Genomic DNA, 69,452 nt, shown 5'->3' with positions numbered 1-69,452 from the left:
CCATTCATTTTTATGATGGGACACAGAAGTACCTGAGGGGCATCCTAGAACATCCTCTGGGTTTAAGATATAGTCCCCTCCATGTCCACTGTGTAGCACCAAACAAATTTCACCTTGTAATCAAGATCAATCACCCCGAGCAGTAGAGTAACACTTTTTTCTCCTTTTGGTTTCATGGCAATCAGACTGAAAATGTCTGGTAGCAGTCTCAACTTCCAATAATGGAACTGTAGTTGTGCCCTCTTGTAGAATCTTTCCTCTCTTAGGAAACAAGGCTTCCAAACCTGCAGAGCTCAGAGTTGTGGGGAGGGAAGTAAAAACTCTTCAAGCAGGCTATTAGGGATAATAGCGAGAGGACGCATTCCTATTTCTATCCCTTAATTCCTGGTGATGAGAAAGGACGATTCATAGGTTGCTAACCCAAAGCACAAAACACACCCTGTAAGACAGAATTCCATCTTTTTAAGCTCTTCTTCTGCCTGGAAGCCTGGAAGATTTTCTCTTTATTCTCTGAGATTATGCATTTTATGGATGTGCCCTCATGTGCAACTTTCTCATCAATCTAGACAGAACTCAGCGAGGCTTCCAATCGGTTGATAGACATATTTTCCTCAGCTCAGGAAAATTTTCTTCTAGTGTTCAGTTATGACTTATTTCCCATCTGTTCATGCTTGTCTCCATCTGGAGCAGCTATTTGTTCATTAGAGCTCCTGGTTTTGTTCACCACATCTCTTTTCCCTCATAAATTACATTAAACAGTCTTTCTTCTCCATGTTGTTGAGGTGTTTCCTGCATTGTCACCTTCAGGGTCACTAATTGGGTCTCAGTAATCTTTAATTTACCTGCTGAAGTTTTGAGTTGAAAATCATGTTCTATGCTCCAAGAAGCTGTGTGTGTGTGTGTGTGTGTGTGCACATGTGCGTGTGCACACTGCGCTTGGATTTTAGATCTCATTTTTAAACTAAGCAGTTCTGTTTCACTAAGCATATTAGTTCTCAGTTCCTTCTGAAACAAATAACCACAAAGTGACAATAACACAACATGAATGTATTATCTTATAATTCTGGAGGTCAGAACACTAAAATCCATTTCATTGGGCTAAAATCAAGGTGTCTGTTTCCTTCTGGAGGCTTCCAGGGGAGAATCCACTTCCTCGCCTTTCTAGCCTCTCCAGGCCACCTGCATTCCTTGGCTCACAGCCCCTTCCTCTATCTTCAAAGCACTTCACTCTAATCTCTGTTGCTGTTGTCACATCTCTTTCTGACTCTGACCCTCTCACCTCCCTCTTACAAAGACCCTTGTAAATACACTGGGCCCTTCTGGATAATCCATGATAATCTTCCCATCTTAACATCCTTAGCATAATCACATCTGCAAAGTCCCTTTGGCTATACGAGGTAACATATTGAAAGGTGTTGAGATTGGGATGTGAATGTCTTTGGAGGGTGGGTCATTATTCAGCCTACCACAATAGGCATGTGTTCTAATTACTCAACTGGATGTTCCTCCCTCTGACTGCAGAGATGGCTCAGTTATCTTCCTCGGTCAGCCCACTGGGACTCAGGTATGACTGTTGGAATATTCTCAAGGGTAGGAGTCCAGCAAGTGGTGAAAAGCAGAGGCGTTGTGCACCGTGGCTCAGGGGTGGAGTCTGGCACTAAGCCCACCTCCCAGAAATTCCAGGAGGAAGCCTCTTGACAAGTGTCTCCCAGCCTTGAGTCAGAGCAGGCGCTCAGAGCATTGAAAATTCTCAATATGCTTCTTTAAAGTCATTGTTCTACTGTTCTTTAAGATCACTTAATCTGCAGTGACTTCGTGCATTGATTTTGTGGGCTTCGTGTATTAGCATTAGATTTCTTTGTAGGTTTTGGGAACTCTGGTTTGCAGATATTTTGGAAGGAAACTTTTGCTTTTGTATCTCTCTCTTTTTTTCTCCCCTCTTCTCTCCCTTGCCCTGATTGCTCTTCCTGGTCAGCATTTTTCCATTGCTGGGTCTTTCAGGCCCCCGGTCTTGATCCCATTTCACAGTGGTAGTTCAAGTGGTTACTATTCTGCTGTTACATTGGGCTATGACTGATCCAGTTACAGAGCAGTGGGAGGTTGGCAGAGGCCCTTGTCACATGGCTGTGCTCTTATAACCCCAGGCTTCCTCATCTTCTTCTCACAAGTAGGGGACAATCCGCCCAAGATCCAAGACTGCAAACTGAGCCTGGGCCCTGTCCTCCATTTTGTGAGCAGCCCTTGGGGGCAAATCAGCTCGTTTCTTGATTGAATTTCCCTCGGTGCATCTAAGCATCGCTGGTTTTCTCTTCTCCATCTATTTTCGGTCTTTCAAATTTCTTTGTTTTCTATCACTTCCCTTCCTTTCTCTTCCTAAGCATGGGTTCATTCATTTTTTATTCTTTACTATCATCTTGGAGGAGTCTTCATAGAGGAATGGGCTGCATGCATGTGGTCACCTTATCAACTTCAACTGGATGTCTGAACTATCATTTAAAACTCTATTCTTCATATATTTTGGTTCAGAAAATATTGGATGACTCAGTGACTTAGATACTTTTCTAATGAAAGGATGAAAGGTTTCATTATCAGATTTAACAAGAGAGGGAGGGACAGGAAGAATCACAGATGATTCTACATTGCTAGTCAAAGAGATTTGAGTTTAAGAATCTAGGAAGAATCTAGGATGGTCTATCATGGGACAGACAACCATGATAGTCCAGAAACCGGACTGATGAGGGGATGGAAAGAAGGAACAGAAGAAAGAGAAGCAGAAACAAAGAGGAAGAGGGAGAGAGGTGCTGTCTTGGTATGGAAGCGGGGCAGGAGGAAGAAGGAATGTCAATCAAGCAGTTTTTCTATGAGAGACATTGCTCTAAAAGCAGAGTCTTGAAGAGGGGAAGATTAACCCTTTCAGGTGCCACAGACAGACCAGCAGAAGAGGATCAGCCATACTTCTGGCTTGGTTCTGGGTTTCTCTTACTACAGCATTCCTTTGTGAACTTTTGTGCTTGCAAGTCATTGACTGGCTTGAATAGGAGGCTCAAAGCAGAAAAGCACTGTGACTTGGCTTAGAAATTGCTTTTGGGCAAATCCACAAATTCCCAGCCCATTTATATCTGCTTACTCTAGAAGCTGACAGTTGAATTTCCCCTTTCTTCATGCATTGATCCAGATGGAAAGTGTTCCTGGGTATTTTGGGTTTTCAGACTCATCTTCCAGCCCTCAGGGGAGTGTTGTACTAGTTCACAACACGAGCTTTGGTGTCGATCCAGTTTCTCCAGCAGCAGGAGACAATCCTTTGAGAGGCAGGGAGACTGTCATCAGAATGGCTCTTATACAGGGGCAATAAGGCCCTGGGCTTATAGGACTCACCTGTTTTGGCCAGGAGCCGTATACCTGGTGCTGTTCATGGTCCTGAACTTCAGCAGCTGGTCTCTATTGCACTGTTACTCCACTTTCCACTGGGGCAACAGTGACTCCACTGGGGGAATCAGGTAAGCAAGGGTGTGAGAGAGAGAAGAGCAAAAAGCAGACCAAATCCTTTGACGAATCCTGCTGCTGAGACATTTCCTGAGAGAGGAAAATGGGATTTTTCCTTGCATTCATCATTTACAAAGTTTTACAGTCACCAAGATCTCTGTTGGGAAGCACATGACCCCACCATTTCTCTCTGATGGTAAGTTTATAGATGACAATGGGGACAGAGGACTGTGAATTCCTGGAGTTCAGGGTCCATTCTGGATTCCCTTGTCACCGGGCCAGTATGTATGGTAGGTTTTCAGTAAGTGTTGGTTGAATTGATAAGATGTTGGCTGTAAGGGATAGAACCTGGACTTGGTTCTCAAAATAAGTTCTGCTTTCATCCTTGCTCTGAAGGAGGGCAAAGGGGCTAACATTTGAGATTCAACTATGTCAGCCATTTGAAATTAGGTTCTTTCATTTAATCCTCCTGGGAGATTTATCACAAAATTTTCAGTCAGGACTCAGGCTCATAGAGGCAAGCCTCCTGAGTGAGATCTCATTGTTCTTGTGGTTAGTCTAGGGCTCAAATCCAGGTCTTGCTGACCCCACGGGCCATATTTCCCCCCCACACACACACACACTGGCTACTTTCTTTTTATGTGAGGAGAGACATAAATTCCACAGGGGGAAGATGGGTTTGCAATCCTTCCTGTGCAGCATCTTGTTTAATGTCTGGAGAAAGCTGATTTGGAGATGGCAATTGCTGATCAGGTTTTGAAGCCAGGAGCTTAGGTCTAAGGTTAAGCAGGGGGAAAAGATGGGCTCAAACTTCAGCAGGGCCCAGAGTTCTTCCCTATCTCAATGCCTCATGCACGTTCCAGCTTTGGGGCGGCAAAACTATTGAGTAATTCCCAAAGACAGAAGAAGTGATTAGGAGAGCCCATAAAGACACAACAGATCTGGTAGGAGAGCAAGACACAGCTCAGGTGATGCCGTGTAAGCTTGGGTCTGAGTTGAAGGCAGGTGATTTTCTCCAGCTCCTGGAAGAATCAGCTTGGCAGCCACACAGACTTCAATCAGATCCAGAGGGGCAGCCAGCTGTCCCCTCATAGCACCAGAGGACAGAGGTTTTTTTTCTAGTTAGTTGGAGGCTTATCCTGATTCCACACGGTATACTTGAGGGCTGCTATCCGCTAACTGGGCAGCCTTGTCCCTGCCGCCCTTAAGAGCTGTCTTCTCATGAAAGATGCACTTAGAGGAGGATGTCAAGATGTCTTCCAAAGGATCTGTAGGCACACTTTGAAGTACTTACTGAGCCAGGATCCCCTCCTCCGCCCTCCCCCCCCCACACTGGTGGGCTCCCCAGTCTCCCATGACCAATTGGACCAGAGGTGGACACTTGATGCAAGCTGCACCAATCAGATCCTCTATTCTGGAGACTGAGACGTGAGAGGCAGTAGTTCTTAGGTTAGCTTTGGCCGCCGGACTTGGAAGTTCAGGGAGACCTGGGGCTGAGGCAGCCATTTTGGGACAGGCAACCGTGATAGTCCAGAAACCGGACTGATGAGGGGATGGAAAGAAGGAACAGAAGAAAGAGAAGCAGAAACAAAGAGGAAGAGGCAGAGAGAGGCGCTGCCTTGGTATGGACAGCCTGGAGGGAACATTGTGGGGGCAGAGTTCAGAGCAATGGTGTAGCAGAAAGTCTGGCCTGATGCTTCCAGCTCTCTCCCTGCCATGTACTGACTCCATTCACTATGAGGGGAACGGATGAAGGAGGGTTGTGTTAGGGGGTTTGAATTTGTAATAATTGCTTAAGCATTTGCTACGTAGGAGAACGTGGCTTTGCGAGGGATAGGCATTAGGTATCAGACGCTTGTGAGGCATAGTTACTCAAAGTTTTCACACTACAGATCACCAATTTGTAGCAAAAAAAAAAAAAAAAGCAGAGTTGCACGAACGATTTTAAATTACAAGAGAAAACAGTATTTTAAACCTTAAGAATAATTTCCTATCACTCAGAAGGTCTCGGTCCCACCCTCCCGCCCTTCTCGCTCCAGTTTTGCTGGCCTCCTGCCAGGAGGGCAGGGGGAGGAGCAGTCAGAGGGTTCCACCCCCCGGCCGCACTGTGATTGGCTCAGAAGTGGACACGTGACCCAAGCCCATCCAATCCGTGGGAACCTCAGGTCTTTTTCTGGGAATTGGGGGTTGGTCTGGATGCCTTGTGAACGTGTGGGGCTTGGGCCTGCTGTACCGTTTTTCTACCACAAGGGAAGCTGGTCTGAAAAGAAGCCAACACAAGGAGGAGAACAGAGCCAAGGCACCTGCAGGGAAATGGAGCCAGAGCCCTGACATCACAAATGATCTAATTAGTTCCATTTATTGCTTAATCCACTTGGAACTGGCTTTCTGTCATCCCTGACGGAAAGCATACTGACCTGTACACTACCTGCTTTTTCGCACAGCATGCTGAAAAGATGTGCACTGAACTCTGCCAGGACCAGAGGATATTCGTTTTTTTCTTTTCTTTTTTTTTTTTTTGGTTTTTGGTTTTAACTTCCGTTAACTCCGAATCAAGGTCCCAATGCATTTTGTTGACCATCAACTCTTTGTAGCGAATGAAGCAGCGCGAGGGGCAAGCTCTTTTACTCACAGGGCCGAGCCCTTCCTTATGGCTGCCGTGACTCCTTCGACGCTGGCACTGAGCCCAAAGTACCATTTCTAGCCCATGACTCACAAAGTAAATAATCTATAAATGAAAAGCCTCTTAGCATACTTTGGCACGACAAACAAAATGACACGCCAGGCTGCATTTTCCTTCACGTTTCAACCCCGTATGTGCCAAGGGCTTGTTTCACACCGCACATGAGCAGTTTGGGCTTGCTCAAAAGCCAACGGTCCACTAGCTCGTGTGCCCACGGATTGCCTTTCTAGTCCGTGTGTTCTTGATGTGATGCAACGTCCAACGGTGTTATCTGATCGAGGGCTTTTGCCAATAATTCTTTTGGCTCTCTCCCCACGCACAATCTTTATCATTATTTTTGCAGCTGGTTTACAGGCTTCTTGGTAATTGTACGGGTGACTTTTCTGTGCATTTGCTAATAGAGTGATCATTTGGAATGACGTCCCTGTGGCTCTGACCTCCTGACCTTTAGGAGCAAGAATACTCAATCTTACATTAGAAGGCATTATTTTGGGGTTGTTCTGGGAAAACTGGATGGGTTGCTTTGGGGGAAGATGACGGAAAACATTTTTTTATGGCCTCAGACTACTATTTATCCCCGTTTTAACGTTAATGGTAACATATCGAAGACTAGGGCCAAACAGACTGCGGTGCAATAAATGAAAATTTCCAAAATTTCCCACTGGACTTATCCTCATAATTTTCACTTACAGCTTCATGTGTAGGATCATTACCCAAGGATTTGCTTGCTCTGGAATACGTGGTTTCATATTTCATCGTTCCACTGGAGAACTGCTTATTTGCAACGTGTTCTGTGTCCTTCTGAGGATTTATGTTGCCATTTTCATCACTTTCACGTTTACAATTCAAAGAACGTCTTTTGGGCCATTGATTCGTTTTGTGAACTAGAGATGTAAGACGACTTAATGCTAACCGCAGAAATTCAAAAATAGCCAACATAAGAACTTTCCAGCTAGAACCGTCTGTCGGCCTGATCCTTGTTCAGTTAGGAGAGGCAATATACCTCTCCTACCCAGTAGTTTTTAAGATTTTATTTTTATTCCTAGTTTTCTGAAGCTTCACAGTGTGTGTGTGTGTGTGTGTGTGTGAGAGAGAGAGAGAGAGAGAGATGGGGGAGGGGAAGTAGAAGCAGATGAGTAAGACTTTGCAAGTCCTTGAAAAAAATATACCAGGATTGTGAGACCATTAATACTTTGTCTTCAGCTCCTTCCCTCAGTTCTGGTCTTTCTGTAGAAGCTTTTTGCTTTTTCATGGCCAGGAGGAGGCAGTAGGTAAGTTGTGGAAGGAACACGCGAAGGCAAATACGTGCTTTGTGCCTGAGCCGAACACACCTGCGCTGGGTGGGACACAGATGCCAGCTTCTTCCAGGTTGTGACCTTCTGTCCACTTAGGCAGAAACAGGAGAGAAAAATAGCCTAGAAATAATGACAAATGTTTCCTCTTTTCAATGATCCTACCTCTTTCCTTTTCCTTCACTGACGTATTGGCTCGGACCTACAGCAGGAAGTTGGCTGAGTGGTGACAGATGCGATGGCCACCAGGGCTCCTAGTGAACATTCCCGTTTTTCTTCTTCTGTCACTTGGTGGGGTTCCACTTCCCCACGCCTTTGAGTTTCCGGCACGAGCAGGTGTTTTGCTTTGGCCAATGAAATGTGAGCAAAGCGACAGACCACTTCTAGGTGGAAGTTTTAAGAGCCAGCGAGTAAAGTGCCAGGTCCCTGTCAAGTTGCTGAGCAGTGTTCAGGTTGGAGGCTCAGGGTCAGCCTCCCTAGCTTAGCGAGGCCCAGGGGACCGAGCGCCCCCCCACCCCGACCCCCACCGTGGACGGTTAACAGAAGCAAGAAAACGAATTCGGTGTTTCGAGCTGAGATCTTGAGGATTGGTTGTTCCTGCAGTTTAGACCAAAACGGGGTGGGGTGGGGTGCACATGTAAATAAAGAGCACGGATCCCTTTGCCAGATTCGCTTCCAAAAAGCTGACCCCGATTGGCAGCCAGCCGTATCCTGTGCGAGTGCCTGTACCCCCACCCCACTCCCCAAAGCCCTGTTTTTTAGAGGACACCCGTATATTTTCAAGCGTTCATCATTCCAGTCGCCGTTGGATTTTGTTTGCCAATCGCACACCCGAGTCAGGAATATTGTCAGTAGACCGCTTTGTTGGTATGGATTTTCAACAAACAAAAATAAGCACAACAGCATTAAAAAACAAAACAAAAAAAACCCCTGAAGATAACGTTGGACTCCAGTCCCGGGTGGTAATTAAAAGACAATGATCTACTTAACATTCAGAAATTCCTGGGCCGCGGCGCTGCTGTGCGGCCGCCGAGTCCCCGACCCCGCCGCGCCCGCCGCGGGCCTGGCTCTGCGCGTGCGGCGGGGCCGCGGGCGCGGGCATGGCTGCGGTGGGAGGGGGCAGCCGGAGGGCGGACCCGCCCACCGGCACGCGCGCGCCCCGCGCCCCCGCCTCGCCATCGCCCCCCGCGGGCGGCGGCCGGAACTGCAGCGAAGGGCGGACGCGGACCCAGCGGCGGCCCGCACTGGCTTTGCCCCGGCGGGGAGGGCAGGTTACCGGGAGGGTGGAGTCAAAGGCCGGTTCCGGAGACGCCTGGGCGGATCTGAGCCCAGCCAAGACTCCACGCTGTTAACCTTTAACAGATAAGGTTGCTATGCAAAATTGAGGGCTTTTGCACTTCAGGAAAATCGGTGTCTCTTTTGAAAACGAGATGCCTCCCGGGACGTCCTTATGGTCTTACCGTCACTGGAGTAGTGGAAGATCGGGGTGGGGGGCGGATTCTGTGACTATGGCAAAGCGGGGTTGTTCCCCCAGCAATGCAAAGCCCCTTCCCTCCAGACCTCTTGTTTGTGACTCTGCACAGGCCTCCGCGTTGCAGAGACCGCGTGTCACAGAAAGGGAAGGACCTGACGCCGTGAACGAGCCGAGGAGAGAAGCGGCTTTATTGTCCTTGGCGACCCATCTGAATGGGAATTGCAGACTGAATTTGCCACGCAGGGTTTTCAAACAATTTGCATGCTTTCCAGATGCTTTGAAACCCCTCCACCCCGCTTTTTGAATAGTGTAAAATATTTTAATAGGCCAAAGCCATGTGGATTTATAAATTTTTTTTACAAGCCCTAACGGGGCCCCCTCCACCTTGTGTGTTTTGGTTGTCATTTTTTTTTTCTTCTTCACAGCGTTCAGATGTTGTTTTCTCTTTCACAGTATTAACGTATTTAACAGCTCCTTCTGAGGTGGGAATTGGTGAAAATGATCATTTTGGGGCCTAAGGAAATTTTACATCTACTCCAAAACTTGTTTCCTAAGGTCACAATTTAAATTTAATTTAATTTAATTCAAACTTCAGATTTGGGCTACTTTTATCTTGTCCAGGATATATTTTGACAAATGATTTATTTATTAAAACCTTTTTTTTAATGTTTATTTTTGAGAGAGAGACAGAGCATGAGCAGGGAAGGGTCAGAGAGAGAGGGAGACACAGAATCTGAAGCAGGCTCCAGGCTCTGAGCTGTGGGCATAATCTGGGGGGGAGGGGGGGGAGCGGAGGTGCGTGAGTGGGGGAGGGGCAGAGAGCGAGCCGCAGAGAATCCCAAGCGTGCCCCACACTGTCAGCACAGAGCCCGATGTGGGGCTCAATCTCATTTACCGTGAGATCGTGACCCGAGGCGAAATCAAGAGTTCAACACTTATCCAACTGAGCCACCCAGCCGCCCCTTGACAAGTGATTTAATTTGCTCTTTTCAGGAATTTGTCAGCTCCTTTGCCCCACTTTTTCACGACTGGTAGTTTGCCACCATCATCGTGCCATGATTATTTCCTCTACTAACTCAAGAGTAATTTACCACAAAGTGTAAGTCCACAGATCTGGGGACATTTAGGGAGGCGTTATTAACGAAATGCAGCTTTCATCCTGAAATGTACTTACTACCGGCCGGGAGGGTTGTTTGCTTGACTCTTGACTAAGTGACTGTTGTAAGATCAATTCCTCGCAGTTACACTGTCACAGAGTCTAATATTGCACGTCTAGGGACCTCAGAACGCCTCATCTTCTACAGGTTCTTGATAGGTACTATTTCTCAAATAACTAACTTTCAGGGCACTGTGATAGACTCTCAAGTAAGGATTTTTTTTTGGGGGGGGGGTCTTCCATTTGCCTTTATACTCACTTGAAATCCAGAATCCCAACCAAAATACGCAGGTACTTTTTCTTTTTTTTTTTTTTTTAAAAATTTTTTTTTCAACGTTTTTTATTTATTTTTGGGACAGAGAGAGACAGAGCATGAACGGGGGAGGGGCAGAGAGAGAGGGAGACACAGCATCAGAAACAGGCTCCAGGCTCCGAGCCATCAGCCCAGAGCCCGACGCGGGGCTCGAACTCACGGACCGCGAGATCGTGACCTGGCTGAAGTCGGACGCTTAACCGACTGCGCCACCCAGGCGCCCCCGCAGGTACTTTTTCTAAAGCTCTTCCGCTTCCTCCAACCAGGTTAGAAACGAGGCGGGACGAAAGTCCCTTGTCTGAGAGGGGGGTTGGGAGAGTAAGAAAGATCCCCCCCCCCCCCCCGCCGGTGGATTATACTTCCTGTCAATACTATAGCTGGGAAGTCGTGAGTAGAAAGTAATCATAGTGAAAACATTTTGTTCTATGAGTTGTTAACCTTTTGAAAATACAACGCTGCTAAAAATTGCGGGCTGCGAACCTTCAGTCGGTGCCGCTGCTTTGAAAATGAGCTCCTGTGCCATAAATGCAATTGAGCTAAATATGAACCTTAAGTTCACAAATGAATGCTGTTCAATGAGTAAAGTAGAAAATAGCTTTTTACCAAAGACTTAATTTCATTCTAAATCACGTCGTATGATCAAATATGGTCACCCAGAAGTGCGGTCATCTAGTTTTCTTTGTATGGAAAATTCTGCATTAAAAAAAAAAATGAGTTTGATGCCCTTTGTTCAAGGGAACTAGCCCACGGATTGGGGGAGGACGGTGTCTGTCAAGTTGTGTTCTGAGGTCTCTGGACCCTGGTTGTTTTTTAAAAGCAGACATTTTAAATCCCACAAAGGGATCTTTGCTATCAATCTCTAGTGGATTAATATTTTTTTCTTTTTCTTTTTCTTTTTAATTTTTTAAATGTTTATTTTTGAGAGAGAGACGGAGACAGAGTGTGAGCAGGGGAGGGGCAGAGAGAGGAAGACACAGAATCAGAAGCAGGCTCCAGGCTCCGAGCTGTCAGCACAGAGCCTGACGCGGGGCTCGAACTCACAGACCATGATATTCTTAGAGGGAGGAATATATGATCCTATGTTACATACTCTGGAACTATTCATTTGACATATATAATATGCATAGCATCGCTGTTCACCATCTCCCAAAAGTAAAACTGGGTTATGAAATATTTATTCTTCGGTCATCTGGACTAAGTTGTGCCACTTGGGTCAGGATTAGCTTTTCAGTTCCACTTAACAGACAGCCTGTCTTTAATCAATGCAACTCGCAAAATTTCCAAGTCTCTTTGTGTATGCAGCACAATGCTTTACAACTGTCACGCTTTGAATTCGTGGGTCTTGCCCCAGAGGCGTTGGGGGCACAGTCTCGCAAAAGCAGAAGAAAGACCTGAAAGGGATTTCTTTTTCTTTTTTTTTTAATTTTTTTTAACGTTTATTTATTTATTTTTTTGAGACAGAGAGAGACAGAGCATGAACGGGGGAGGGTCAGAGAGAGAGGGAGACACAGAATCTGAAACAGGCTCCAGGCTCTGAGCAGTCAGCACAGAGCCTGACGCGGGGCTCGAACTCACGGACCGCGAGATCATGACCTGAGCCGAAGTTGGACGCTCAACCGACTGAGCCACCCAGGCGCCCCAGGGATTTATTTTTCTTAGGAGAATAAATCCGAAATTTCAGGCTAAAAAAGCGTTGCAACGACTGTAGGTAACAGAGAGCGTCCACTGTCCCAGTCCTCCAAGATTTGCGCTGCTAGGACGGTCTTTGGTGGTTTTTGCGCGGTGGCTGAATAAAATTAGCAAATTTTGCAATCCTATGTGCCTAAAAAAAAAACAAAAACAAAAACAGCCAGAAAACAAACCACACACACACACACACACACACACACACACACCAGAATTCGTTATTGTAAATTTAACCTTGTGGACATGAGGCAGACACAGTCCTGCAGATTTCCTTAACAGGTGTCATTTTGCCAGGGGCTGAGGGCAAGGGGAAGGGAGAGTCAGCGTGTAATGGCACAGAGTTTCGGGTTGGGAAGATGGAAAGGGTCCCAAGAGGGTGGTGGTGGGTTGCCCAACCATGTGAATGTGCTTAATGCCATTGAGTTGTCCAATTAACAACTGGATATTTTGTGTTGTATGTATATATATATATATATATATATATATATATATGTGTGTGTGTGTATATATATATATATATATATATATATATATATATATATATTTTAGCATGATTAAAAAAAAAAGGCCTCTGTGTTCTTGCTTCCCTGCCAGCTCAGCCCCCTCTCCACCCTGCTTGGCCCCAAGGTCACCTACCAGCAGCATGGGGGATTCGTGGCCACCCCCTCCCTCCCACACCCGGCTTCCACTCTGCTTCTTTTCCTCTGCTTTGCTCCTTGGTCCGTACAATGTCTCCTCTTCACCTGGCTTTCTGAACCAGAAAGTGAACAGTTGGGAGTCATGTGTCTTTTTGGTTTTTGAAATGTTTATTGCTTTATGTATTTTTGAGACAGAGAGACAGAGAAGGAGCAGGGGAGGGACAGAGAGAGAGAGGGAGACTCAGACTCCGAAGCAGGCTCCAGGCTCTGAGCCGTCAGCACAGAGCCCAACGCGAGGCTCGAACTCACCAACTGTGAGATCATGACCAGAGGAGAGGTTGGCCCCTTAACCGACTGAGCCACCCAGGGGCCCCGGGAGTCACATGGCTTTCGAAAATCAGCTTCAGGAGTCCATCTGGGATCTGAGACTCCCTTCCTCTGTCCTTTTTATCTGCAGCTCAGTAGATACCTGGGCAGGCTCTGGGGACCTTGGAATTCTTGGCATTTACCTTGGGCCTGGGGGGGCAGGGCAGCAGCTGTGATGTAAACTCCCCCTTTGTTCAACAGCACCCCCCCCCCCCCGCCACCTCCCTGCTATGCCACCCATCACTTCTAGAGGAGAGGGGGTAGGGTTCAAATCTTCAAATCTGTCCTGGTCCTGGGAAGTCTCCGTCATTTTAGGGGAATGTTACTGACTGAATGTTTGTGTCCCCCTAAAATTTGTATGTTGAGGGCACCTGGGTGGCTCAGTTAAGCGTCTGACTTCAGCTCAGGTCATGATCCCGTTCATTAGTTCGAGCCCCATGTCCGACTCTGTGCTGATAGCTCAGAGCCCGGAGCCTGCTTTGGATTCTGTGTCTCCCTTGCTCTCTGCCCCTCCCCCACTCACATTCTGTGTGTGTCTCTCTCTCTGTCAAAAATAAGTACACATAAAAAAAAATTTTTTAGGGGCGCCTGGGTGGCGCAGTCGGTTAAGCGTCCGACTTCAGCCAGGTCACGATCTCACGGTCCGTGAGTTCGAGCCCCGCGTCGGGCTCTGGGCTGATGGCTCGGAGCCTGGAGCCTGTTTCCGATTCTGTGTCTCCCTCTCTCTCTGCCCCTCCCCCGTTCATGCTCTGTCTCTCTCTGTCCCAAAAAAAAAAAAAAAAAAAAAAAATTTTAAATTCGCATGTTGAAACCCTACCCCTGCCCCCACGTGATGATATCAGGAAGGCAAGGCTCTGGAGGTATTTTAGGTTAGATGCTGTCATGAGGGTAGAGTCCTCAGAAGTGGAATCGATGCCCTCGTAGGAGTCACCAGAGACCTTGCTTCCTCTCTCTGCCCTCTGCTATTCGAGGACACAGAAGAGGGCCCTCACCAGAACCCAACCACGGAGGCATTCTGATCTCAGACTTCCAACCCCCTCGAACCATGAGAAATGAATTTCTGCTGTTTATAAGCCACCCAGTCTATGGTACTTGGTTACAGGAGCCTGAACTAAGACAAGGAAAAAACCTGCAATCTTAGCACAATGGAATTTAAAGAATTTACAACCACGAAGCATGGCTCCAGTGCTAAGCCAAGCCAGTCTTTGTCCCGGATTCCTGCAAAACTGGATTCTGGGTGATACTTGGCTTTGAAGGGGTCAGCATCTAGCAAGGCTGAACGGTCACCACCCCTCAGCCCCTACAGCCAGAAGCACAGGTTGGTAATGCTCTGTTTATGGACCTTGAGGTGTTTGAAGTAGAGGCAAAACTCTTCTCTTTTTTTTTTTCAGTTTATTTATTTATTTTCGGGGGCGGGGGGAGAGAGAAAGAGAGACAGCACAGGTGGGGAAGGGGCAGAGAGAGGGAGAGAGAGAGAAAATCCCAAGCAGTTTCCACACCGCCGGCGCAGAGCCAAACGCGGGGCTCGAACCCACGCACTGTGTGAGATCATGACCTGAGCCGCAGTCGGTTGCTCAACCAACTGGAGTCCCCCAGGCGCCCCTTCTTGATCCAAAAGATCCAAGGAGACAGAGAGATGGTAGTGTACCCTCTCTGGGTGATCGTGCTTTCTGTCCCTCAGCTTCTGGCTCCCACCGCTGGGGACACCAGGCTCTAAGGAAGAACCCCAGAGCCGCCCCATCTCTGGGCTGCTAAGCGGGGTGCAGAATCCTGGTCTCTTCTTGGTTCTGTGGGAGGTGCCACCTGGAGTCGGGGTAGTGCTTTATAGAGGGTCGGTGGCAGGCAACTTGGAAAGCAGACATAAGTTGTGGCAGAAAAAGATCCATTACACCTCCTCCTGATGGCGAACGTTTTATTTTCTATTTGTTGAAACACTGTATTTTATTTCAAACTTGCAGAAAGTTGTATGGAACGAGCGTCCATATGCTCTTTACCCAAATTTGCCTGTTGGGAACATTTTCCCCATTTGCTTTATCATTTGTGTGCTCTCTCTGTCTCTGTTTATCTATCATCTATGTATCTCCCTATCTATGTATCTATGTATCTATCTATCTATCATCTATCTACCTCTCTGTCATTTATTTCTCTTTCAGATGAAAAAATGGACATGTTGCTGTATTCAGGTGACCCCCCCCCCACTGCTCTGTGCCATATTCATTGCCAGAATATCTCTCTGTGACACAAGGGGCCTGGCCGTGGGTCACTGCTGTGGCCCAGGCCCCAGGACGGCCCCAGACATGATCCTAACTCATTATTGTGAGATGTGATCACTGCACTCTGGGGACCATAGCCCTCTGGGGACTTATAACCTTTATAAGGTTATAGAGAAAAGGCAAAAGCTAGTGAAGTAATGTCACCTGCCCGTCTGCAGAGGCAGGGGTGGCATTTCTGGGCACCTTTGCTGGTGTTATGGCCGCCGGTACAAAGGTGCCCAGAAATGCCACCCCTGCCTCTGCAGACGGGCAGGTGACATTACTTCACTAGCTTTTGCCTTTTCTCTATAACCTTATAACAAAATAAGTGCATGAGGCTATGAACGTGCAGGTCGTGGTGATAGGAAATGAAGGAAATGTGGGCTTTTATTTTTTTTCCATTCCAGCTATATTTTTCATTTTATTTTATTTTATTTTTAAAACACATATCTATTTAATTTAACTTTTAGTTAGTTAACATGCAGTGCAATATTGGTTTCAGGAATAGAATTCTGTGATTCATCACTTGCTTAAAACACCCAGTGCTCATCCCAGCAAGTGCCCTCCTGAATGCCCATCCCCCATCTGGCCCATCCCCCACCCACCTCCCGCCACCCACCCTCAGTTCGTTCTCTCTTGTTAAGAGTCTCTTCTGGTTAGTTTCCCTCCCTTCTCTACACCCTCCCCTTTCCACATGTCCATCTGTTTTGTTTCTTAAATTCCACATATACGTGAAATCATATGGTATTTCTCTTTCTCTGATTGACTTACAGCATAATACATTCTAGCTCCATCCACGTCATTGCAAATGACAAGATTCCATTCTTTTTTATGGGTGAGTAATATTCCACTATATATATATATATATATATATATATATATATATATATATATATCTTCTTTTTTAATGTTTATTTATTTTTGAGAGAGAGAGAGAGGGAGAGAGAACAAGCATGGGAGGATGCAGAGAGAGAGAGATTCAAGATCCGAAGAACAGACTCTGTGCTGACAGCAGTGAGACCAATGTGGGGCTCGAACACATGAACTGTGAGATCATGACCTGAGCCAAAGTCGGATGCATAACTGACTGAGCCACACAGGCGCCCCTACACCATATCCTCTTTATCCATTCACCACTCTTTGGACATTTGGGCCCTCTCCATAGTTTGACTGTTGTTGATAGTGCTGTTATAAACATTGGGGTGCGTGTACCCCTTCGAATCTCTATTTTCGTATCCTTTGGGTAATTACCTAATCGTGCAATTGCTGGATGGTAGGGTGGTTCTATATTTAGTTTCCAGAACTGTGGTTTAAATAGACCTGGGGATTATGAAGCAGGAGAAAAAGCCTAACGCCAGTCTCCCCAGAGGCTCCTCCTCCGTCCCTTCTCCCTCCCCTTCTCCCCTGCCCCAGCCTGGCCCCAAGGAGCCTAAGGAGTGAGGGAAGGAGACAGAAGGCAGGGGCGGGGGGGGGGGGGGCACTGGGGACAGCAGAGAGCTAAGCTGACGTGGGCACAGGCACTGGGAAGGCGCAGCAGGAGCCTGGGACAGAAGGAAAACCGATAGAAAGGAGGGTCCCCCAGACGGAGGAAGGGCCAGTGAGGGGCGAAAGGGGAAGGAGAGGGGGCAGCGGGGCTGAGGGTGTGCCACACCAGGACGCCTGCCAGCACCTGCCTGCCGGCTGTTCCAGGACTCACGGGCCTTCCCTGCCCCCGCCCCCTGAGTCTGCCCAGCATCCTCTGTGGTGGGAGGGGAGGCAGCCAGCTTCCATGCAGGGAGCAGAGGCCGCCCCGCCACACACACCCTTGTCCAGCTCCTTCTGAGAGATGGGGACTCTGAGAGATGGTGCCCGGTGTCACCTACAGTCCTAAGCCAGGACTCTGCCCCCACCCTCAGCGTGGGCCAGAATCCTCCCTCTGGGGGCTGACTGGGACCTGCACACCGCCCCTGCTGGGCAGCTGACCCCCAGGGCCCCCTCCCCGAGGAGACCCCAGCCCTGGGCCAGGTCCCAGCTCTTGCCCATCTGCTGGGACCACCTGGAGTGGAGTCCGGGCTACAAAGTCCGCAGGCTGAGGTCCCTGGGCTCAAGTCAGGAACGTGGGCAAGGTCTGGGCACATTCACAACCGGGACTCCGGGAAATGCCCCGTGGGACTGGGCACCTGTGCACTTTCAGCTTCGCCAGGATGCCCTCCGAGAACGCGCACACGTGCACGTTTTCAGTGGCAAGATTCCCGCACATAGGGAGGGCAAGACTGGTTGAGTCCTACACTGGGTCCCTCAGCCATTCATTCCTAGGTACCCAGGAGCCCCTACTCAGGGTCCCACCCCGGCAGGAACCTGGGATGCATGGAAGGGACAGGCACGTCCCGCCCTCAAAGAGATCGGGGTCTGGAGGAGGCAGGGGAGGGTCCAGGTGACCCCCACCTCACCATCCCACAGACTCCCTTCTACCTGCCTGTGGACCCCAAAGTCTGGTCTTGGCCCCTGAGCTGAGGGCACGGGCCAGGACCGCCTTCCACCTTGGTCACACGGGAGTGATTTAGATTGTTTGGAAAGTTCTGTCTGTTAAATTAAAGGACATGTGATGCGGACTTCCTTTCTGAGAAGTGATAGTTTCCGGTAGGAGACTGTATCACTTCCTCTCCGCCTAGAAGGGAGCCCTTTTCTTTTTTCTTTTTGAACGTTGTATCTGAGATAAGGATATTGCTTGTAAAATCGCACACACTTCTCTACTCGCAAAGAAGGCTGGGTGCCCGATTTCAGGCTTTCCTCACCTTCCCGGGCTCAGAGTTGGGGCCCGTGGGCCGAGCACGTGGGCACGTGGGTCAGCCCCCGCTCTGCTTGTGACCTCTGACCCCAGAGCCTCTGTTTCCTCCTGGGCGCAGGACACCTGGGAAGGACCCGTCCTCACGGCTGGGCCGGCGGGGTGGGGGGTTTCAAAGAGCCGCTCCGCTCGCGTCCCTTCAGGCACGAGCCACAGAGCCTGGTGGACAGCCGGCGCTCAGCAAGTGCTGCTTGTCCTCCCTCGTTCCGGCCTCGGACTGAGGGACTGAGTCCGTCAAGTTTACCACGCGGGAGCCAGCTCGGGATCCCGTGTGGGCTCCCGGGTCCTGTGGTGGCGCACGCTCAGGGGCCTCCAGCCCCAGAGGCAGAAAGAGCAAGGACGCGGAGGGGGGGCCCGGAGAGTCAAGGTGACCCCAGGCTCCAGCCCGGGGGACTGCAGGCGACCAGCTGACCTGGGGTCATCGTACAGGAGGAGGGTGCACGGCTCAAGACCTGCATGTGTTCCTTTCTCTCTTTCTTTCCTTCCCTTTTTTAAAATTTAACCCCTACATTTTATTTTAATATTGTACATGAAATTCTACTTAATTACACTGAGGAAAACGGTCGTTAAAAATCCCACCGCAGCCGTGGGTGTTAGGAGAGCCGGTGACATGGGGATACACACGGGGGACAGCCCTGGTCCCGGCCCCCCACCCCCGTCCCCCGCGCCCTGCTGAGTGAGGGGAGCGCGGCTGGGGGGCCTGGGACCCCACCCGGAGTTCTGGGGCTCACAAACACTCAGGCACAGTAGAGAAGTCAAACGTCAACTTAAAATGTAGGGGAGAGCCGTCAAGATGGAAGAATCGAGACGTTCGAAGGGCATATGCGTCAGGCGCGTGCTACGAATTCGTCCCCCACCAGAAAGAGAAGAGCGAATTCTTCAACAGGCAGCCGGCCAGCCTGCCGCCAGTCGCACGGCTCCCGGCCACACGGCACACACAGAGCCGGCCGGGCTGGCCACCCGATCACAGAAGAGCCCTCGGCCCCAGGTGACTGGCGGCTGAGTGGCCTGCCAGGGCGGCCGGTCCCCGACGTGTCCTGAGGTCCGGCGCGCATCCCCCGGGGAACCCAGGCGACCGCGCCGCACCGGGCCGGGAGTGTGCACTTCGTATCCCGCTTCCCCCTCACCTTGCTGGGCACCTGCGCACGAGCTGAGTCCCACAGACATGCTAACTGTGGCCCTGAGCCTCCTGCAGCCCAGACGCCAGCCAGCTGCCGGATTCTGGGAGCCAGGGCCCCTGGGGACTTCTGCTCGCTGGTTTCACCCAGACTCTGGGGAGGGGCCCTCTTCCCTTTCACGCCACGTCCTGGCTCACGTCCCCTCCCTGGTGGCCCCGGGCTGCCTCCGGCCCACGAGCCCAGGAGACATTGGCTGCATCACCATCCCCGGGGCGCAGGGGAGGAGAGCCAGGAACCGTAGCAGCCTGTCTCCTGTCATATGGCCCCAGCTTCCACCCCCTCCAGGCAGCTACTGTAGCTGGCAGCCCCTTTATCCCTGGGCTCCCCCTGCCCCATCATCCACGGTGGCCCTGCGCCCTGCTTTGCCCCTCTCCCCCCCTTTCCTTCCATGTCTGTGTCACTTTGCTTGGCCAGGTCTTCCCTTTTGGGGTGCCAGCCCTCCCTGACTGGGTCCCCTCCTCCCCGACGGCCACGGCCATCTATCCCTTCCTCTCTGTCCCTCCAAGGTCTCTCCCTAAAGGATTCCCCTCCCCTGCCCCTTAGGTCACTGTGTGAGGGAGGCTGTGACACCGTTTGGGCCCTGACAGGTGAGCAGAAGTGTGTGAGGAGGTACCGGGGACCCTTGCTGTCCTTCGGGAAGGCCTCGTGCACGCCCACCAGCAGCCGGGGCTCCACTCAGTGGGGTCTGGATTCCACGGAGCCCGGCACGAGGGCCACGGTGAGCCAGGCGGGGGGGGGGGGGGGGGGGGGGAGGGATCCCGCCTGGGTGCCGGTCCCAGTCCCCTGTGCGTCCAGTCCCTTGTCTGTGCACCGAGTGCCCTGTGTCAGGAAGGGGCAGAGCTCGCCTTCTGGGCATGGAAGTCCCTCCTTCTGGCTTCCTCTCGGGGCAGGCCAGTCAGGAGGGGTGAGGACTAGAGAGCCTCCCGCCCCCACCTGACCTCAGAGGGGAGGTTCCTCTCCAGTAGACTCCTTCCTCTTCTCTTGCAGAGCGTGGCTGTCACTTCCATTCAGTGCTGCTGACAGGATGGCTTGTAGGAGGAGGTTTTTGGTCTCTAGATCCCTGGCCATAAGGGTTGCCCAGAATCAATTACAGTAATTACTTCTCTAAACTCTGAAAACTCTTCTGACAGCGCTGAGTGCAATCTTCATGATGTATATTTGGAACAGAAGATTTTCAATGACAAGCAAACCTACTCAGTTCTTTTTTTTTTTTTTTTTTTTTAAGACTATTTGCTCTGGGCTCATTGCCTTCTGCTGGCTTCATTACATCAATCTGGGGATTGCGGTGAAGGGCAAGTGTACATTTCTTGGGAGGAAGTGTTTTATTCTGCTGTCCAACAGAGGCCTCCTGAGTTCTTAGCGGGACTGAGGCCCACCTTTCAGGCTTTCTGCTCCAGGACAGGAGGGTGAAGGTGAGTGGGGTGGGCAGTGAGACAGGTGGACAGAGGGCACACAGAAGTGGTCTGGCAGCCACAAAGATGGGAAGGGAGGGGGACACGAGGAGGTGGGGAAGCCGAGGCAGGAGGCTTGGGTGGGGCAGGGGTGGAGCTGGCACCCTGGGAGGGAGCAGGTGACCCAGAGGAAGAGGAGGGGGACAGGGAAAGGCCAGAGAGAGAGGACAGAATGGAGGAGGGCAGGGGAGGCCTTGGGGAGGAGGGAGCTCACATGTGACCTGTGGCGTCTCAGCGAGGTCCTGACTCTGGGAGACCAGCGTGTCCAGGGGCTCGAAGGCTCTTCCTTGGGTGTCCATGAAGGGTTCCCAGCAGTGCTCAAACTCTGCAGTGGGGCGGGACGGGGCGGGAGGTGAGCTGGGCCACAGGGGTGGCCACAGCGTGTCTGACTCTCAGGGACAGGCTTTGCCCTTCATAACGGCGCCGCTGCCCTCTGTCCCCCCGGGGACTCCTTTCACCCCCGGGACTCTTTCTTCAGCCTGCAGTCTCGGCCAGCCGGATTCCCCTCCTCTCGGGACACCCCACCCACATCTCTCTTGCATGTCCGCTATTCTCCCGCCCTTTCCGGACTCCTCTCCTGGCCCCAACTCTCTCTTCCAGCACGCTCCGCTGTCCCCTGCCGTCCCAGGTCAGCCTGGCCTGTGCAGCCACCAGAGGCTTCCGCCAGGGATTCCACTCCTGCCCACGCCTTCGTAGCCAGTCCCCCCAGGCCTCTCCCTGCCCACCGCCCACCCCGGGAGGTCCACACGGACCCGTGGAGGTCATGATGGCGATGCGGGCCCCGGCCCCCCGCAGGAGGCGCAACCCATTCTGAAATCCTTCCTCGGTATAGAGGCGGGAGGCGAAGGGGTGCAGGGTCACGTGTCTGTTCTCCAGGACAGAAAGCAGCTCCCAGGCCTGGATCCGCTGCAGCCGGCACAACTCCGTGCGGCAGCCCGGCTGACCTCCCCGGGCAGGCCGAGCACAGAGGAGGCAGGAAAGGGTTGTGTCATTTGCTGTGAACGCGGAGGAGGGGGGGGCCAGCGTGAGGAGGCTGAGGTCCTGGCCTCCAGCACAGAATTAGAGGAGGGCTCCCCTCAGCAGGCAGAGGGCGCGGGGTTTCAGGCAGCATCCAGCGCCCCCAGCGCCCCCAGCGCTCCAAGACCAGCACAGGATGGGGCGTTTGTCCAGCGCCTGGACCCGGGGAGGATTTGGCACCCTGCCCCGCTCACTGTGGTCTGTGCCACTCTGTCCCCGATAGGTCTTCATTTAAATTGTTGCCATTTCACGCATCGTGGGATTGGCATGAAGTTTGGCTTTTAAACTATTGCATTCAAATGGGATTCAAATTGACTACTGAGTTTCTGGAGCCCCGCCAGGTCTGCGCCCAAATGAGGGGGCTTCTGGATGCTCACCTAGTGGGGAGGGAGGAGGCCGGGTGGGCTTCAAGGTCACTGGCCTGATGCCAGGGAAGTGAGTGCGTCCTCCAGGGAGGGATCCACACCCCCCCAACCCCACTCCCACCTGTGGGATACAAAAGGGCTCCCTGTGCAGTGACAAGGGGGGAGGGGCGCCAAGGAGAGGGGCCCCCAGGGTCCATGGGATGAATGTCACTGTGGGGGCTCCCAGGACCATGGAGATTGGTCCAACCTGTCGAGGGAAGGATTATCAACCAGGAACAGAGGGCGACTCAGGTCGGGAGTGCAAGTGCAGATTCTGGGGGGCGTGATGGGTACCCCGACACTGACAGGGCCTCCCCGGGCCATGCTGGTGTGGGGAACAGTGCCCTTGACGGGATCTGCAAGCAGTTGGTGGGGGTCCTACCAGAGCCCCCTGTAATGACGAGCGGCGTGGGGATCTTTGAGAGCCAACGGGACTCGGGCTCTCTGGCACCGCAGGAGGGCAGTGGCTGAGCCCTGGGCTTCGGGTGACAGGGGCTGACGGTGCCAGACCTTGGGCCACTGTGACTGCTTTCCCATGGGTGGCTCCAAGCCAGCGACCACAGTAGGAACAGTCCCACCTGACTCCAGGCCGAGGTGTGGCAGCTGCAGGGACCCCAGGTGACCGCTCTGGGAAACATCTCCCCTGAACGTCCCAGGATTGGGAGGCCCTGCGTGCTGTCGTCAGCCTGGGCCACTCACCTTATTGCACAGGATGTCCTTGTGTTGGCCCAGAGGAACCCCGGGGTCACCGCTGGGGAGCTCCGTCTCGTAGCAGAGGTAGGCCTTATTTGGCCACCACTCAAGGTGGAAGTTTTCCAGGAAGGTGTCCTTGTCCAGCAGGCAACTGCCAACAGGGGGGTGGGGGAGAAGCTCAAAGACCGGGGCCCCCCCTGGAAGAGGGAGTGTCATCTTACCGACGTATGTTTGGAACAGAAGAGAGATTTCACATAAGACGTAAAGATGCTTACAGCTTTAGAAACCTAAACTATCTCTTCTGGGCTCATTGCCATTTGCTGGTTTCTTTGGATCCCTTACCTCACACCCCTGACCCCTGCACCCCACATACCGGCCAGACCCACAGAGGACAGGCTTCCACTCACTTTGCTGGAGCCACCCAGCCTCCCTCTGGGACCCCTTGTGGGGGCTCCAGGGGGGCCAGCCCACTCTGCTCACAGGTGCCCCCCCCACCCCCGGAGCAGCATGGGACACTCAGACCCTCAGATGGGGCCTCTCTGTCGGCTTGGGTAGGCTCCCATCCCACCTCTTGGCTTCGGTGTCCCATCCCTGTCCCCGCTGACCCACTCCCCTGGGGCCTTTCTCCCTAGACTTCAAGGGTAAGTAACCATTGCCACATAGTGCACCGAGGCCCTACACATGCCTGTGCCGAGAAAGAGAATACCAGAGACCATTTTTCTTAAACAATCATGGGAATTTCTGTTACGAAAATAATGCGTGCCCTTTGCAAAACCGAAATCGTAAAGCCAAAAGAGACTTCCTGGCCCACAGCTCCGAAGGGATTCCCTAGCAGCACGGATGGATTCCCTAGGGGGGCAGAGGAAGCTGAGGAACAGAGGCATCGGGGATGAGTCCCCGGGTGCCTGGGGAGGCCGGCCAGACAAGCAGACTGGGCATCAGCCCCAGGGGCACGGTGGGCCCAGGACAGGCCAGCAAGAGAGAGGCAGAGAAGAGGAGGAGCCCTCAGAGGCCCGGGAGGAGACCTTGAGGGAGTGGCAGGTCCCCATCAGCCCGGAGCAGGGGCTCAGGAGCAGGGGCCATGCAGGGGGCTGGGGTTACCTGTCCCAGGCCCGGGCGCCAGCCTCCATGTCAGTCCCTTCACTGTCTCCGGCTCTCTGTCTGCTGCTTCTCTGCCTGGTCATGGTCTATGCCCACCCCTCGGGGTGCCCTGTAAGGACCTGGGAGCCTTATATGCCATCAGAGCTCCTGGAAGCTGCTGAGTTGGCATCGATGGGCCCCACTCCTTCCTAGACTCAGGCCCCTCATGCCACCCTCAAGGGAAGAACTTCTCTGCCAACTGCCATATCCCTAAGTCCTCGGGGGCAAGTTTAGGTTTTGGTTTCTCTGTTCTGACAAAGGCCCTTCCTACCTGGAAGCCTCAAGGAGTGTCCAAGGGCAAAGGAGGTCCGGGGAGGGGAGGGTCTCTCTGGGCAGCAGGGACCAGTGAGGCAGGAGGTGAGAGGACAGGTGTCTGTAACTTGGAGGAAATCCCTGACGCAGGACACAGAGCTCCCGGAGGGCAGGTTTCGGGTGACCCGTCCCTGAGTCCCCTTCAGCAGCCCGTGTGGGCGTGGCCTGGCCCAGGCTCCCTGGGCCTGCTGGGCTGAGACACCTGCACGCCCCACACACGACACGACACCCTCTCTCTGGAGGCAGCAGAGGCCCGGAGACTAGTTCTCCCTGTCCCCGTCTCCCTGAGCCGGGGGGGGACACGCTTCGGTAAAGGCCGCAGTCGAGACTAGTGATGAACTCTGGGTCCAGGAGTAGCGCTCAACACCGCTGACGTGGCGATGATCTAAAAGCTCGAGGCTACCTCGGTCCCAGGCAAGAAGTAAGAAGGAGGCGATCCTGTCGTCTCGGGGGAATGACAGCCCCCCTCTGCCTAGTCTGCCTCTGGAACGCTGAGTGAAAATGTGCAAAGACCCCTACATCCAGCTCGAGATCTCCACCAAAGTGTGCGAGGGTCCAAGAAGGGAAGGAAGGATCTGGGTCCCCCATGAGAGTGGAGGCGTGGTCTCCTGAGCAGGTGCAGGCCATGCAGGACTAACCCCCTCCCGTCAGGAAAACTGGGAACAGGGTGGGCTGCCCCGGGGGGAGACAGACTGGAGCCAATGGAGCCCAGGGAGGGTACAGGGCCCGCCCAGCCTGAGTGTCTCTGGGACTCAGGCAATGGAAGGTCCGGTTAGTGTCTGGAATCCGGGCCAGGCTGCTCTGTGTGAGGTCCCAGCTCTGTCACCCCTGTAGGTGGCCTCCCTTCCCTAGAGCCAGGTGGGAGGTCAGGCTGGAGTTGCCCAGCCCAGGGTTGAGTAGTGTTCCCAGGCTGTGTCGTGTCCCCTTTCCAGCACCTCGGGGTCCCTGTGTCATGGGCAGAACTCTAAGACCGGGGTCCTGGGGAGACAGGGTCCTGGGGAGATGGCGCCCTGGGGTCCTGGGGAGATGAGGTCTGGGAAGATGGGGGCAGGTCTTCCTGGAACCGGTCCTCCGCCAGCACTGACTGTGGGGACCCTTCCCCAGTGTAAGGCCATCTGTCCTCTACCTGATTGCCCCCGGTGCCCAGAGTGACCGCATCATGGAATTTTTTAGTGACTTGCTCCTGGCGACAGAGGTGGGGCCGCTGTCAGAGTCTAGAAAGCAAAACCAAAGGGCTGATGGGATGATGCGTTTCTTCTAATGACATCCTTTCATTTCCTGTCATGGTGACAGTGCTTCCGGGCAGGTCTGCTGAGAACCCAGAAGCAGTTCCTTTCTGTGACATCATCACTCTGTGTGTGTGTGTGTGTGTGTGTGTGTGTTGTGGGTCCAGGCAGGTGCCCAGGCACAGCTGTGCCAGGCCCCACATTTGTAATGTACGGAATGCCTGAGTTCCCACAGGGCATCCTGAGGTGAAACCACCAGCTGTAATCAAGCATAAACCGCCGGGCACAGATCCAGAAAGCCACGCCACCAAAGTCCCTGGGGACGGACACAGAATTTCGGCCACACCCTGACCCCCTGCGACCCCGGCGCTGCAACTTTGTGTCCGTTTTGCAAACACCTGCCCCACTCCTCTGTGGCGGGGGCTTTGTCTCTTGCTGGCCACTCCTCTCTCCCTGCCCCTCTCGGGGCACGGCCCTGGACACCCTATCCTTTGCTCTGCTCCTTCCCCAGGAACTGGCCTGTCCTGAATCTCAGTGGTGACCACTCCGCTGAGGCCACTGTCGCCCCTGCCTCCCTCACGCCAGACTGCACACGGGATGAGCCACAGTGTTTGGAGCACGGGGTGGATGAACTGTGAATTGAGTGATTTATTTTCTTTTTCAGACTAAAACACAACTTATTTTCTTTTTAACATTTTTTCGATGTTTATTTATTTTTGAGAGAGAGAGAGAAAGAGAGGGGCACGGAGTCCGAGTGGGGGAGGGGCAGAGAGAGAGGGAGACACAGAATCCGAAGCAGGCTCCAGGCTGTGAGCCATCAGCACAGAGCCCCACGCGGGGCTCCTGACTGTGAAGCATCCCAATAGAGACTTTACAGGAAAGACTAAGGCTGCTGCTCAGACACTGGGGGTGCAGGAGGAGCACGAGAGAGGCTGCAGGAGGCAGGGTCGGCCCAGGAGACTGGGGGGGGTGGGGAGATGTCTGGATGGGGCTGCAAGTAAGGAATATCAGCAGAGAGGGGAAGGGTGTGGCCAGAGCAGGACCAGGGCGAGAAAGAAGGACCTGGAGAGAGAGGAGCTGGTGGGAGCCCTGCATCCCTACATCCCTGCATCCACCTGGTCCCTGTGGGGTCCTGGCCAAGCCCCATCCCCTCTGGGACCCTTGCGTTTCTCCTGCGGGGACAAGGGTGACATGCTCCGTGTCTATGTCGCAGTCATTCACGTGGGGGGTGGGGGGGGAGAGGGCTCCTAAGGACAGCTCAGCACAGGTTTGTCCTCCTCCGTTCCTAGGACCAGGGCTGAGGCCAGGCTGCAGCTAATCAGACCAGATGCTTCCGCCCTACCCGGGAGTCGTGTCGTGTCGTGTGCGGGGTGTGCAGATGTCTCAGCCCAGCAGGCCCAGGGAGCCTGGGCCAGGCCACGCCCAGGAAGAGAGAGGGTGGACAGTCCCAGAACCTGGGAGCCATCCCATCCTTTAAGGGACAAGAGCCGGGTCCCACCCTGAAGGGCGGCTGGCGGGACACCCCATAATCACGGTTTCTCTCGGGGATTCCTTAGAGCCCCTCTTGGGCTGCACAGGGAAGAAGATTGTCCGCGGGACTCCTGCCTGGAACATCTGGACGGTAATAGTGACCGCCCGTGGGCTGTGTGACAGTTAAGTGTCCAGGGCTTAGGACAATGCCCGAGGTGGTTGTTCGCGGACACACGCTGGTGCTGGTGTGGAACAGGGGATATCTCTGCCTCAGTGGATCCCTCAATCCACACAAGCTCCATGGGTCCTGCCCATGCTGCTCCCACCCTTAGCAGCCAGGCGCAGGGAAGCCGAGCTGGGTGGGTCGCTTTGGGGCCTCAGTAGGTGTCATGGCTGAGACCAGGACAGGCCCGGTCCCCTCCTCGGGTCAGGAGGTTTCCCTGATAGGGAGGCCCCTTCTTCCCAGGCTCCTCCTGTCCCCCTGCCCCTCCCCCAGGGCCTGGACCCTCCCTGTGGCTCCCAGACATGTTTCCAGGGCTGGTGCCCCGACTTCTGGGTGTCCCCACCTTGTCCAGCTGCAGGCATGCCAGGGAGTGCGCGAGTCCCCAGAGGGGAAAGGGTCACAGCCACGTGAGGAGATGGATTGAGAAGGGACTCCTTTCCCTCACCTGACATTAGCATCTACCTTTCGTGGCAAACTGGGGCCTGTGTTCCGGTCTGGGCTCAGCCATTTAATGCCTGAGCCTCTCCTGATTTACCCGTCTCAGCCTGGGGAATTAGCACACTTTGTCTGGAGGCAAAACCCTTGTTCCCCTTTCCCGAGGTTTCTAAGGCAGGATGCTCTAGATTCCAGATTCACACCTGGGTCTGTGCAGACCCACAGCCAGCAGAGCACGGAGAGAACTTTCTATGACAGGCTACATTGAGTTACATGAGGATGTGCAGAGTGGGGCAGAGAAGGGCACAGGGAAGCCGGGATTTTTAGCCTGGAGGGGAGTGTGGGGTTGGCCTGGGGGAGTGCAGAGTGCCCTGAGGGACACTTTAGGCCAGAGGGAGGGACTGTGACAGGGCCAGATCCCAGGGAAATGTCTGCAGGGTCAAGGAGGGCCAGGGTGAGGGCTGGTGGAGGTTCCCAGCAAGGGGACAGGAGCATGTGTCACCTGGAGAGCTGGAGGGGAGGAATCCTTGTCGTCCTGGAACACTTGAAGCCATGGGGCCTGGAGTCTGGGTGGGGAGGGGGGGCGCTCCAGACCCACGGGAGCTATCAGAGCACGACCAGCGATGAAGGCCGCAGTCCCCGTTGGCTTTGACTTTCAGGAAAGCAACAAGTGATTTGGAGCCCACGTAACTGAAACAGGATTCACACCGCCTGCTGTCCTACATTTTCACCTGCTCAGTCTGTCTGTCCTCTTTGCTAGGAGACAGTCCGGGAACTTCCATCCGGGTCCCGGAGTGACACCCTGAGCAGGCTCCGCACCCTCCCTGGGGACCTTGGCCCCGGTCCTTCTCTGTGATGCCAGCACCCTGTCCCGTTCGCAGCAAGGTTTCCAGCATGATCCAAGCAGGAGTCGGGTTCCCCAGGCCGTGCCTGGCTGCAGAACATCAAGAGGGGGCGGCATCCTGGAGACACACAAGTGACATGGTAGTCCCCGCCCCAGAAGGAGGGTGATCTCTGCTCGCTCCTGCAAGACAGATGTCTGCGTGTCCTTAACATTTAAACTGCAGAAAGGACCAGGTGTTTAACGCAGCCCAGGGTCTCTTGTTCTGGATGGAAAAGGAGAAGTGAGTGGGCTTCTCTCAGGGGGTGAGGCTGGGGGTGGGGAGCGGGGAGAAGAACAGGGAGCCGAGCCCTCATCTTCCAAAGACAGGAGGCAAGGGAGGCCCTGGGCGGCGGACTGATGGAGAAATGGAGTTTAAGCCGGAGAGGGTGGAACTGAGGGTCAGGGAACAGCGGTGTCCCTTCGACGCTGGGAGCAAGGGAGGGGAGATCCGTGGTGCCGATTCTCAGCATCAGCAGCGAGGTCAGACAGGGTGGGTCCCCACCCAGCAGCACAGGCGCAGTTGGTAAGTCTGTGACGGACCACACAGTACAGCGAAGTGGCCAACGGTGGTGTTAGGCAGGTGCTGAGTCAGCAGGAACAAAGACACAACGCTGGGTGTGGTTTGGGGTTTTCCTGTCGCTGTGAATTTGTGAGGGTGCGTGTCCTGACCTTAGTACCTTCTCATTCCCCTCTCAACAGGGACACAGGCTCTAGAAAATGCTCTGTAATGAATGTAATAGGAAATACCTGAACTAAAGCGATATATGAAGGTGATAGGAATCCACAGGAAAGCAGTGACTGCTTCCCCCTGACCCTGATCGTTGGACTTGTAGAAATGCCACTGGGTTCACGGGGCTAGAGAAAGGGCTAAGGTAGCGTGTGGGGGACGGTGATGCAGCCAATGTCTCCTGGGCTCGTGGGCCGGAGGCAGCCCGGGGCCACCAGGGAGGGGACGTGAGCCAGGACGTGGCGTGAAAGGGAAGAGGGCCCCTCCCCAGAGTCTGGGTGAAACCAGCGAGCAGAAGTCCCCAGGGGCCCTGGCTCCCAGAATCCGGCAGCTGGCTGGCGTCTGGGCTGCAGGAGGCTCAGGGCCACAGTTAGCATGTCTGTGGGACTCAGCTCGTGCGCAGGTGCCCAGCAAGGTGAGGGGGAAGCGGGATACGAAGTGCACACTCCCGGCCCGGTGCGGCGCGGTCGCCTGGGTTCCCCGGGGGATGCGCGCCGGACCTCAGGACACGTCGGGGACCGGCCGCCCTGGCAGGCCACTCAGCCGCCAGTCACCTGGGGCCGAGGGCTCTTCTGTGATCGGGTGGCCAGCCCGGCCGGCTCTGTGTGTGCCGTGTGGCCGGGAGCCGTGCGACTGGCGGCAGGCTGGCCGGCTGCCTGTTGAAGAATTCGCTCTTCTCTTTCTGGTGGGGGATGAATTCGCAGCACGCGCCTGACGCATATGCCCTTCGAACGTCTCGATTCTTCCATCTTGACGGCTCTCCCCTACATTTTAAGTTGACGTTTGACTTCTCTACTGTGCCTGAGTGTTTGTGAGCCCCAGAACTCCGGGTGGGGTCCCAGGCCCCCCAGCCGCGCTCCCCTCACTCAGCAGGGCGCGGGGGACGGGGGTGGGGGGCCGGGACCAGGGCTGTCCCCCGTGTGTATCCCCATGTCACCGGCTCTCCTAACACCCACGGCTGCGGTGGGATTTTTAACGACCGTTTTCCTCAGTGTAATTAAGTAGAATATCATGTACAATATTAAAATAAAATGTAGGGGTTAAATTTTAAAAAAGGGAAGGAAAGAAAGAGAGAAAGGAACACATGCAGGTCTTGAGCCGTGCACCCTCCTCCTGTACGATGACCCCAGGTCAGCTGGTCGCCTGCAGTCCCCCGGGCTGGAGCCTGGGGTCACCTTGACTCTCCGGGCCCCCCCCCGCGTCCTTGCTCTTTCTGCCTCTGGGGCTGGAGGCCCCTGAGCGTGCACCACCACAGGACCCGGGAGCCCACACGGGATCCCGAGCTGGCTCCCGCGTGGTAAACTTGACGGACTCAGTCCCTCAGTCCGAGGCCGGAACGAGGGAGGACAAGCAGCACTTGCTGAGCGCCGGCTGTCCACCAGGCTCTGTGGCTCGTGCCTGAAGGGACGCGAGCGGAGCGGCTCTTTGAAACCCCCCACCCCGCCGGCCCAGCCGTGAGGACGGGTCCTTCCCAGGTGTCCTGCGCCCAGGAGGAAACAGAGGCTCTGGGGTCAGAGGTCACAAGCAGAACGGGGGGCTGACCCACGTGCCCACGTGCTCGGCCCACGGGCCCCAACTCTGAGCCCGGGAAGGTGAGGAAAGCCTGAAATCGGGCACCCAGCCTTCTTTGCGAGTAGAGAAGTGTGTGCGATTTTACAAGCAATATCCTTATCTCAGATACAACGTTCAAAAAGAAAAAAGAAAAGGGCTCCCTTCTAGGCGGAGAAGAAGTGATACAGTCTCCTACCGGAAACTATCACTTCTCAAAAAGGAAGTCCACATGTCCTTTAATTTAACAGACGGAACTTTCCAAACAATCTAAATCACTCCCGTGTCAAAATACAAACCCACCATTAAAATGCTTTCTTAAATGTTTCCGTAAGGAAAGATTTAAATGTGAACGCCCAGTGTCCACTCCCCGACTTGAGAAATGAAGACAAGAAAGGCGACTTCGGCCCCGGAGCCCCCCATCTCCTGTCAGCTGGAAAGTTCGAGAAAATCAGTCCCCCCTGACTTCCAGCACAGAGCTAAGCCCAGGAATATTCTTGTGTTTCTTCTGCCTCATTTTGTTTTTGCTTAATTATCTTTGCATCCAAGACGATAGAGGGTAACCCTCAAAGGCGTGGGCTGTGGTCACAGATGTCCTGGGTTCAACACCCAGCTCTTCCCCCTCCTACCTGTGTGGTCTCGGCTGAGTGACCAACCCTCTCTGTGCCTCAGCACTGGACTCAGGAGAGTTGAAAGAGTAAAGGGAGGAACACAAGTACAGCACTGGCCCCAGGGGCAGCCTGTGTACCGCAAATCATCAGCTGCCCTTCCCTGGAAACCCTACTGTGCGCACAGTTGGGGGCCTGCTTTCGCCCACACATAGCATGACACACACATTCCCCCAAGTTTTAATATGTGTCATAAAAGGAATGCATACTCTTCAAGTATTGAGACAACGGCATCAATATTCAGAAGGATGCAGAATATTCTATGTGCAGATGGGCCCCGATTCAGGACTGGGTATGCCAGTCCCCCAATGGAGCATACTTGGGTCCTTTCCAAATGTTCGGTACGTTCAAGAAAGCTGTGGCGCTGAGTTTTAGAAACGCTCTGGCATTTGGACACACGGTTGTAGGAAATCCCAGAAGAATTGGATACTGAAGCTTGGTGCACTTTGACAGACTTCCCCGTGAAAACCTGCTTGGAGATCCTCTCCCCGGGTTGGCCTAGAGACGCGCCTGGTGAGACCCCTGCCTGCGGTCCCCTACATCTGGGGTGTCATGGCAAGGGAACAACAGGACCGCCCCGCGGCTTGGGAGGAGATCAGCCCCAAAACAAGTCCTGGCTGCTATTCTGGAACAGATCTGAGCTCAGATCACTCCTGATGTAGGCCCCACCTTCCACAGCTGGGCTTAGCAGAGTTACCCAGTTAGAGGGTCCCATGTTGGCCACCTAGGGCTGCTTGCTAAAGGAGTAGGGTTTTAGGTTGGGACCCATGGGGTCAGAGGTCATGGGCAGGGGAGAAGCCCAGTGGACACGGGGACAGAGGATCAGTGGCCTGGGACAGGAGGCCTGGGGACAGTCATCACACAGAGGGGGGCCTGAGAGAGGGAGCAGACAGCCACTGGGTTTCAGGGGTGACCACGTTCCCAACTCCAACAGAGAAAAGCATGAGTTGTGGCCACAGGGAGCAGCTGAATTCAGGGCACATTGGCCCGAAGGCTGCCAGCAAAGGCAACGATAGCTTCCCAAGCTCGTGTCAAGTGGTTGGAGACGCAGAGACAATAAGGTAGCTGCCCGGACCCCAGAAAGCCCTTTGCACCCCTCTTTTTATCTCCCCTCTCTGGCTCCAGATGCTTGGTGTCCCTGAAGTCTTTAGCTTTCACGGACAGGTGGCACAAAGCTCCCCTACGCTGCCATCTGGTACAACGGGCCAGTGACACCCGTCTTGCTTCACATCGATGCCCTTCACAGCCGGGCGCCGGGCAGGGACAAGCCCGGACGTGGCCGATGTGCAGGGGGAACGGCAAAGCTCTCCGGTGGGCTTTTCACAATCATATACCCATCCTCCATCACGCGGGGAACAAAGGTGGTAGCACCGTGGAGGTGGGTGGGGCCAACCAAGGTGGTGGAAGGCAGTCTTGGGCCGTGCCCTCAGCTGAGGGGCCAAGACCACATTTTGGGATCCACAGGCATGTAGATGGGAGTCTGTGGGGTGGTGAGGTGGGGGTCACCTGGACCCTCCCCTGCCTCCTCCAGACCCCGACCTCCTCGAGGGCGGGACGTGCCTGTCCCTTCCCTGCATCCCAGGTTCCTGCCGGGGTGGGACCCTGAGTAGGGGCTCCTGGGTACCTAGGAATGAATGGCTGAGGGACCCAGTGTAGGACTCAACCAGTCTTGCCCTCCCTATGTGCGGGAATCTTGCCACTGAAAACGTGCACGTGTGCGCGTTCTCGGAGGGCATCCTGGCGAAGCTGAAAGTGCACAGGTGCCCAGTCCCACGGGGCATTTCCCGGAGCCCCGGTTGTGAATGTGCCCAGACCTTGCCCACGTTCCTGACTTGAGCCCAGGGACCTCAGCCTGGGGACTTTGTAGCCCGGACTCCACTCCAGGTGGTCCCAGCAGATGGGCAAGAGCTGGGACCTGGCCCAGGGCTGGGGTCTCCTCGGGGAGGGGGCCCTGGGGGTCAGCTGCCCAGCAGGGGCGGTGTGCAGGTCCCAGTCAGCCCCCAGAGGGAGGATTCTGGCCCACGCTGAGGGTGGGGGCAGAGTCCTGGCTTAGGACTGTAGGTGACACCGGGCACCATCTCTCAGAGTCCCCATCTCTCAGAAGGAGCTGGACAAGGGTGTGTGTGGCGGGGCGGCCTCTGCTCCCTGCATGGAAGCTGGCTGCCTCCCCTCCCACCACAGAGGATGCTGGGCAGACTCGGGGGGCGGGGGCAGGGAAGGCCCGTGAGTCCTGGAACAGCCGGCAGGCAGGTGCTGGCAGGCGTCCTGGTGTGGCACACCCTCAGCCCCGCTGCCCCCTCTCCTTCCCCTTTCGCCCCTCACTGGCCCTTCCTCCGTCTGGGGGACCCTCCTTTCTATCGGTTTTCCTTCTGTCCCAGGCTCCTGCTGCGCCTTCCCAGTGCCTGTGCCCACGTCAGTTTAGCTCTCTGCTGTCCCCAGATCCCACCCCTGCTTGCAGTCTCCCTCCCTCCCTTCTTCTGTTCTCCCTACATACTTCCCTCTCTCCCTGCCTCCTGTTTCCTTCTCATGGACCCTTTGTTTCTCTCCATTTGTCCAAAGGGTTTTATCTTCCTCTTTGATCCTGATTCTTTTTCCCCACCCCATGTTTCTCCTCTTCTCCCTCATGGCTGCCTCTTTCCTCCTCTTGGAGCTTCACCTTTGACTACTAGAGTTTTGCCTCTCTTAGATCCATCATGAACTAAGACCTTTAACTTCTCCTTCCACTCTCTGGAACTTTCCTCTCCAAGATGACCTGGCATGAGTCATCTCACATGACCTCGGCCTGAAGAAGCCCTTCTATGAGATGCTACCTTGAACCTTGAGCCACGTCCTTGGATCACCACAGACAGCAGACGCCCCTTGTGTCTCTGTGTCTGGAAGTCTTTCTGGGCTCCTCAGTAGAATTTGGAGTCTGGTGTTTCATCCTTGTTCTTTTAGAGCAGGAAACAGCATCCTTTTTTCTCTCGTGTTGATGTCCAGCTTCTACCAAGTGGCTGCCACAGTCCACTTGTCCTGTGATGCCCAGCTCAGTCCATCTTGGAAAGATTGTGTACCTGTTGCAACAATGGACAGAGACCCTGGTCCACCCCACTGCTCATTCAGTCCTTGGCTCAGCAACTCTGGTTACGGGCTATGTCCTTGGCTTTCAACTGGGCCCCATAAAAGGAGGACTCCTTAAAATAATGGTGGGGTACATTAGTTACCACAATAAGGAAAGTTATTGGGAGCTCATTCTTATATATTTACAAATTTGGTGGGGTGGGGGGGGGAATGCCTGGGTGGCTCAGTCAGCTGAGTGTCTGATTCTTGGTTTCAGCTCAGGTCATGGTCTCATGGATCGAGCCCCATGTCTGGCTCCACACTGACAGTCTCCCTTTCTCTCAGTCCCTCCCCTGCTCATGCTCACTCTCTCTCTCAAAATAAATAAACTTAAAAAGATCTGCAAATCTTCATAAATACTGAATAATGTAAGATAGAGTTGAAAATGTCCCTCCTCAACACCCCAGCAATTGAGGAAGAGAGATCTTGCTGTGTCATAGAATTAGTTCAAAGAACTAGTTCAATAAATCTGAATACAAGATTAAAATCTTACATTCACTGACTATCAGTCTTGATTTTCTGTGCTATTGTGTGAACACCAACAGCTATTACCAAGTAGTATAGAGTAGTGGTGGAAGGAGAGACTCTGGAGCGGCTGCCTGAGTTCCAATCCTGCCCCCACCACTTACTGATTATGACATCTGGCAAGTTGTTTAGCCAAATTGTAGGCATGTAAAATGGAGATAATAATAGAACTTTCACCTACGTGGTTGTGAGGCTTAAATGAATTTGTTTATATTTATATCTACATATATTCTGAAGAGTGCCTGACCTATAGTAAACATGATGGAAGGTTTTGCTGTTACCTATTACTAGAACTCTGTCTCTGATAACAGCACTAAACATCATCTTGAAAAAGTTGTCTAAGACCTGTGCACTGAAAAATGCAAAACATTACTAAGAGAAAGCAAAGAAGATGTGAAAATGTACAATGTTCATGGATCAGAAGACTCCATATTGTTAAAATATTAATTCTGTAGATTCCATGTAATCCCAAATGCATTCTCAGGGTTCTGCCACCTTGCAATAGTTCTGATGCAAGGACTTGGCCAGGCTGAACTACATTTGCCCGAATTCCCCTTACAGTAGTCTTAGATTGGGCCTAGTTTGGCCAAATAAAGAAGCAGCCTTTTCTAATGCACTCTTGTGTTGAGGTACTGACTTGACACACCTCCTTTGTGTGAAGCCACAACTATGAGAACCTCCCCCACATCCTCCTTGAGCTTCTCCTACCCTGGAGCAAGGCATGTGTTCTAGCTTTGTGGTGAAGGGAGTGTTAAGAAAGAAAAAAACAAATTCAAAATGGAGTCATTCACACCGCCCCCACGATAGCAAGCCAAGACTTAATTACAGATGCAATCACATCCTAGGAATGTGACCTTTTAATAGTCAATCTGAAATTTCATGATCACTAGTGAGGTCATCTGCTTGATAAAAACCCTGCTGGTCCCTTCACTCCCCAAAGAAGATGTCCTGGCCTGAAACAATCCTTCCTTTTGTTTGCTAACAACTTCCTTACTCCAGTCTCTATGAAAACCTTCATTTGTACAACCCCTCAGAACATCTCTACTTGCTAGGTGGGGTGCCACCCAATTCATGAAGTGCTTAATGAAGCCAATTAGATCTTCAAATTTACTCTGTTGAATTTTGTTTTTAACAAGACCCCACAGGACACCCAGACCACTGAAATCAGGGACAAGAACAAGGACATGGATTTCTGCTGTTCCCCACGTGCTCTACAGCTCATCCTTATACTCTCCAGTTTGTTCTGGCTTTCCCACACCCTACATCCACCGTCCTGTCACAAAGCGTTTATCCCATGGACTTTATGTCTGTTGCACACCAGACATGAAGACAATACCTTACCGACACTCCTTAACCTGCCCCTACACTGGCATAAAGTCAGAGTCCCATAAGAAGTCCTTTTATGTTCCATATGATTCAGCAATCCCACCTCTGGGTATATACTTATAGAGAGCAAGACAGTCATTCCTGTCCAGCAGAGATCTAAGCAGCCAAGGATGTTGCAGGTAAGACCAGATATCCTCGAAACCAGCACAGGCTGACAACACCCAGAACTGATAGCCAGCAGAACCAAAGGAGGTCTGCTAAGGCCCAAGGCTGATAAAACTCCAACGAGCTTAAAAAGGAGCTGCAGCCAACAGTCAGACTCTCCAGATGCTGACCCTTTTGCATCTATCTGACTGCATCAGAAAGGCAACTGTGGCCAAAGGCCCTGCCAGATTGATCTCTGAGCATAATACAGATCCTCCACTGCTTGAATATGATAGGCAGCAAATGCCAAGAGCCGACGCAGATCAGATGGAGGCCTCGTCTCAACTATGCGCCCACAGACTGGCTTCAAGTTAAGTTCGTTAACTTCTTACCCCTTGTAACTGGTTTGTTGTGTGACTTTGTCTTGTGCTTTGCTTGGCACGGTGTGTATGAGGCCAAGTTAAATGCATATGAAATGTCATTGAGTTCGGAATCCTGGACCGGTTGTACAATTACATTAACATTGTTTGCGACTGAATAACGCTGACATTGTGCAAAGACAACTTGTGTGTGCATCTTCATAGTGTGCTTATGACAATATCTAAAGGAAATGAAATCAATATTTTGAAGAGATATTTGCACCCCTGTGTTCATTGCAGCATTATTCATGATAGCCAGGATGTAGAAACAACATACATGCCCAACTGACTGATGAGTAAAGAAAATGTGGGAGATATATATATATATATATATATATATATATATGAAATGGGAATAACAAAATTCGATTTTGATTAAAATCAAAACCTGGTACTTTGAAAAAAGTAATGAAGAAAGAAAGCAAAAACTATATTATCAGTGAAAAATGGGGTCATCTTTTTTAAAATATAGATTTATTTATTTATGTATTTATGTATGTATGAATGTATGTATTTATAAGTAAAGCTCATAACCCTGAGATCAAGACCTGAGCTGAGATCAAGAGTCAGACACTTAACTGAGCCATCCCGGTGCCCCAAAAGATTTTATTTTTAAGTAATCTTTATACTCAACATGGGAATCGAACTCACAACCCTGAGATCAAGAGTCACATGCTCTACTGACTAAGCCAGCCAAGCACCCCTGGGGTTGTCTTTTATAGAGGTGTAAAAAGTCAGAAAATAATACTGTGAACACACTTACACAATCAATCTGACAAATGAGACTGAATGGACAACCTTCTAGAAAAAATATGATAAAAATGATACCAAAAGAAATACAACACATGGATTAACCCTAAACCATTAAAGAAATGCAATTATTACTTAAAATGACTACATAAACAACCATATCAAATTACCAGACCCAGAGGTTTTATGGTGAGTTCAATCAACCATGTAAGGATCAGAATTGAGCTTTCCTAGGAAACTGGAAAAAAAAGCCAAACTCCCCAATTGATTTTGGGCAGCTACAATAATCTTGATTTAAAATTAAATAAGAAGAGGGATGTCTGGCTGGCTCAGTCAGTGGAGTGGGTGACTCTTGGTCTCAGGGTTGTGGACTCAAGCCCGGTTTTGGGTGTAGACATTATTTTAAGATAATAATTATAAAAAAGCTAAATAAGGAGAACATGAGTAAGAAAAATTACAGCCATATTTCTAATCATAAATGCAAAAATCATAATTAAGTGGTTAGCAAACAAATATTCAAGCCAAGAAAGATTTAAAGAATATGGGACTTTGACTCTACTCAAAAAATTATTTTTTAAAAAAGATAAATGAAGAATTTGGGACAGTTTTCTATTTCCCTCTTAGAAATATTCCCCTAAAAATAGAATGACACAAAAGTCCCCTTTATGATTGTCACTGTTCAACACTGTGTTGTTGTCCAAGCCAGTGCCCCACAGGCTTCAATAAAGGACAAGAGCTGTAGGGATTGCAAAAAAACACAAAAAACAGAAACTATGAGAAACAGCAAGCAAATTCTCAGTAAGGTTGGTAGATCCAACTTCAGTTTAGGAATATTAATAGTGTCCCCAGACACTAGCAACAAACAAAAGTGTAGATAAAGGTAAAGGTAGATAAAGGTTACAATATCTCCCAAAGAGTTTACTAGAAGTGAACCTAACAAAATGTGTGAGACCTTTATTTTAAAAAGTACAAGATTCATTGAAAACATAAAAAGAAGAACTATATAAATTGAAGCATGTACCATGTTCATGGATAGAGACCTTCGGTGCCACAAAGATGTCTATGCTTCCCAAAATTAACCTGCACGTTGATAGCAGGATTTGTCATGGAACTTGAAAATTTGTCCATAAATTCATGTTGATCTGTAAAGAGCCAGTACAATTTTGAACAATTTGAGGTTTGTTCATGTGTCCCATTTCTTTTTTAATTTACTCAGGTGAAATTCACATAACACAAAAAGAGGCTGGACAGGTGGGCACAACACTGAACTTGTCACTGGATTTCCTGTTTCTTTGCTCCATGGACTCTGGCTGTTCAGCGGGACCCTGCCCACCACAGGAGCCCTTAACTGAGCCAGCCCTCAGAGCTGAACCTGACCTGGAGCCTGGGTCACGCGACCGGTGACAAGGGACAGAGATCGAGGGGTTCACCGGCGGTAGATCAAAACAGACACTCTGGCCCTTCCTTGTTTCTTGAAACCAGGAGCCCGCTATATCATCCCTGCCCCTCTTGCCCGTCCTTCCAGAGACCTGCCTTTCAGTTCCACTTTCCCTGACTCACGCAGGCACCAGTGTTCCTGAGAAGGGCCTGGGGCTCTCTGAGGGAGCACTTGAAACGCTGGGAACCAGAGATTGGTTGGAAATGCAGAGAGACACTCAGGGTGAGCATGGGGAGAGGGCCATGAGCGGCCAAATTCTTCATGGGGTCCTCAGAGAGCTGCATGTTGATTTCACCTCCGTTCACTTGGGCAGAGCAAAGGTGAGACAGCGCCCAAGGGGAACTACCTCCATGATGGCATGGAAATGCCACCTGTCAAGACTGGGCCTTGTGATAAAGGGTAAAGAAGCACCCAAGGGAACTTGCCCAGCCAAAGAGCTCAGGTGGGTGAGGTAGAAGGAGGGACCCACTGCCTATCACTCCTTTGTCACGATTGCCCCCAGGGCACAGTGTGAGGACTCCCCACAGCCTCCACCTGAGACACCAGCTTCAGAGAGCTTCTCCAATGCGCATCCGCTATGAACCTACTTCCCAGCCAATACACCTTTGCTTCTTTTATTCCCACCAGGAAATCTCCATCCTGCTAAGGGCAGCAATGGCCCAGCTACCATCACTAACATTCTGGGCCTCCCGTAAGGAAGTGGTGAGCACGAACTCGATCCTCCAACCTCCAGAAAGGCAGCACCAGGGCCTAGAGACTCAGCTGTGAGTGTAAGGCAGAACTCACCCCTCATGTAGCAGTGTGATGACACATCAGCCATCCTGTCCCTGAGTCATCGAAAGGAATCCTGTCAGTCACAACTGTCCTGGGTTGAAAGATTGTATCCTCCAGATTCATATGTTGAAGCCCTAAACTCCTGTGGGATGGTGTTAAAAGTAGGATCTTTGGGGTGATTCGGTTTAGATGTTATCATGAGGGTGGGGCCTGTGAGGGGATTAGTGTCCTTCTTCTTTTCTTTTTTTTAAATGTTTATTTATTTGAGAGAGAGAGAGAGACAGAGCAGAGCGTGAGCAGGGGAGGGGCAGAGAGAGAGGGAGACACAGAATCCCAGGCAGGCTCCAGGCTCCGAGCTGTCAGCACAGAGTCCGACGCGGGGCTCGAACTCACAACAATGAGATCATGACCTGAGCCAAAGTCCGATGCTTAACTGACAGAGCCACCCAGGCGCCCCAGGTGTCCTTCTAAGAAGAGAAGAGAAACCTAAGCTGTCCCTCCTTCTCCCTCTCCCTCCCTCCCTCTCTCTCTCCCTCTCCACCTGTCTCTGCCCTCAATCTGCCACATGAAGGCTGAGGGGATTTATGCAGAGGACCAACCACAGAATTAGGAACCCAAAGCCCATCTGTGCCTTTACTACTGTGGAGTCAAGAGAGAACACAGGAGTTCTGACATAAAGTACACACCACATCCTTACCTCCATTCTTTCAACAGGCTTGTGGAGAGCAACACCTGGGCCCAGATGTGGGGACATGGGGACGCAGGGGTGACTCAGAGAGGGCTCACCCTGAGTCCTCAGAGAGCCCGCCCCTCCCCAGGAGCCGGCTTCTGTCTTGCTCTCTCCACCCAATCTGTTCCAACCCCCTCCAGGATCCTCCTTTCTCTTTCCCTTTGCAATAACTCTGCCCAATGGGGCCGGTCTCCTTCTGAGGGCAGCTGTGCCCAGGGGAGAGGCTTCAGAGAAGGAGAGGCGAGTCTGACCCGAGGCAGTGCAACCACCTGAGGGCTCCCCTGAGAACAAAGCAGGAAGGAGGTGGGGCTTCTGAAGAGGCAGCCTGGGAGGTCACTGTCACACTGGGGCTTTCCCAAACCAAGGCTGGAGAGAGGAATGGAGCCCTGGCGCCCCAGCCCAAGGTACCCCTGCTCTCTGCTCGCTCTGTCCTGCTGGGCCCCCTTCTGCAGCCCCTCCTTCTGGCAGCCCTGCAGTGTTTGCCTCTGTCCTTGGCCTCCTCCTCCCCGCGGTCCCCCTTCCCTTCTCTCCTTCTCTGGGCTCCTTCTCTGCAGGACCCACTCCCAACTGGATCCTCACCCTGTTCCCGGGATGCTCCCGGGATTGCTTCTGAACGCACCCCTCCCACCTCCCCCACCACCCAGCCCTGTGCCCCCCCCCCCCCGCCCCGCCAGGCCAGCCTCTGGGTCTGAAAGTCTGTTGGGCATGTCTGGCCCTGCCTGTGCCGGGTGATGCCCACTTTCAGAGGCTTCCGGAAGTTCCTGTGCTCTGTTAAACGCTTTGAATCTAACCACAGGGTGGTCAAAGCAGTTGGTGGATTTCCTTTCAAGCACTTGAATCGATTTTCTCTCATATTTATGATGTGGTTTGAAGTGTAGGGGTTCGGGACCCCCCAAGGAAGAATTCTTAAAACATCTCTGGTGCAAAAAAAAAAGGTGGTTTTATTAAAGCACGGGGACAGGACTCGTGGGCAGGAAGAGCTGCACTTGGGTTGCTAAGAGTGAATGATAAGGGAGTTAGGGACAACGTAAGACTCTAAGGCATTTTGGAAACAAGGTTTTCAGGATCTTGAGGGGCTAGCTGCTGTTAGGACAAGGTCATTTATTACTGTTCAGTAAAAACAAAGTCAGGAGGGGTGCCTGGGTGGTTCAGTCGGTTAAGCATCCGACTTCGGCTCAGGTCATGATCTGGTAGTTCTTGGGTTCCAGCCCCACATCGGGCTCTGTGCTGGCGGCTCGGAGCCTGGAGCCTGCTTCAGATTCTGTGTCTCCTGCTCTCTCTGCCCCTCTCCCACTCACATTCTGTCTCTCAAAAATAATTAAATTTTAAAAATTAAAAAAAAAAGAATTGAACTGAAGTCTTCAAAAAGCTGTTCTTTTGGGATAGAGAAGTTTCGCTTTCTCTTTGCTATTTTTCTAATGGGTTGGGGGTAGGGCGGGCAGGAAAACATGAGTGCGTGTGCTACTGGAAGGAGCAGGGCCCAGGGGGCCCTAGAGGTGGGGTCCCTGTCCCTACTGTCCCTGGAGGCACGTCCCCCTTCCAGCCTGGAAAAGCAGCAGCACTGCGTAAGGCCCAGGAGGGCTGGAGGGAGCCACCGTGCCCAGGGCAGGCCACCCACCAGGGACAACTCCAGAGGGCACTTTCTGCATTTTCTGTTTTCTCTCCTTTACCCCCAGAAACCCAATGGACAGGATACATCCTAAGACCTTCCGTTTCCACTTTCCAAACTTGCGCTACGCTTCTGGGCGGAAACTCTGTTATCTCTGCTTCCAAGTGGAGAGAGACTACTTCTATTATAATGACAGCGACTGGGGAGTTTTTCGGAACAAGGTACGCACCCCCCCTTCCTCCCCGGGGCCCTATCAGGCAGGAGCAGAGTCAGGGGGCAGTGAGGAGAAGAATGTTATAAGTAAGATGCCAGATGGGGGCTCTTAGTGGTGGATGCTCCTTCCCACGACGTTGTCCTAAGTCATGGACCCAATGAGCTCCCTGCTTGACCCTCTGGGAACCTGATACAGGATGGCATTTGACCCATCCGATGAGCCTCGTTCAGAGAGTCTGCTGGCATTCCGGCCATCTTCAAATCTTGTCCTGGACCTTGGCCTCTGGCAGTCTTGGATGAAAGAGCATCTTTCGAAAGTCAGGGCCTGTTGGACACCATTGCCTTCTCTGCCCTGGTAATGGCTCCGTTGGTAGAGCCGTCCCCTGGCCACACGGCTGACTCCTCCGTTCCCAGGCCCTCTGATCTCTCAGAGGACAGCCCACACCCCTCGTCCTGCCTACCCCTGGCCTGCTCCCAGCCACAGCCTAGATGTCCCTGGAAGGAGGTCACGGCACCAGTGGCCAGCATCAGCAGTTGCTACAGCCAAGCCACCACCCTGCAGCCCTGTCCCCTAACCACTGCCACTCCTGAGACAGGTCCCACCATACCCCTGCCCTCTCCCCTCCCCTGATACTGCAGACTTTGCAGAGCCTGTTTCCAGGAGAGAACCATGATGGGCTGGGTCAGGGGTATGCTTCAGCAGTACTAACAGGTGAAAGGTCGTTTCACCTGTTCTAGTACCCGGTGTTCAAAGAGCTGAAGGCAATTTATGAAATTAGTATTGATAATGTATTAGGCAATATATCTAAGAGATTCTTTCAAATTGTAATGAATATAAAAGTTCTTCATGAGGTCATTTACTTTCTTCTTTTTTACTACGTTGTTGGAACAGGATGTGTATTTACCCTTGCTCCCCCCCCCCACCTCAGTTCACACCAGCCAGGTAAAGTGGTCTGAAGATGTGTGTGGCTAGTGGTTCCCCTGTGGGGCAGCATGGCTGCCGAGGTGCCATCACCCAGGAAGCCAGCGTAGACCCCAAAGGACATGGTTCAGGGCAGGATGGATGGATGGATGGTTGGATGGATGGAAGGATGGATGGTTGGATAGTTGGATGGATGGATGGATGGATCGATGGATGGTTGGTTGTATGTATGGATGGTTGGATGGATGGATGGATGGATGGATGACTAGATGGATGGATGGAAGGATGGATGGATAGATGGTTGGTTCAATGGATGGATGGATGCTTGGATGGATGGATGGATGGATGGATGGATGGATGGATGGATAGATGGTTGGTTGAATGAATGGATGGATGGTTGGATGGTTGGATGGATGGATGGATAGATCGATGGTTGGATGGTTGGTTGAATGGATGGATGGAAGGATGGATGGTTGGATGGTTGGATGGATCGATGGGTTGATGGTTGGTTGGTTGGATGGTTGGATGGATGGATGGATGGATGGATGGATAGATGGTTGGATGGATCGATGGATGGATGGATGGATGGTTGGATGGTTGGATGGTTGGATGGATCGATGGATGGATGGATGGATGGTTGGATGGTTGGATGGTTGGTTGGATGTATGGATGGTTGGATGGATGGATGGATGGATGGATGACTAGATGGATGGATGGATGGATGGATGGATGGATGACTAGATGGATGGATGGAAGGATGGATGGATAGATGGTTGGTTCAATGGATGGATGGATGGATGGATGGATGGATGGATGGTTGGTTGAATGAATGGATGGATGGTTGGATGGTTGGATGGATGGATGGATAGATCGATGGTTGGATGGTTGGTTGAATGGATGGATGGAAGGATGGATGGTTGGATGGTTGGATGGATCGATGGATTGATGGTTAGTTGGTTGGATGGATGGATGGATGGTTGGATGGTTGGATGGTTGGATGGATGGATGGATGGTTGGATGATTGGATGGATGGACGGATGGATGGATGGACAGATGGTTAGACTGATGGACAAATGGATGGATGGACGGTTGGACTGATGGACAGATGGATGAATGGACGGTTGGACAGATGGACAGATGGTTAGATGGTTGGATGGATGGACAGATGGTTGGATGGTTGGATGGATGGTTGGATGGATAGCTGGATGGCTGGGTGGTTGGATGGACAGATGGACAGATGGACAGATGGACAGATGGACGGATGGATGGATGGATGTTTGGACTGATGGATGGATGGATGGATGGTTGGATGGACAGATGGATGGCTGGCTGGATGGTTGGATGGATGGTTGGATGGTTGGATGGATGGATTGATGGATGGAAGGAGAATAGATGTTAGAATTGATGCATGGTGGATAACTATGGGAAGGGATGGCTCAGTAAAAAAAGACAGGGCAGGGAGAGATGGAAAGCAGTGATAAATCAATGAACGACATACCCCTGAGACTCCTGCCCCTTTACCCTTCCTCCCACGGCACCCAGTCCTGCCACTCTGTCTGCTCTGTCAGCCAAGAGTGTCCCCTTCTCTTCTCTACTTCTCCCAGGTCCATCCCTGGGCTCCATGCCATGCAGAACAGAGCTTCCTCTTTTGGTTCCGTGACCAGTATCCATGCCGTGATGAATATTACAATGTCACCTGGTTCTTATCCTGGAGCCCCTGCCCCACCTGTGCAGAGGAGGTGGTCGAGTTCCTGGAGGAGTACAGGAACGTGACGCTGAGCATCTTCACCTCCCGCCTCTACTGCTTCTGCAACCCAAATTACCAGCAGGGGCTTCGCAAGCTATGGGACGCAGGGGTCCAGCTGGACATCATGTCCTGTGATGGTGAGAGCAGAGGGGAGCTGGGGACCCAGACTGTGGGAGAGAGTAGTACCGAGACAGGGGTGGGGGAGGATCTAGAATGTCCCCAGGGCGAGTGAGTGGGAGGAAACTGAGGCAAGACTGGTGGCACTTGGCAGGGAAGAGACTAGGCCCTGAGGAGGGGGGCACAAAGGGTCAGAGGGCAAGACCTCCCAGGGCCCACATGACTGCTCTCTTCCCTCTTTATCTCAGAGTTTGAATACTGTTGGGACAACTTTGTGTACCACAAGGGAATGCGCTTCCAGAGACGGAATCTGTTAAAAGACTATGATTTCCTGGCTGCAGAGCTTCAAGAAATCCTTAGGTGAGGGCGTCCTCAGCCCCCCTGCAGCTGCTGTTCCTTGAGTCTCACACCACCGCACCTCCCTCCCCAGCGCCTCAGGTCTCCACCCCCTCTGCCCCACCCCCGCTTCCTCCTGCGCATCCTCCCTCCTCCCTCAAGGCCTCCTTCTCCCCCATGAGGGAGCCCCCAGACTGGTTCCTCCCATCTCACCACATTCACCTTCTTGTTAATAAACTGAATGTAAATGGGCTTGAGTATGTCTAGCTGTGAAAATTGGAAGACGTGAGTAACATCCTTACCGGGGATGTGACTTATCAGAGAACCAGGGTCCTTGAGGACAGTGACCGCATTCCTCTGCTAGGGCTTCCAGAACAAAACCCCACAGACTGAGGGACCTCACGGCAGGTGTTTGTTTCCTCACAGCGTGGACACTGGAAGCCCGAGATCAAGGTGTCCCTGGGTCAGGCTCCTCCTAGGGCCTCTCTCCTTGGCCAGCAGAGGGCCGCCTTCTTGCTCCGCCCTCCCATGGTCTGTCCTCTGTGCTCACTGTGGGGAGCCCCTGGTGCCCCTCTGTGTGTCCCAGTTTCCCCTTCTCATAACAACATCAGGCAGATTGGATCAGGCCCATCCTAAGGGCCTCCTTTTAACAACCATCTCTTTAAAGCCTGTGCCTCAAATGTAGTCACATTCTGAGGCACCAGGGGTTGGGACTTTAGCACTTGGATTTGGGGGACACACGGTTCAGCCTCTTGGAGCTAAGAGGGTGGGAAAAAGCAGGATCCTTGTTCTGTGTACCTGTCTCCTGGGTTCTGTCTGACCTGCCACCTCCCCGCCCCGTCTCACCTGCTTCCGTTCCAGCCCTCGCTGCCCTGGACCCCCCACCGCCTGTCACCGGGTCACTGTGACAGTCACCGGGTCACTGTCACACTCATCCTGGCTCCCTTGTCCCCTCTCCCCTTTCCCACATGGCTGCCAGAGGGAAAGTTCTGGACAGGTTGCAGCCTGGGGATGAGGACAGAGAGTGAGCAAGAAATTAGTTAAGTAAACACTTAAATAAGTGTGTTTTATTTTTTTTAACATAGGATTGGGAATGGGAGGACTTTTCCATAAAGCAGAATAAAAAGTGGTAGGTGGCTGAGAGTCAAGCTGGGGACACAGGGAAACAAGCAGAAGCATTAGAGACAATAAAGCAGAAACAGAAACAGAAACAGAGGGAACACCTGGTCCTTCGACCGCCGAGCTGACTACCGCGTGAACTTTGGAAAGTCAGTGGTGGTGCCCCCGGGGTGGCCTGGACCAGGGCACGGTGAAAAGGAGAAGAGATCAGCCTGAGATGCTGGGATTCTGGGCAGACAAAAGCCAGGAAGGAAGAGCAGCAGGGCAGGTGTGCGGTTGGTCACATCCAGAAAATCACTGTGGAGAGCGTCTTGGGTCCCACACGGACCCGTTGTTTCTTCCTCTGACCTTGGCCCATTAGGTGTGCATAGCGGTGGCCCCCGACACCTGTCTCTTCACTCCCCTCCCTGTCTGCACTGCTGCCTGGGGCGGAGGGCACGGTGCAGAAGAGTTCTGGCTGTTCAGTCAGTCTGTCCCGCTGCTCTCCCTGTCCACGCGTCCTCCAAGCTGGGAGGCACCGAGGGGCCCGCCCGGGGACCACACGCCTCTCCCCTGTCCCGGTCATGGGATCGGGCCCCCGTGGCCAGCTCACAATATCTGCTCCCTCTGGAGAAAAGAACAAGGCAGGAGGCCCATCTTAGAGATCCGCAGGGGCCTCCGGGAGGTCTCCTCCAAGAGTCACTGTCGCGCTCTGGCACACCCCCCTTCTCTGCCCATCTCCGAGGGCTAGCGGGGGTTCTCCAGGCCAGAGCTGCAGGAGTGCTGTCACGAGGGAAAGGCGAGAAGGGCTTTGAGCCTTGCTGCCCACCCTTAGTGCTTCTCGGGCCAGAGGCCGCGTAGCTGTCAACTTGAGCCACACCTGAGTGTGCACATCCGATCACTCTCTTGGAAGGGCCCGGCTCATTCTGGAATCTTCCATTGGCTGGGAACTCTGGACACTGAAACAGATGGGAGGGGATGCCATTCCCTCCAACTCTTGCCCACGCTCTTGTTACCCTCCCCCGTTGGGGCCATCCCAGGGCCGGTGGGCAGAATGAGGTGATGTGGGGGCACCAGCCGGAAGAAGCTCTTTGGGGACTCGCATGCGCGTGCGGTCTGGCCTGGGGTGACAGGTGTCTGCTCCAAGGCCTCCTCTTCCTGTCTAGGAGTCAACTTTCCCGGTTGCTCTTTGTTTCTCCATCTGGGGTCCTGGTGGACACGTGACGAGGCAAGCACACAGCTCGCAGGATGCCCGCTTCAAGCCCAGATCCCTGATCCCTGACCTGGGAGGCCTTGTAGGGGCAGCAAGGGCCCTCCCCTTGTGCCCCCACCCACTCCTATCCATGGAATAATGAGGAAGCAGGAGGAGCCAGGCCAGGCCCCCTGGAAGGCATTCCAGCTCGGCCATTGCTTTGCCGAGTGGCTCCAGAGAGTACCTTAGCCTCTCTGTGCTGGGACCTCATCTAAGATGGGAGGGCAGTGGTCGGCCCCTCCCAAAGCTCTTGGGGGCTGTGGTAGAGGATGTGCTCAACACACCTGCCTTCTCCTGGAATGCGGATGAAGATCTGCAGGGCTGAGCCCTGGCCCTCCCTTTCCAGACACCCAGCGTCCTGCTGGGGGACTGAATGGCTCCTAAGGGTCACACAGTGGTGGACAGGAGAGGGCTCATCCCACTCAGAGAGCCCGCCCCTCCCCAGCCACCGGCTTCTGTCCTGCTCTCCCCAGCCAGTGTCTGTCCCAACCCCCTCTGGCAAAGTACTTTCTCTTTCCCTTTTCCATAACCTGGGTCCTGCTGCCCAATGGGGCCCATCTCCTTCTGAGGGAGGCTGTGCCCAGGGCGGGGGGGGGAAGGCCTTGGGAGAGGTGGCTCTGAGCCTGAGGAAGTGCAACCATCTGAGGGCCCTCCCACCCTTGGGGCAAAAGCAGGAAGGAGGTGGGGCTTCTGAAGAGGCAGCCTGGGAGGTCACTGTCACACTGGGGCTTTCCCAAACCAAGGCTGGAGAGAGGAATGGAGCCCTGGCGCCCCAGCCCAAGGTACCCCTGCTCTCTGCTCGCTCTGTCCTGCTGGGCCCCCTTCTGCAGCCCCTCCTTCTGGCGGCCCTGCAGTGTTTGCCTCTGTCCTTGGCCTCCTCCTCCCCGCGGTCCCCCTTCCCTTCTCTCCCTCTCTGGGCTCCTTCTCTGCAGGACCCACTCCCAACTGGATCCTCACCCTGTTCCCGGGATGCTCCCGGGATTGCTTCTGAACGCACCCCTCCCGCCTCCCCCACCACCCAGCCCTGTGCCGCCCCCCCCCCCCCACCAGGCCAGCCTCTGGGTCTGAAAGTCTGTTGGGCATGTCTGGCCCTGCCTGTGCCGGGTGATGCCCACTTTCAGAGGCTTCCGGAAGTTCCTGTGCTCTGTTAAACGCTTTGAATCTAACCACAGGGTGGTCAAAGCAGTTGGTGGATTTCCTTTCAAGCACTTGAATCGATTTTCTCTCATATTTATGATGTGGTTTGAAGTGTAGGGGTTTGGAGTCGATGGCCGAGAAAACTCTTGAGACGTCTTGGGTGCAAAAACAGTGGTTTTATTATTTTTTTAATTTGTTTTCAGTAAAAAAAATTTTTTTAAATGTTTATTTATTTTTTGAGAGACAGAGACAGAATGTGAACAGGGGAGGAGCAGAGAGTGAGCCACAGAATCTGAAGCAGGCTCCAGGCTCTGAGCTGTTAACACAGAGGCTTATGCAGGGCTCGAACCCACGAACTGCGAGATCGTGACCTGAGCCGAAGTCGGATGCTTAACTGAGTGAGCGATCCAGGTGCCCCCAAAAAGGTGGTTTTATTAAAGCATGGGGACAGGACTCATGGGCAGGAAGAGCCACACTGGGGTTCTGAAGAGTGAATGATTATATACATACAGGTTGGGAGGGTGTTAGGGACAGCATAAGTCTCTAAGTTATTTTGGAAACAAGGTTTCCAGGACTTTGAGGGTCTAGCTGCTGTTAGGACAAGGTCATTTATTACTGTTCAGTAAAACTCAGTCATGAGACCCTTCACATGTATATCGGTTGGCCATATGTCTGGAGGATGATTGCCAACATATGTCTTGGGGGGTAGAGATAAAGGAGGTTCCCCAAGGAATTTGTATATGTTAAAGTAGACTTAGCAGGTCCTAGGGGTTGGGATAATGTTTAGCTAAGATTCCCTTTGGCCCTTAGCAAAGTGTCATCATCGAGGCAGCTGAGCTCCTAGAGGAAGGTCACTCTGCCTGTGCGAAGGACTTCTAAATGGGCCATGAGCAGTAGGAAATTGAAATTTTTTCTTCTGCCTTTGTTTCCCACATCATTTACAAAACAATAAGCACAGTGTGAGGATAGCTCTCAGAGGCAAGAAGAGAAATCTATTGCAAAGCTCTCTCCACCACAGACAAGTACAGTAAAACCTTGGTTTGTGAGCATAATTTGTTCCAGGAACGTGCTTGTAATCCAAAGCACTTGTATGGCAAAGCGAATTTCCCCATAAGAAATGATGGAAACTCAGGGCGCCTAGGTGGCTCAGTGGGTTGAGCGTCCAACTTTGGCTCAGGTCATGATCTCTCAGTTTGTGGGTTCGGGCCCTGCGTCGGGCTCTGTGCTGATGGCTCAGAGCCTGGAGCCTGCTTTGGATTCTGTGTCTCACTCTCTCTCTGCTCCTCCCCTGCTCACGCTCTGTCTCTGTCTCAAAAATAAATAAACCATTTTAAAAATTTTGTTTGAAAAAGAAATGATGGAAACTCAGATGATTCATTCCACAACCCCAAATATTCATATAAAAATGATTACAAAGCTGTAATAGAATACAAAATAATAAGGAGAATACAAAAGAAAAAGAAAAAGAAACAAATTAACCTGCACTTACCTTTGAAAAGCTTCGTGGCTGGAGCGAGGGAGACAAGAAAGAGGAGGGTTATTGGTAGGACAACTTTCACTATTACTAATGGATGTTGACTATAGTACAGTATTAATAAACTCTTGTCATAGACTGTATTTAATGCAACTGGCGATAAGGCAGCAGAGGAAAGGGTCTATATCCGCAGGCAGCCTCACCTGGAATGAAGCAAAGCATTCCTAAGCTTACTCTTGTCTGGAAAAGCAAAGGACTGTCCATAGGAACTTTGAAGAGACAAAAAACACATTAGTGCCAGTTGTGGGCACCTTCCAACGTTCTGAAAAATCATCGATTTCTGCCAAACACACCTGCCTGAGACCGAGCATCCGAGCATGGGAGATGATCACCCACCATCCTGCAGCCAGAGAGAGAGAGACAGAGACAGAGACAGAGACAGAGAGACAGAGAGAAGAACCATTGGCTCAGTTGTGATCATGTGACCTTTGGCATCGCGAACTACGCATATTGAAAGACATCACTCCTTTATCAACTTAAACTTGATGAAAAATGTTTGCTCGTCTCGCAGAACACTTGCAGAACAGGTTACTCGCCATCCAAGGTTTTAGTGTAAATGCAGACTGTTCTCAACCTTACCCACAACCTAGGGGAGAGAGCTTCATGCTTCACGTTTGTAACTACCACCGGCATGCATCCAGAAGGAAGATGCCTTGGCTGGAAGGAATGTGCCTATTTATTTTTTTTTTTAATTTTTTTTTAATGTTTTTTATTTATTTTTGGGACAGACAGAGACAGAGCATGAACGGGGGAGGGGCAGAGAGAGAGGGAGACACAGAATCGGAAACAGGCTCCAGGCTCCGAGCCATCAGCCCAGAGCCTGATGCGGGGCTCGAACTCACGGACCGCGAGATCGTGACCTGGCTGAAGTCGGACGCTTAACCGACTGCGCCACCCAGGCGCCCCAGGAATGTGCCTATTTAAAAGGAAGTAGAAAAAAAGACACATTTAAGACCGCATATGCTGCTGCGGCAGCCATGTAAGGTCCCTGCTGGAAATAACCTGTCTGGACAGGTGCCCCAGCTCCATCACTTACTAGCCGTGGACTTGGCTAAGCTGCTTCACCTGCCAGAGCCCCTGCTCCTGTCCCTCTAAAGTGTGGGTGTGACTCCCCCAGGATCTGGGAAGGAGTCGGTGAGTTCAGATATTTGAGGCACTTAGCACAGTAGCCTGAGCCTCCGAATTTAAGCATTAACCTGATACTTAAAAAGAAAAAACAAACAGGTGGAAAATCAGGAATGAATTGAACTGAGGTCTTCAAAAAGCTGTTCTTTTGGGATAGAGAAGTTTCTCTTTCTCTTTGCTATTTTTCTAATGGGTTGGGGGTAGGGCGGGCAGGAAAACATGAGTGCGTGTGCTACTGGAAGGAGCAGGGCCCAGGGGGCCCTAGAGGTGGGGTCCCTGTCCCTACTGTCCCTGGAGGCACGTCCCCCTTCCAGCCTGGAAAAGCAGCAGCACTGCGTAAGGCCCAGGAGGGCTGGAGGGAGCCACCGTGCCCAGGGCAGGCCACCCACCAGGGACAACTCCAGAGGGCACTTTCTGCATTTTCTGTTTTCTCTCCTTTACCCCCAGAAACCCAATGGACAGGATAGATCCTAAGACCTTCCGTTTCCACTTTCCAAACTTGCGCTACGCTTCTGGGCGGAAACTCTGTTATCTCTGCTTCCAAGTGGAGAGAGACTACTTCTATTATAATGACAGCGACTGGGGAGTTTTTCGGAACAAGGTACGCACCCCCCCTTCCTCCCCGGGGCCCTATCAGGCAGGAGCAGAGTCAGGGGGCAGTGAGGAGAAGAATGTTATAAGTAAGATGCCAGATGGGGGCTCTTAGTGGTGGATGCTCCTTCCCACGACGTTGTCCTAAGTCATGGACCCAATGAGCTCCCTGCTTGACCCTCTGGGAACCTGATACAGGATGGCATTTGACCCATCCGATGAGCCTCGTTCAGAGAGTCTGCTGGCATTCCGGCCATCTTCAAATCTTGTCCTGGACCTTGGCCTCTGGCAGTCTTGGATGAAAGAGCATCTTTCGAAAGTCAGGGCCTGTTGGACACCATTGCCTTCTCTGCCCTGGTAATGGCTCCATTGGTAGAGCCGTCCCCTGGCCACATGGCTGACTCCTCCGTTCCCAGGCCCTCTGATCTCTCAGAGGACAGCCCACACCCCTCATCCTGCCTACCCCTGGCCTGCTCCCAGCCACAGCCTAGATGTCCCTGGAAGGAGGTCACGGCACCAGTGGCCAGCATCAGCAGTTGCTACAGCCAAGCCACCACCCTGCAGCCCTGTCCCCTAACCACTGCCACTCCTGAGACAGGTCCCACCATACCCCTGCCCTCTCCCCTCCCCTGATACTGCAGACTTTGCAGAGCCTGTTTCCAGGAGAGAACCATGATGGGCTGGGTCAGGGGTATGCTTCAGCAGTACTAACAGGTGAAAGGTCGTTTCACCTGTTCTAGTACCCGGTGTTCAAAGAGCTGAAGGCAATTTATGAAATTAGTATTGATAATGTATTAGGCAATATATCTAAGAGATTCTTTCAAATTGTAATGAATATAAAAGTTCTTCGTGAGGTCATTTACATTCTTCTTTTTTACTACGTTGTTGAAATGAGATGTGTATTTACACTTGCCCCCCATCTCAGTTCACACGAGCCACAGGTCAAGTGGTCTGAAGATGTGTGCAGCTAGCGGTTCCCCTGTGGGACAGCATGGCTGTGTGACGCTCCCCAGGTGCTATCACCCAGGGAACCAGCCTAGAGCCAAAAGGGCCTGGCTGAGGGCAGAATGGATGGATGGATGGATGGATGGATGGTTGGATGGATGGATGGTTGGATGGATGGATGGATGGATGGTTGGATGGATGGATGGTTGGATGGATGGATGGATGGATGGTTGGATGGATGGTTGGATGGATGGATGGATGGATGGATGTTGGATGGTTGGATGGATAGATGGTTGGATGGTTGGATGGATGGATGGATGGATGGGTGTTGGATGGATGGATGGATGGTTGGATGGATGGATGGATTTTTGATGGTTGGATGGATGGATGGTTGGATGGATGGATAGATGGATGGATGGATGGTTGGATGGATGGATGGTTGGTTGGATGGATGGTTGGATGGTTGGATGGTTGGATGGATGGTTGGATGGTTGGATGGATGGATGGTTGGATGGTTGGATCGATGGATAAATGGATGGAAGGAGAATAGATGTTAGAATTGATGCATGGTGGATAACTATGGGAAGGGATGGCTCAAAAAAAAAGACAGGGCAGGGAGAGATGCAAAGCAGTGATAAATCAATGAACGACATACCCCTGAGGCTCCTGCCCCTTTACTCCTCCTCCCACGGCACCCAGTCCTGCCACTCTGTCTGCTCTGTCAGCCAAGAGTGTCCCCTTCTCTTCTCTACTTCTCCCAGGTCCATCCCTGGGCTCCATGCCATGCAGAACAGTGCTTCCTCTCTTGGTTCCGTGACCAGTATCCATACCGTGATGAGGATTACAATGTCACCTGGTTCTTATCCTGGAGCCCCTGCCCCACCTGTGCAGAGGAGGTGGTCGAGTTCCTGGAGGAGTACAGGAACGTGACGCTGAGCATCTTCACCTCTCGCCTCTACTACTTCTGGCACCCAAATTACCAGGAGGGGCTTTGCAAGCTATGGGACGCAGGGGTCCAGCTGGACATCATGTCCTGTGATGGTGAGAGCAGAGGGGAGCTGGGGACCCAGACTGTGGGAGAGAGTAGTACCGAGACAGGGGTGGGGGAGGATCTAGAATGTCCCCAGGGCGAGTGAGTGGGAGGAAACTGAGGCAAGACTGGTGGCACTTGGCAGGGAAGAGACTAGGCCCTGAGGAGGGGGGCACAAAGGGTCAGGGGGCAAGACCTCCCAGGGCCCACATGACTGCTCTCTTCCCTCTTTATCTCAGAGTTTGAATACTGTTGGGACAACTTTGTGTACCACAAGGGAATGCGCTTCCAGAGACGGAATCTGTTAAAAGACTATGATTTCCTGGCTGCAGAGCTTCAAGAAATCCTTAGGTGAGGGCGTCCTCAGCCCCCCTGCAGCTGCTGTTCCTTGAGTCTCACACCACCGCACCTCCCTCCCCAGCGCCTCAGGTCTCCACCCCCTCTGCCCCACCCCCGCTTCCTCCTGCGCATCCTCCCTCCTCCCTCAAGGCCTCCTTCTCCCCCATGAGGGAGCCCCCAGACTGGTTCCTCCCATCTCACCACATTCACCTTCTTGTTAATAAACTGAATGTAAATGGGCTTGAGTATGTCTAGCTGTGAAAATTGGAAGACGTGAGTAACATCCTTACCGGGGATGTGACTTATCAGAGAACCAGGGTCCTTGAGGACAGTGACCGCATTCCTCTGCTAGGGCTTCCAGAACAAAACCCCACAGACTGAGGGACCTCACGGCAGGTGTTTGTTTCCTCACAGCGTGGACACTGGAAGCCCGAGATCAAGGTGTCCCTGGGTCAGGCTCCTCCTAGGGCCTCTCTCCTTGGCCAGCAGAGGGCCGCCTTCTTGCTCCGCCCTCCCATGGTCTGTCCTCTGTGCTCACTGTGGGGAGCCCCTGGTGCCCCTCTGTGTGTCCCAGTTTCCCCTTCTCATAACAACATCAGGCAGATTGGATCAGGCCCATCCTAAGGGCCTCCTTTTAACAACCATCTCTTTAAAGCCTGTGCCTCAAATGTAGTCACATTCTGAGGCACCAGGGGTTGGGACTTTAGCACTTGGATTTGGGGGACACACGGTTCAGCCTCTTGGAGCTAAGAGGGTGGGAAAAAGCAGGATCCTTGTTCTGTGTACCTGTCTCCTGGGTTCTGTCTGACCTGCCACCTCCCCGCCCCGTCTCACCTGCTTCCGTTCCAGCCCTCGCTGCCCTGGACCCCCCACCGCCTGTCACCAGGTCACTGTGACAGTCACCGGGTCACTGTCACACTCATCCTGGCTCCCTTGTCCCCTCTCCCCTTTCCCACATGGCTGCCAGAGGGAAAGTTCTGGACAGGTTGCAGCCTGGGGATGAGGACAGAGAGTGAGCAAGAAATTAGTTAAGTAAACACTTAAATAAGTGTGTTTTATTTTTTTTAACATAGGATTGGGAATGGGAGGACTTTTCCATAAAGCAGAATAAAAAGTGGTAGGTGGCTGAGAGTCAAGCTGGGGACACAGGGAAACAAGCAGAAGCATTAGAGACAATAAAGCAGAAACAGAAACAGAAACAGAGGGAACACCTGGTCCTTCGACCGCCGAGCTGACTACCGCGTGAACTTTGGAAAGTCAGTGGTGGTGCCCCCGGGGTGGCCTGGACCAGGGCACGGTGAAAAGGAGAAGAGATCAGCCTGAGATGCTGGGATTCTGGGCAGACAAAAGCCAGGAAGGAAGAGCAGCAGGGCAGGTGTGCGGTTGGTCACATCCAGAAAATCACTGTGGAGAGCGTCTTGGGTCCCACACGGACCCGTTGTTTCTTCCTCTGACCTTGGCCCATTAGGTGTGCATAGCGGTGGCCCCCGACACCTGTCTCTTCACTCCCCTCCCTGTCTGCACTGCTGCCTGGGGCGGAGGGCACGGTGCAGAAGAGTTCTGGCTGTTCAGTCAGTCTGTCCCGCTGCTCTCCCTGTCCACGCGTCCTCCAAGCTGGGAGGCACCGAGGGGCCCGCCCGGGGACCACACGCCTCTCCCCTGTCCCGGTCATGGGATCGGGCCCCCGTGGCCAGCTCACAATATCTGCTCCCTCTGGAGAAAAGAACAAGGCAGGAGGCCCATCTTAGAGATCCGCAGGGGCCTCCGGGAGGTCTCCTCCAAGAGTCACTGTCGCGCTCTGGCACACCCCCCTTCTCTGCCCATCTCCGAGGGCTAGCGGGGGTTCTCCAGGCCAGAGCTGCAGGAGTGCTGTCACGAGGGAAAGGCGAGAAGGGCTTTGAGCCTTGCTGCCCACCCTTAGTGCTTCTCGGGCCAGAGGCCGCGTAGCTGTCAACTTGAGCCACACCTGAGTGTGCACATCCGATCACTCTCTTGGAAGGGCCCGGCTCATTCTGGAATCTTCCATTGGCTGGGAACTCTGGACACTGAAACAGATGGGAGGGGATGCCATTCCCTCCAACTCTTGCCCACGCTCTTGTTACCCTCCCCCGTTGGGGCCATCCCAGGGCCGGTGGGCAGAATGAGGTGATGTGGGGGCACCAGCCGGAAGAAGCTCTTTGGGGACTCGCATGCGCGTGCGGTCTGGCCTGGGGTGACAGGTGTCTGCTCCAAGGCCTCCTCTTCCTGTCTAGGAGTCAACTTTCCCGGTTGCTCTTTGTTTCTCCATCTGGGGTCCTGGTGGACACGTGACGAGGCAAGCACACAGCTCGCAGGATGCCCGCTTCAAGCCCAGATCCCTGATCCCTGACCTGGGAGGCCTTGTAGGGGCAGCAAGGGCCCTCCCCTTGTGCCCCCACCCACTCCTATCCATGGAATAATGAGGAAGCAGGAGGAGCCAGGCCAGGCCCCCTGGAAGGCATTCCAGCTCGGCCATTGCTTTGCCGAGTGGCTCCAGAGAGTACCTTAGCCTCTCTGTGCTGGGACCTCATCTAAGATGGGAGGGCAGTGGTCGGCCCCTCCCAAAGCTCTTGGGGGCTGTGGTAGAGGATGTGCTCAACACACCTGCCTTCTCCTGGAATGCGGATGAAGATCTGCAGGGCTGAGCCCTGGCCCTCCCTTTCCAGACACCCAGCGTCCTGCTGGGGGACTGAATGGCTCCTAAGGGTCACACAGTGGTGGACAGGAGAGGGCTCATCCCACTCAGAGAGCCCGCCCCTCCCCAGCCACCGGCTTCTGTCCTGCTCTCCCCAGCCAGTGTCTGTCCCAACCCCCTCTGGCAAAGTACTTTCTCTTTCCCTTTTCCATAACCTGGGTCCTGCTGCCCAATGGGGCCCATCTCCTTCTGAGGGAGGCTGTGCCCAGGGCGGGGGGGAAGGCCTTGGGAGAGGTGGCTCTGAGCCTGAGGAAGTGCAACCATCTGAGGGCCCTCCCACCCTTGGGGCAAAAGCAGGAAGGAGGTGGGGCTTCTGAGGAGGCAGCCTGGGAGGATAGTGTCACACTGGGGCTCTCCTAAAGCAAAGCCGGTGAGAGGAATGGAGCCCTGGTGCCCCAGATAAAGGCAGGGCTGCGACAAATCAGCTGAGGAGGGACAGCTGCACAGGGCCCATCAGGGGCAGGTAAGTCAGGAGCAAAGAAGGGGGGTGGGAGCCCAGAGAAGCAACACCAACCTGGGGCCTTCCATCCCTGCTGTGTAAGGCAGGAAGGGGCTGGGTCCACCCTCAGACTAATCTGGGAGGACCCTCACAGATGAGGGGCTTTCCCAAGGCCAAGGGCAGCCTTGTGAAAGAGAACTGGTGCTGGAGAGCCCAAAGCCTAAGGCAGGATGGGACAAGCCTGCCCCCGAGTCTGGCACTCGGCTGCAGGAAGCAGGTCCCACTGCTGGCTTTCCTCTCCGCCCTCGTCCTGCCCCAGCCCTCGGTCCTCTCCTTCTCTGACACCTCATCCGCAGGGTCTGCTCCTGCCTCTGGTCTGTGGGCACCGCCAGGGCCGATGTCCCACCACTACCACCCCCCTCCCCGCCTCCAGCAGCCCCTCTGCCTCCCATCCTATGGGGGTGGCCATGGGTCTCTCTAAAGTGCTTTGTTTAGGCTTCGTTACAGACTTTCCATTCAAGGATGATTGAGACAATTGTTGGAGTCAGCTATAAAAGCTTATTCATACATTTTATTGTAAAGACTTGCACAATTTGGCCAAGCATCCTCTCGTGTCTGTAACCACTCTGAGCAAGAGTTCATCTGCCGGATGCTCAGGAAACCAATGAGACACTGACACTGGGCTTCTGCAGGGAAGAGAGGCTCGCTAAGAGTGTGGCGTCACCCAGGACAACAGGGGGCGCATGTTCCAGAGTCCTGAACTCCCCTAGGGTCTGCAAGTGCTTACGGGCAAAAATTAAGGGTCAGGGGTCCAGGGCCGTGGGTTCTTCTGATTGATCAGGGGTTAGGTAAACGTCAAGACTGATTAGCTTGGCTTTCTGGCACCCACCGGTCTGGTTTCATCCAGATTGCGGTCCAGGTCTGGGGACCATCTCGGCAACGTGCATCAGCGATGCTGTCTTTGTTGGCAGAAGCAGCCCAACGCCTCCTGACCGTGACGACCTTGCAGGCTATTTCACTGTTGTTCCCTGGGTAGCATTCATCATCTTAAGCAAAGCACAGTCTTAAGTTTCCTCTCGGTGTTTGTCCCCGTATCTCTAACCGTGGGCGTCGCGCCTTTCTGCAGACTTCATTCTGTGGATGGTTTCGTTTCTGTTCTGTGGATGCAGCACTCATTTGCAAGACAAGAAGATAAACTGTTTCCCATGAACTCGCTACCAGCTGTGAAAAACTAAATTAGTCCTGAAATGTTTCTCACAAGTTGTTTCTCTCATCCCTGAATTTTAGCCGTTCAAGGTCAAGCTTCAACGTTTGTGCTGTTACGATAGTGCACTTGTCCAAAACGTAAAGTGTTTCTGCCTTGAGCGTCTGGGTTTGCCAGGGACTGGGGGAGTTTCCCAGAACGTGGGAACTTCAGTGCTAAAATCAGGAAGCGAAGCCCCGGGCCAGTCAGCTGTCCTAAGTGTGCTATGAATGGGGGTTTTCAACCTAATCCTCATGGTGAGGGCAGCTGGGGTCTCTACCTGAGAGTACCAAGCTTCCGGTGAGGTCGCTGAGGGGTGATCCAAAGCCACGAGGCAGACACGGCTTCTTCAATGACAGTCATCCAAATCCACCTGAAGCTTTACTAATGACCCTAAGAGACATCAGAGATGGGTTTCCATTGATGAAATTGGTGGCTCTGTTCATCAGCAGATCAGAGGACAGAAATGGCTTGGTTGGTGGAATCAGTGGTCTTTCAATGAGTTGGCCGGAAATCTGGGGGAGGCATTTCTGGCCTTGCAAGGAACACGGAACGGACCCCATAGTCTGTGCCCTGAGCAAGGACACCCGCGGCTTGATTCCTGTGTCCAATTCCAAGTGTCTGTGGTCACCTGAGCCAGACTCCGTGGTCACCCGGGTCGCGTTGCCTTTGGCTGGAGTGTCCGGAAGGAAAGCGGCTGGGGCTCCATCAAGCTCCCCCAATTTCTTCAGACCGTTCGGTGTCAGTAATGCCCACACGCAGTGGGGCCCCGCCAGACGGAGATTCGCGCACCTGTCCCGGGCAGGCAGGCAGGCTCCCAGGTCTGTCCACCTACCTCTATCTGTGCAGAGCCAACAGCATTTATCAAAAAGAATCTGTGCACGTACGCCCACATGAGCCACGTCCCTTTGCGATGTAACATTAAATGAAAAAAACAAAAAGCAAGATACGGGACGGAACCGTCTATAGAGTGTAATCACTGCTGGGGGGAGGAAAAGCTGTGTGAGTCCTGTGGCCAAAGTCGCCATCACAGCTCTCCCTCGGTGACAGCAGGTTTTCCTGTTCGCCGGCCTCTCTGGGCTTTGTACTGACAAAGCTGTGATGCCCACGCCTAGGCAAAGAGCACAGAGTCAGAATTACCAGTTCACCCCCTCGCACCCCAGAGAGAAGGGATCTGCACCGGACGTGTCAGGGTTGAGATGCCTGTGGGGCCTGAGCAGAGGGGTCTGGGGCACGGGACAAGATGGGTGAGCCAAAGAAGCACACGTGATGCTGGTTCTTGGGGCGGGGTCCCCCACCCAGCTCAAGGCGTCCTGCCTGCTAAGGCCTCCAGGGTGGGTGGCGATGGGCGCTCCACCAGACTGGAGGTGGGGCCGTGTGTCGCCGCTGGGGCGGGAGGGGGGGAGGGCGGCGGGCACTCAATTCACCCTCTTCCTTTTCTCTCCCCAGTCCCGGCCAACAAAGAAAAAGAGACTGGCCCTTCCCTCCCCGCCCAGGGGCCCAAGTAGACCCAAGGAGTTGGATTCAGGAGGTGACAGAGCCTGGGATAAACACCAGAAGACACCCTCTGCACCTTTTGGTTTCCTTCCTCTTGCCCAGACCCACAATGAATCCACTACAAGCAGACATATTCTACCGTCAGTTTGGCAACCAGCACCGGGTCCCAAAGCCCTACTACTACCGAAGAAAAACCTACTTGTGCTACCAGCTGAAGCTGCCCGAAGGCACCCTAATTGACAAAGACTGCCTTCGAAACAAGGTGCTGAGCGGGCTGCCTGGACACAGGGCAGGCTTAGCCGGGTCTCCGTTAGCCCCGCTCCCCAGGAACTCTCCACAGTTTTCCTGTCCCCGGGCCTCTGCAGAAGCCGTTCCCTCCAGCAGAATGCTCTCCCTGCCCCTCTTTGAGAATTTAATATTTACTTGTCTTCTGGATCTCAGCTCAGTCGCCGTTTCTGAGAAGCCAAGAGGTCCTCCAAGGACGGAGCGCTCGACCCCACCTGCGAGAACCCCCCTCATATCCCTGCCCTCTGCTTTGCTGCCCGCCTTCCCCCCTGCCCTGTCCCGCCTCCCTCCCATTCTGACCCGCTCCTCGCTCCTCTGGACGCCCCCCCCCCCCGCATTCAAACATCTCCAGATGTCCAAAAGGCGAGGTCTGCAGAGCATTTGAGACCGTGTTGTAGGGGTGTCTGTGGCCGAGGGGGGTTGCTGCTGGGTCTGATTCAGATCAAGCTGCGGGTGCTTTGGGGGTACTCAATTAATGGGTGAGTAAGAGAAGGAAGGAGGGAAGGAAGGAAGGAAGGAAGGAAGGTTCTTTCCCTGTCCCAGGTGAGTTCACAGAGCAGAGCCTGTCATCCCCAATGGCACCCACAGTGTGTGACCTCTGGCCTCTGCCTTGTAACCAACCCTTCTCTCTGTCTGGGACACTCCCTAGAAAAAGCGCCATGCAGAAATATGCTTTATTGACAAGATCAAGTCACTGACGCGGGACACATCCCAGAGATTCGAAATCATCTGCTATATCACATGGAGCCCCTGCCCCTTCTGTGCCGAGGAACTGGTTGCGTTTGTCAAAGACAACCCCCACCTCAGCCTGCGGATCTTTGCCTCCCGCCTGTACGTCCACTGGCGCTGGAAGTATCAGCAGGGGCTGAGACACCTGCACGCATCCGGGATCCCAGTGGCTGTCATGAGCCTCCCAGGTGGGGAGAGGGCACAGCTGTCAGGGGATGGGAGGATGTGGGGTTCCAAGAGGGAAAAGCCACTGATGGGGGTGGGTGGGGAGGCTGGACCGAAGCGGGGTGCCCCAGCTGAGGCCCAAGATGTGATGCCACCCAGAAGGGAAAAGGAAGGAGGAGCCCCTGGCCCTGCAGGCTGCAGGCAGGCTGCTCCCCCGTCCTGGGACCTCACTGCCTTCTCCTCCTCCGTCTCAGAGTTTGAGGACTGCTGGAGGAATTTTGTGGACCACCAGGACAGGTTGTTCCAGCCCTGGCGCAACCTGGACCAATACAGTGAAAGCATAAAACGTAGGCTTGGGAAGATCCTGACGGTGAGAAGCTGTCCCTGCTGCAGGCACCTGGCCTCCCTCCCCCTGGGACTCCCCTTCCCAGCTCACTGCCCCCTTCTCTCTGTCCTTGCTCTCTGTCCTCAGTGCCCCTCCACGCCTTTCTCTTTTCTTGAGACACCCTTCCCCCCAGTAGGGGCTCCCAGGCTCCCACTTCCTTCCTTAGCTCCCTTTTCTCAGGATCTTGGGGCACCTGGGTGGCTCAGTCGGTTAAACGTCCGACTTTTGATTTGGGCTCAGGTCACGATCTCAGTTTGTGAGTTCCAGTCCCGCATCCGGCTCTGCACTGACAGCAAGGATCCTGCTTGAGAGTCTCTCTCTCTGCCCCTTCCCCCCACCCGCCCCCAATATAAAGAAACATTAAACTTTAAAAAAAAAAAAAAAAAAGGATCTCATCAGCTTTCCATTTCCCTCAAGGCCTCCCTGGCCTCTTTGACCAGGCTCTTCTGGTCCCCTCTCCCTCTCTTGCCCCCTGCACCGCTTGTTGCCAGTGACACTTTAAACTTCTCTTTCTCTCTCAACAGCCCCTGAATGATTTAAGGAATGATTTCAGAAATTTGAAACTTGAATGACCATCAACCCTCCCCCCCACCACCCACCCTGTTCCTGCAGCATCTCAATGCTTCATAAACTGCTGACTCTTAGGAGCAAGTTGTGACCTCCATGTGCACACCGGACCCTCCTCCCTGAGTCCAGGAAGCCTTTCTTTTCCCCTTCATTCTTCTGTTTTCTTTTATAAGTGGGTATATATTTTTGTAATTGAAAAAATAAAGATGATTTTCAAGTCTGTAAAACTTGGGTTACTTTCTGAAAGGGAAATCAGGGCTTTCCTTCGTAAAAAAAATGAGCTTAAAGGATTTTCATTTTACGGCACCAAGGAAAAAAAAATGTGTTTGGGAATTTGCTCTTGTAGTCTAGAATAGCTGGATCATTTCGTCGCCCGAATATTCTCTGTTCTTTCTCAGTATCTACTACATATCTAAACAAATAGGGTAAAACTGTTGAACGCACACAGTTGCTCATAGACTTGATTGGGGAAGAAAACCACTTGGAACAGTGTTATTTGGTGTTCTGAGCTGAAGAAATAGGCACCGACTCTGGCTGATTAAAGCAGAAAAGAAAGATTTGTTAAAAAGATGTTGGGTGATTCCTTGAAACTCTAGGAAAGAGGGAGAGCTAGATTTGGAGGCTCCCAAGCCAGGAAGGAGCCCCCACACTGTGCTGCAGAGCCGGTCTAATGAAGGTGGTGTTGCCAATGGCTGCGTGCTCCGCTCACCCCAGCCGTGCCTGGAAGCCGGATGCTGACACAGAACGGCCTGCCTTAGCTGCCTCCACTAGGGACAGCCCCACCCAAGATGGAGAGAAGGAAAGAAGAAACAAGTGACAATACATAATGAACACAGCAGAAGATGAAAAAAGTAAAATCGAGTGTGTAACACTAACGAACAGAATAAATTCTTCCATGCTGCTCCCAAGAGGCACTCTTAAAAAAAAAAAAAAAAAAAGGAAACAGAGATTGAAAATAAAAGGAATGAACAAAGAGAGGAGGCAAATAAAAAAAAAAAGCAATATTGGCAATATCACACAAGGTATACATTAATGGATCGAACAGGTTAAAGGACTTAATTAACATAATGATATAAAGGAACAATGAAAGAATAAAATAATAATCAAGAGGCGGAGTTAAGATGGCAGAGAAGTAGGGGGACCGGGATTTCCCTCCTCCTTCAAACAGAACTGTATTGAGGTCAGATCACTTGGAACACCCAGGAAATCAATCTGCAGTGGCAGAAGGATCTCCACGGTTGGAAGGAGACAGCTTGGTGGGATCAAGGTGCAGTGCATGTATGTGAATTGGGGGAGATAAAATGGAGTAGGCACAGAGGAGAGGGAACCTGTTCCGTGGACAGACAAAAGGAAGAGAAAGGCAGAGAGGAACTGTGAAATCGAGGTACTGAGTTAGCAGAAGAGGAAAACCTCTCCGGACCATGGACGGGGAAAGAGAAATGCAGAGAGAACTGGTTTCTATTTTGCAAACAGCCTTAGGAGCTGAAACTTGGAGGTTCCAAAGTGTGGGACTTTCTTCAAAGTGATGCCGCTGCCGTGTGCACGCACTGTGGGGGAGCCGACCTCCAGCAGGTAGCGATCTGGGGGGCGCACTGGGAGACAACAGTCCCCTCCCTCGAGTACTGTGGGAAGAGGGTCTATTGCCTTCCCCCCCCACCCCCGGCCCCACAAGAGCAAAAGACTCTGCAGGCACCAGCCAAAGGCCCTTTGTCGGCTGGGCAGAGTGGCACTACCCCAGAACTGTCCACACAGTGCAGGATCCTTTAAGACAGAGGGTTTTGGATTCCAGCCGAGCACCTAGGAGGCACAGGACACCTTGCAGCAGGACAAATGGCCCCACCCGCTACTTTCTGAGGGCCACTGGAACAGCATGGTTGGAGACACCCATCCTGGGGAGGGGAGATTGGGGTGTTTCCATTTTTCTCCCCATCACCAACACGGTGGGTCTTCCAGGAGCAAATCAGCAGCCCCCAGTGGAGGCAGGACCCGTCTATACCAAACCCCGCCCCTCTGTGCCTGGTAACTGCTTATCTACACTGACCACACTCCAGACCAGCACAGCTACTGGTCCCCAGGCACCACCAGACAACTGTTCTTGTTTGTTTCTTTTCTGTTCTGTTCTTTTCTTTTTCTTTCTACCCTCTTCTTTTCTCCTTTTGCAATCAAGCTATAGTTTCTGATTTGTTTTTAGTCAATTCTTATTGTATATATATGACACACACATACACACACGTAATTGTTTGCTTGTTTGACCAGGCATTTTTATTCTATTCTTTTTACACCTTTTCTATTTCTTCTTCTTCTTTATTTTCCTTTCTCTTTCACTGGATTTAGTCTTATAAGTTTTTTGATTCTCTGTTTGGTCTTCAGGGGGAAAGCTCTCCATTTTTCCCCATTGAGGATGATATCATCTGTGGGCCTTTCATATATGGCTTTTATGATGTTAAGGTATGTTCTTTCTATCCCATCTTTCTTGAGGGTTTTTAACAAGAAAGGATGCTGTATTTTGTCCAATGCTGTTTCTACACCTATTGACAGGATCATATGGTTCTTATCTTTTCTTCTATTAATGTGGTGTATCACGTTGATTGATTTGTGAATAGTGAACCAGCCTTGCATTCCAGGAATGAATCCCACTTGATTATTGTGAATAATTCTTTTAATGTACTGTTGAATTCGATATGCTCGTATCTTTTTGAGAATTTTTGCATCCATGTTCATCAGGAATATTGGCCTGTAATTCTTTTAGTGGGGTCTTTGTCTGGTTTTGGAATCAAGGTAATGCTGGCTTCACTGAATGAGTTTGGAAACTTTCCTTCCGTTTCTACTTTTTGTAACAGTTTGAGAAGAATAGGTATTAACTCTGCTTTAAATGTCTGATAGAATTCCTGCTAGGAAGCCATCTGGCCCAGAACTCATTTTTTGGGAGATTTTTGATAACCGATTCAATTTCTTTGCTGGTTATGAATCTGCTTACATTTTCTATTTCTTCCCATTTGAGTTTTGGGAGTGTGTGAGTGTCCAGGAATTTGTCCATCTCTTCCAGATTGTCCAGTTTGTTGGTATATAGTTTTTCTTAATATTGTCTTATAATTGTTTGTATTTCTGTGATGTTGGTTGTGATCTTCTTTCATTCATGATTTTATCTACTTGGGCCCTCTCTCTTTTCTTTTTGGGAAGTCTGGTTAGGGGTTATCAATTTTGTTTATCTTTCAAAAAAACACAGTACTTTCTTTGATTTGTTCTACTGGGCTTTTTTGATTCTGTATCATTTATTTCTGCTCTAATCTTTATTATTTCCCTTCTTCTACTGGCGTTGGGCTTTATTTACTGCCCAAAACTAGCTCCTTTAAGAGTAAGGTTCAGTTGTGTACTTGGGACTTTTCTTGCTTCTTGAGATAGGCCTGAATTAAAATGTATTTTCCCCTTGGGACTGCCTTTGCTGCATCCCAAAAAGTTCGGACTGTCGTGTTTTCATTTTCATTTGCTTTCATGTATTTTCTAATTTCTTATTTAATTTTCTGTTTGACCCATTCATTCTTTAGTAGGATGTTCTTTAACCTCCATGTATTTGGGGGCTTTCCAAATTTTTTCTTGTGGTTGATTTCAAGTTTCATAGCGTTGTGATCCAAAAATATGCACGGTATGATCTCAATCCCTTTATATTTGTTGAGGGCTGTTTTGTGACCCAGTATGTGATCTATTTTGGAGAATGTCCCATGTGCACTCAAGAAGAATGTGTATTCTGCTGCTTTAGGATGGAATGTTTTAAATATATCTGTTAAGTCCACCTCATCCAATGTGTCATTCAGAGGCATTGTTTCCTTATTGGTTTTCTGCCTAGATGATCTGTCCCTTACAATTATGGCATTATTATCCGAAAGTATTAATTGATTTATATATTTGGGTTCTTTCATGTTGGGGGCATAAATATTTACAATTGTTAGCTCTTCTTGGTGGATAGACCCCTTAATTATGATATAATGCCCTTGTTCATCTCTTGTTACAGTCTTTGTTTTAAAGTCTAGTTTGTCTGATATAAGTATGGCTACTCTGGCTTTCTTTTGATGTCTATTAGCATAATAGATGGTTCTCCATCCCCTCACTTTCCATCTGCAGGAATCCTGTGGTCTATTTTTTTTTTAAATTTTTTAATTTTTATTTATTTTTATTATTAACTTGTTTTATTTTTTATTTTTTTAAATTTACATCCAAATTAGTTAGCATCTAGTGCAACAATGATTTCAGGAGTAGATTCCTTAGCGCCCCTTCCCCATTGAGCCCATCCCCCCTCCCACAACCCCTCCAGTAACCCTCAGTTTGTTCTCCGTATTTATGAGTCTCTTCTGTTTTGTCCCCCTCCTTGTTTTTGTATTAGTTTTGCTTCCCTTCCCTTATGTGCATCTGTTTTGTCTCTTAAAGTCCTCATATGAGTGAAGTCATATGATTTTTGTCTTTCTCTGACTGACTAATTTCACTTAACATAATACCCTCCAGTTCCATCCATGTAGTTGCAAATGGCAAGATTTCATTTTGATTGCCAAGTAATACTCCATTGTATATATACATACACCACATTGTCTTTATCCATTCATCCATCGATGGACATTTGGGCTCTTCCCATACTTTGGCTATTGTTGATAGTGCTGCTATAAACATGGGGGTGCATGTGTCCCTTCGAAACAGCACACCTATATCCCTTGGATAAATGCCTAGTAGTGAAATTTCTGGGTCGTAGGGTAGTTCTATTTTTAATTTTTTGAGGAACCTCCATACTGTTTCCCAGAGGGGCTGCACCAGTTTGCATTCCCACCAACAATGCAAAAGAGATCCTCTTTCTCCACATCCTCACCAACATCTTTTGTTGCCCAAGTTGTTAATGTTAGCCATTCTGAGAGGTGTAAGGTGATATCATTGTGGTTTTGATTTGTATTTCCCCGATGATGGGTGATGTGGAGCATTTTTTCATGTGTCAGTTGGCCATCTGGATGTCTTCTTTGGAGAAGTGTCTATTCATGTGTTTTGCCCATTTCTTCAATGGATTATTTGTTTTTTGGGTGTTGGGTTTGATAAGTTCTTTATAGATTTGGATACTAATCCTTTATCTGATATGTCATTTGCAAATATTTTCTCCCATTCCGTCGGTTGCCTTTTGTTTTGCTGATTGTTTCCTTCACTGTGCAGAAGCTTTTTATTTCGATGAGGTACCAGTAGTTCATTTTTGTTTTTGTTTCCGTTGCCTCCAGAGATGTGTTGAGTAAGAAGTGGCTGCGGCTAAGATCAAAGAGGTTTTCTTCCTGTGCAGGTATTCTGTGGTTTTAAAATGAGTCTCTTACAGGCAGCATATAGATGAATCTTGGTTTGTTTTTTTTTTTAATCCATTCTGATGCCCTATGTCTTTTGACTGGGGCTTTTAGTCCATTTACATTCAGAGTGATTACTGAAAGATATGAATTTAGCGCCATTGTGTTATCTGTAGACTTCATGTTTCTTGTGATGTCTCTGGTCCATTGTAGTCTTTGCTGCTTTCCACTGACAGAGTCCCCCTTAGGATCTCCTGCAGGTTTGGTTTTGTGGTCATAAACTCCTTTAGCTTCTGTCCTGTGCCTCCTAAGTGTTTGCATCATGACTGGCTTGCATCTGTCATGTAACCCTATTGCCCTTTGCCACATGTTAGCCTCTCTTGAAGCTAGGAGCGGCCTTGTGTCCCACTTATGACCAATCAAACATAAGAAAATGTCTACTAGGAGAGCTTTTTGGTTTTGTTTTTTTCTTTGGAAAGACATTTCAGGCAAGTAGGGTTTCATTGCACTGTCTCTCCCTTGTTTTTCCTGCCTATGAGTGGGAGAGAACACGTGATGACTGGAATTGTGGCGGTTATTTTGCAACCATAAGATGATGATGCCCATGAGGACACAGAGCCAACTTATTGAGGATGGTGAAGCAAAAAGCTAGAAAAAGTATGAGTTTTTGATAACATTGTTAAGCCACTGGAGGTAGAAACTTCTACCTCTAATCTCCCTTTAAGTAAGATAATAAATGTCTGCATTATTCAAGTGATTGTGAGTCAGATATTTTGTTATTTGTAGCTGAATGTGCCCTAACTGATGTAACTTCAAACCCAAATCTAGAGAACACAGCAAAAGTTATACTCAGAGGGGCACCTGGCTGGCTCAGTCCATAGGTAGAGCATGAGTTTTGATCTTAGGGTCATGAGTTTGAGAACCACATTGGGGGATAGAGTTTACCTAAAAAAAAAAAAAAATGATGTAGGGGCTTGGCTTAGGGGCTGTTTATAAAACATGGCTTAAAAAAAAGTTAGGGGCGCCTGGGTGGTTCAGTCAGTTGGACATCTGACTTAGGCTCAGGTCATGATCTCATGGTTCTTGAGTTCGAGCCCCATGTTGGGCTCTGTGCACAGCTCAGAGCCTAGAGCCTGTTTCGGATTCTGTGTGTGTCTCTCCTTCTCTGCCCCTCCCCCACTAACGCTGGGTCTCTCTCTGTCTCTCAAAAATGAATAAATGTTAAAAAAAAATTTTGTAAAGGTATACTCAGAAAAAAAAATGAATAAGCTAAATGTTTTAATTAACACAAAAGAGATAAATATAGTAATTCAGCACCCATTTTAAGAAATTAGAAAAAGCAGGGGCACCTGGGTGGCTCAGTTGGTTGAGCATCTGACTTCGG

At 51.8% G+C, this 69,452-nt stretch overlaps 2 protein-coding genes and 2 long non-coding RNA genes across 7 annotated transcripts; 2 read left to right on the top strand and 2 right to left on the bottom strand.

Moving 5' to 3' along the window:
* Positions 1-18,664: 18,664 nt before the first annotated feature.
* LOC131518837 (uncharacterized) lies at positions 18,665-20,080 on the bottom strand. Its single transcript, XR_009265307.1, has 2 exons — positions 19,295-20,080; positions 18,665-19,005 (listed from the first exon to the last, which is right to left on the bottom strand). It is a non-coding gene; the product is annotated as an uncharacterized LOC131518837 (long non-coding RNA).
* An 8-nt stretch (positions 20,081-20,088) lies between these two features.
* Positions 20,089-25,405, bottom strand: LOC131518836 (uncharacterized). 4 transcript variants are annotated; one of them, XR_009265304.1, is made up of 7 exons: positions 24,322-25,405; positions 24,012-24,130; positions 22,917-23,061; positions 21,549-21,791; positions 21,011-21,121; positions 20,284-20,733; positions 20,103-20,164 (listed from the first exon to the last, which is right to left on the bottom strand). It is a non-coding gene; the product is annotated as an uncharacterized LOC131518836 (long non-coding RNA). The 4 variants fall into 4 exon arrangements; XR_009265303.1 differs by having other exon boundaries at positions 20,089-20,733; XR_009265306.1 differs by having other exon boundaries at positions 20,089-20,405.
* A 15,595-nt stretch (positions 25,406-41,000) lies between these two features.
* Positions 41,001-45,943, top strand: LOC131518834 (DNA dC->dU-editing enzyme APOBEC-3Ca-like). Its single transcript, XM_058741258.1, has 4 exons — positions 41,001-41,151; positions 42,424-42,577; positions 45,096-45,375; positions 45,604-45,943. The coding sequence occupies exons 1-4, from the start codon at positions 41,126-41,128 to the stop codon at positions 45,717-45,719; spliced, it is 576 nt and encodes a 191-aa protein (XP_058597241.1). The 5' UTR covers positions 41,001-41,125; the 3' UTR covers positions 45,720-45,943.
* Positions 45,944-48,649: 2,706 nt separating this feature from the next.
* Positions 48,650-62,992, top strand: LOC131518835 (DNA dC->dU-editing enzyme APOBEC3-like). Its single transcript, XM_058741259.1, has 8 exons — positions 48,650-48,823; positions 52,285-52,438; positions 54,135-54,414; positions 54,643-54,754; positions 60,587-60,896; positions 61,569-61,836; positions 62,068-62,183; positions 62,723-62,992. Exons 1-8 carry the CDS (start codon positions 48,798-48,800, stop codon positions 62,768-62,770), a joined length of 1,314 nt encoding a protein of 437 aa, XP_058597242.1. The 5' UTR covers positions 48,650-48,797; the 3' UTR covers positions 62,771-62,992.
* The last annotated feature ends 6,460 nt before the right edge of the window (positions 62,993-69,452 follow it).

Source organism: Neofelis nebulosa, chromosome 8, assembly GCF_028018385.1.
Source record: "Neofelis nebulosa isolate mNeoNeb1 chromosome 8, mNeoNeb1.pri, whole genome shotgun sequence".
Classification (NCBI taxonomy): domain Eukaryota; kingdom Metazoa; phylum Chordata; class Mammalia; order Carnivora; family Felidae; genus Neofelis; species Neofelis nebulosa.
The sequence above is the reverse complement of the archived record's forward strand: the minus strand, read 5'-3'. Positions and strand labels throughout refer to the sequence as shown.

Bases quoted from the DNA above. Each gene is read 5' to 3' on its own strand.
- LOC131518834 (XM_058741258.1), top strand. From the start codon at position 41,126: ATGGAGCCCTGGCGCCCCAGCCCAAG. The intron at 42,578-45,095 runs GTACGCACCCCC...TACTTCTCCCAG, and splicing joins GGGGAGTTTTTCGGAACAAG to GTCCATCCCTGGGCTCCATG. The intron at 45,376-45,603 runs GTGAGAGCAGAG...TCTTTATCTCAG, and splicing joins GGACATCATGTCCTGTGATG to AGTTTGAATACTGTTGGGAC.
- LOC131518835 (XM_058741259.1), top strand. From the start codon at position 48,798: ATGGAGCCCTGGCGCCCCAGCCCAAG. The intron at 60,897-61,568 runs GTGCTGAGCGGG...GACACTCCCTAG, and splicing joins AAGACTGCCTTCGAAACAAG to AAAAAGCGCCATGCAGAAAT. The intron at 61,837-62,067 runs GTGGGGAGAGGG...CCTCCGTCTCAG, and splicing joins GGCTGTCATGAGCCTCCCAG to AGTTTGAGGACTGCTGGAGG.